The sequence below is a fragment of the Bubalus bubalis genome, chromosome 5 (assembly GCF_019923935.1).
Source record: "Bubalus bubalis isolate 160015118507 breed Murrah chromosome 5, NDDB_SH_1, whole genome shotgun sequence".
Lineage (NCBI taxonomy): Eukaryota > Metazoa > Chordata > Mammalia > Artiodactyla > Bovidae > Bubalus > Bubalus bubalis.
This window is the reverse complement of record NC_059161.1, coordinates 118,044,954-118,105,901: the sequence shown is the minus strand read 5'-3', so window position 1 is coordinate 118,105,901 and position 60,948 is coordinate 118,044,954. Positions and strand designations below refer to the sequence as shown.

The 60,948-nt window shown below is 49.5% G+C and overlaps 1 protein-coding gene across 2 annotated transcripts; it reads right to left on the bottom strand.

Annotated features, from left to right (window-relative positions):
* Positions 1 to 214: 214 nt before the first annotated feature.
* Positions 215 to 21,648, bottom strand: CD5 (CD5 molecule). 2 transcript variants are annotated; one of them, XM_006061715.4, is made up of 11 exons: positions 21,467 to 21,643; positions 10,179 to 10,217; positions 8,400 to 8,708; positions 7,892 to 7,954; positions 7,306 to 7,638; positions 4,765 to 5,064; positions 3,984 to 4,109; positions 3,229 to 3,282; positions 2,056 to 2,175; positions 1,432 to 1,523; positions 215 to 567 (listed from the first exon to the last, which is right to left on the bottom strand). In XM_006061715.4, exons 1-10 carry the CDS (start codon positions 21,516 to 21,518, stop codon positions 1,435 to 1,437), a joined length of 1,485 nt encoding a protein of 494 aa, XP_006061777.4. In that variant the 5' UTR covers positions 21,519 to 21,643; the 3' UTR covers positions 215 to 567; positions 1,432 to 1,434. The 2 variants fall into 2 exon arrangements, with proteins under 2 accessions (XP_006061777.4, XP_025142230.3); XM_025286445.3 differs by lacking the exon at positions 10,179 to 10,217 and having other exon boundaries at positions 21,467 to 21,648.
* Between the last annotated feature and the right edge of the window lie 39,300 nt (positions 21,649 to 60,948).

Sequence of the window (60,948 nt, the reverse complement as noted above, 5' to 3'; positions counted from 1 at the left end):
TCCAACCACGAAGCTGCAGGGCCCCCTGCCCCCAGTAGGTGCCCCTTCCCACTGGCACCCCCAGAGGGATCCACGGAGGTAGATTGAGCAGGCTGAGCAGGCTTTTCCAGGAAGCAGAAAAAAGCATTATTTACAAAAAAACATATTAAAAATACATGAGAGAAATCAGCCCTCCCTCCCACCGCCCCCCTGCAGGTGCAGGCTTCCCGTGGGTCCTCGTGGGGTCAGAGTCTGAAGAGAGAGCCGATGTCCACAGACGAGGGAGGGGGCTGCCCGGGTATGGACCCCGTGTGTCTCTTCTTGGGAGAGGCTGCTTGCTTCCGGGCTCTGCCCTTTCACAGCTTCCACCCATGGAGGGGCCAGCTGAGCCATGCTGGGGTCTTCATGCTGGTGAAGATGTGAAGAGATGTCAGAGTGGACCTGCCTCTGCAGGGCAGTGGGATGTGTTGGGAGGTCCCATCCGTGGTCCTGCCGGGCAGGAAGTGGGACGTGGCATCCAAGTGGTGACTGCAGAGGATTCTCGGGATAAAAAATCTGGCTCTTAATATTTGTTCCCAGGTCACAGATCTGTGGGGTGAGAAGAAAGTGCGTTGGTGGAGGACACTTCATGCTCTGGGAATGGTTCAAGGAGTTGGGGGACAGGCCCAGAACCCCCAACCCAATATCAGGGACAGTGGCTTTGCCCTCCTTCTGGGGTAAGTCAATCAGGACATTTTCAGAGGTGCTTTTTTAAAACCTCAGGTATATATTTATTTACAATATTATATTTGCTTCAGGTGTACAACATCGTGATTCAGCAAGTTTATAGATTTTAAGGAAATCAACCCTGAATAGTCATTGGAAGGACTGGATGCTGAAGCTGAAGCTCCAATACTTTGGCCACCTGATGCAAAAAGCCAACTCATTGGAAAAGATCCTCATGCTGGGAAAGATTGAAGGCAAGAGGAGAAGGGGGCGACAGAGGATGAGATGGTTGGATGGCATCACCAACTCGATGGACATGAGTTTGAGCAAGCTCCATGAGTTGGTGATGGACAGGGAAGCCTGGCATGCTATAGCCCATGGGGTCACAAAGAGTTGGACACAACTTAGCGACTAAAGAGCAACATGATCATTATAAAATATTGGCTCTCTTCCCTGTGCTATACAATACATCCTTGTAGCTTATTTCTTTTATGGATAGTAGTTTGTACTTCTTAACATTCCTCTACCCTCAGGGGTTCTTATACGTGGTCTTCCCAGATGGAGTTTAAGGTTCATGACCCCGCTGGCTCAGATGGTCAAATCAGCTCCCACCACCTAAATTGCTGATGCTTATTCATTTCCTTTACAATAGCCCTGGTGCTCAGTGCCCGTCCCCCGACCCCATTCCTGGATAGGCAGGGTGAGCAGACCCAGGGGACTTGCGCTTATCCCCAGGGCTCTGCTCACCTCTTACAGCCTCTGAGCCCCGTGTAGCTCGTAGTCACTGTCAGAGGAGTTATCAGGCTGGGTGGAGATACGGTGCAGGGCCCCTTCCAGAGCTGTGGAAAGAAAGGAGGCTGCGTGAGCAGGCTTATCCCTTCAGGACACACAAAGAGAGCCCCTCAGAGCCGAGTGCCTTTCAGCTCTTAGAAGATCACAGAGGCTTCCTGAGCTGGTGGCTCAACAGCTCTGCAAGCGTTGTGATCAAATCGGCCAGTGTCCACTAATGATGCTGAGCGCCAGGCTCCCTGCGGCTTAATTGTCAGTGCCAGTCGGGTAGCACTCGATACAGGGCTCTGCAGGCCGCTGGTGGATGGCTCTGTTCTGCCTCGAAGAATCCGAGGGGCCTCATTTATTGAGAAACATGTCCTTTGGGTCACAGCGGAGCTGGTGTTTAATGACATCCCGGCACGTTCTTCTCTCCAGCTGAGGGGCCAGTTAAGGCTGTATCCCTTCCGTTACCTGCCGTGACCAGCCGTCAAAGGGGCAGTTTGATCCTCCGCCCTGCTCAGCCTCCTTCTCCCTCTGGGCAACCACGTGGCCCTCTGCTCGGCCCTGGCGTCATTCCTAGGAGTGCCAGCCAGTGCTTACCTGGATAAGCTGAAATCTGGGAGTTCCTGGGAGGCTGACTGTATTCGTTCTCCACGTGGGAGGCCGTGGTGTTCTCAACCTGGGACCGGACAGTCACCGTGTGGTTGCGATGGAAAGACACTGAGTAGATGCAGGAGACGGTGTCGTTAGATGTACTGTTCTGTTCTCCTCCTCCCCAGCTGGGGCCCAGAACACCAGTTTCCTGTTCCCATTGTGTAATGTGGGGATGGGAAAGGGGACAAGGACCCCCAGAAATCCTTCAGCACATACTTTTTTTCCCTTTCTTCCTGGGGATGCTCATTCTAGCAGGGCTCAGACTTTCATTTTTATTATTTTTTTACAAAATTTTTGGCCACACCCCATGGCATCTGGGACCTTAGTTCCCCAACCAGGGATGGAACACACGTCAGAAAGCGGAGTCTTAACCACTGGACCAACAGGGGTGTCCCAGGGCTCAGACTTTCAGAGCAGCTTTGGGTTGGTTGGCAAGCTGATTGGTGGGCAGGCCTTCAGTCGGTCAGTCCTCAATCATTGATCAAGCAGGGAATTGGGACATGAGTGATAGGGCAAATATGGTCCCTGCCCTCCTGGAGTTGAGGGTCTTTATCTTGTAAGAAAGATTTGACAACACAGTTGAAGGATTTGGCCCTCGACGTGTGAAAGGGGAGGATGTGTGGTGGAAACAGGAGGAAGGCTGTGGTTCTACCCACAGAAGTGCTCTGACTGTGGCCAGAAAGAAAGACGATGGGGGCCGGGGTGGGGGTTGGGCTGGCTGCATCCTAACGTCTTAAAACTGGCCTTGTAAAGTCTGCCCGTGATAAAGACACTCCATGAAAAATCTAGCTTGGGCCACCCTTCTTTACATATGCCCTTTCTGGAAAGATGAACCACCCAAAAATGCCCGTGTAGGTTCTCTGACAGGTCCTGAAGTAAAGAACTGTGTCTAGCTTTGCTTAATTCACTGATTCCCAAGTCTCTTTGATCGTGGCTTCCTCTTTTCTGAGTGCCACCTGCTAGCGCCCGCGGCCACAGGCATGCCTTAGACGACAACAGTGGAGTCGGAGGCCACGGGCAGCCTCTGGCTCCATCCGCAGTCAGCAGTGACCCACGACCCTGCTCCACCAGCCTCCTTCCTGAGGCCCAGGGAGGAGCCTGCCTCCGGGGCATACTTACTGTTCTGGTTCATTCCCGTTGGGCCAATCCACTGGCGCTGCTTCTTCTGGCGGACTGGGTGACAGACAGATGGCAAAAGGCACATCAGGATGGGGGTGGGGGGAATTGAGGGGGAGTAGGGGAGGGGGAGAGGGAAGGAGGGAGGAGGCAGCAGGTGCGTGCTGAGGCTGATTTTCCAGGAGAAACAGCGCAAGGTGTGTAGAACTAGAATTCAGGCCTGGGAGGGCCGCCGGGACCCAGCCAACACTGCCCACCTCTGGGCTTTCTCCCACCCGCCTCTCTAATCTCACAGCCTCGTCTTTGAACGATTTTTTCCCGAGCTCTGCAAGGCCAAGATGACACCTACTGCATTTACCGGGTCTACCCTCGCCCATTCGTTGGATGGGGAAACATACAGAGCTCAGACAGGAAGTGGCTCCATCATCTGCAAAGTGGTGGAGCCAACCTGGGACACCTGTCTTCTGAGGTCAGACCCTCTGGACCCATCACAGTCTAAAGAATACCCACACCCTCCCTTGGGCCTGGAGTGGGGCCCCTCTTTGGGTCCCAGATGTGGGCGAATCAGTGATTTTCCTGCTTGTTGCTTGGAGTAGAGAAGGGCCAGTGGGCAGGAGAGGGAGGGGCAGGGCTGGGAGGTGAAGCAGAGGTGAACCCAGCCAGCTCTCCAGAGGCGGGGACCCTCCCCTCCAGGGCCAACGTGCAGCCCTCCCCGGCAGGGGCTTCAGAGGGAGGCGGCTCAGGGCACCGTCACCTACATTTCTTCACGACCTTCTTGTAGGCCAGGGGGCCACACACGACCAGCAGCACTGCCAGAAGCACGAGGGCTAGGATAATGCTCATCACGGCACCCGCGCCCAGGCCCGCTCGGCTGGAGTTCTGGCCTGCAGGAGGCAGAGGGAGGTCAGTCCTGGCCCGGAGCGGGGTAGGGGCATCAAAACGGTCCATTTGAGGGAAGCTCCTGGCTGGTTGGCTGGCGTCCCCTAGGAATTGGCCAGCGTGTGTGGGAAGCAGTTTTCTGTCTGTCTGTCCATCCATCTCTGAAATCCTCTGCTCCCTGTTCATTTAGCCACCATTTACTATCTCACAATCGATCATCTGGCTCTCATTCACCACTTCTGCTATCAACCTTCCACCATTTTCCAGTTACTTATGAGTGATTGCCTTGCCTTCATCTACCAATAGCTGTCCACCCATCCATTTCTCTCTTTAACGTATTAGTCCGTTACCATTAATATAGGAAAGATGTACCCCATCCCTTGCTTTCCTAACTTCCATCTGAAAGAGCAGAAGACAGAATAAGAATACTATTTTTCACTAGCCTCCTGACAATTATGGCCAGTCTCCTCCTGATGGTTCCTGCTCATTTCTCTCTGAGCACGCTGTCCCCTCTCCCCCTATTTGTCATCTCTCCATCCTGTCCTAGGGCTCTCTCTCTTTAGTCCCTGGACTGTTCTTCAGAAATAATGCTCATTGACTGAGTCTTAGAACAAAAATCCAGAACCACCCTCTACCCACCACGGACCATGGCCAACTCACATGTGACAAACACCCTCTTGCAGTGAGACTTTTTCTCCTCAAGCTTGTGGCACCGGGACAGTATCCCCGGGGGACAGTAGAAGCCCCCCAAGGTCTTCTCGCTGGGGTCCAGCCCCCGGTAGGAGCTGACGTTGCCGCACTGCTGCTCCCGGCACACCTCCTCCCACCGTGCCGTGCCCTTGGCCCAGGAATCGTCACATAGCGTGTCCCACTTCTGGCCCTTCCCACTGCGCACTTCCACGGAACCTTCGCACACGTCGCTGCCCCCAACCAGGCGGCTCTGCACCTTGGGCTGGAAATCTGGGGGGAAAGCAACGGGAGGTGAGTTGGTGGGCTCAGCCGGAGCTCCCTGGGCCCCGAGCCTACGTGCCGGGCCACTGGGACCCTGTGACACCGGCCAAGTGTGGGCCCTGGCAGGGCCTAGGTCTCTGGGGGGCTTGGGTACCACGTGGGAGTGCCTTCCTTCCTGCCTTTCCCTTCTTCTGGCATCCTCTCTGGCATTTTCTCCATCAAGTTCTGTCCCTGGCACCTCTGGGCAGCTGAAACAGCTTGGGCACTTTCAGTGAAAAGGCCGGCACAGGGGCAGTGCCCATCGGCAGCCGCCAACTGCTGTCGTCCCCCACCCAGGGGGCAGTAAGAGAAGTGAGAAGTGAGAAATACGCTCCACCCAAGTCTGCTTCCCTTTTTGAAACATCCTCTCATTCTCTGGCTGCTCCCTGGGAGGTTGAAGGGCTTTTCAGAGAGGGGAAACTGAGGCCTGGGGATGAGAAATACCATCTGCTTTGAGTCCTGGAGATTCACTGCTGGGAACCATACCCAGGAATCCTGCTGCCCAGGCCTTGAGCCTGGAGGGACTGACTCTCATAAAAGGGCCTGATGCAACAGAGAATCATCGATTTCTGCTTGTCCGCTTGGCCTAGGGGCCCATGTGTGTTCAGGTCAGAGCACTTTGTGATCTTACCAGCTGTGGCCAGTTGCTATAGCAACAGCCATCTTCAAAGCTCTAGCAAATCTTCTACTCAGAAAAAAAAAAAAATCAAAGGCAAGCCTTCTGGGTATGGCTTTGCAGGTTGTAGCCTGCAAGAGGGCTCAGAGTGGTGGGTGAGCCTGGGAGCCAGCCAGGTTTTTTTCCCTCCTCAGGCTGAGAAATCCTTGGGGACTACTTCTGCCTGGAGGGGGCAGCATTTTACTAATTCACACCATGAATCCAGTGTTTTGGGGTATTCCTGCTTGCAGGATGGGCCCAGTGTTCCAGAGCAATGCTTCCCAGGTTAATGCACATGAACCCCAGAGACTGCTGAAATGCAAATCTTGATTAGTAGATGGAAGGTGGGGCCTGAGAGTTTGCATTTCTAACCAGTCAGATGAAGCTGCTAGTCCAGGACCACATTTGGAGTATAAGCGTGCTTATGTGCACACATACATGCTCAGTCACTCAGTTGTATCCGACTCTTTGAGACTCTATAGACAGTATTCTGCCAGGCTCCTCTGTCCATGGGATTTCCTAGGCAAGAATACCGGAGTGGGTTGCCATTTCCTCCTTCAGGGGATCTTTCCAAACCAGGGATCGAACTCACATATCCTGCATTGGCAGGCAGATTCTTTCCCACTGAGCTACCTGGGAAGCCCTCCACACTTGGAGTAGCTGAGGCTTATACTACAGACTCTGGAGTGATGCTACGTGAGTGGAAACCCCAGCTAGTGTTCTGTGATACTGAGTAAGAAATTTAACCTCTCAGAGCCTCAACTTTCCCATCTGTAAAGTAGGGATAACAATAGCACCCACCTCCTAAGCCTGTTGTGAAAAGGATGGAATGCCCCGAATGGTCCCCAGTGTGATACAAGTGCTCAGTAAGTGTGACTTCTTAAAGTTTGGACTTTACTAGAACATTTGTGATAGGAGCTACTACCTGCTGAGGTCTGCTGTGCTTACCCTTAATTTGACCTTTGGTCTTTTATCCTGTTTCTCTACTGATCCTGGTTTTGGGATCCCCCAGCCCGGCCTCTGGGCTCCTCCCTTAGCCACACTGGCATCGTTTGTTTCTTCAGGGTGGCAGTGTATGACTCAGCAGCCTCTGCAGGAAGCCCCTGGGGGCTCCGCTCTGCCCTCTCCCTACCTCCTATGAGTTACCATTGCTCCAGCCTCATCTGTCTCTGAGGCGCGTAAACTTCCCTCCTGCAAGGCTGGTCTCCTCCAAGTGCTCTATCCTTCTTGGGCCCTTGACACAAGCCACGATCCATCAAAACCACCAGAAGACCCTGCCTCTTTCCAAAAGTCCTGCTCTTCCCCAAGTGGCAGCCGAGCCAGCAGCACATTTGGGCCTGTTCTGCGTTACTTTGTGGAGATTCCCAGGGCGTTGCGTGTGCCACCTCTCCACCCCATGACCGCCCTACCTCTCAGAGGCCAACGATCAGCTCTCCGTTTCCCTTGTGTTCTCCACAGCACTAGTGCCCTGCGCTGCATGCTGGGGTTTCAGGAACATGAGATAAGTGACATGACCATGTGGGGACACCTGTGGGTCTCAGTCTGCTCCCACTCACCAGAACAGATGAGGCCAAGAGCTTGGCCACCCCCCCGGGGGTGCACTTTTCGGAAGCATTGCTCCAGGGAGGTGCATTTTGGGTTCTGGATCTCCCAGCGGATTGGCAAGGGCCTTTGGCCTCCTGGCTTTGGTGTCTGGGCTTCCTCGGTCTCTGGCAGGGGCTTCAGGAAGGAGCCACACTGGAGGGCTGCACAGATGAGTTGCCCCAGGTCCTTGATCTCATTCTGGGGCTCGATGCCGATGGTGCCGCCCAGGCCACCGCTGTAGAACTCCACCACGCCAGCACACTGCAGGCCCCCGGGCTCTGCCACCAGCTGAAACCTGGGAGGTGCTAGGGGAGAGAAGGTAAGGGACAGGGACCTCACCACTGATGACCAGCACGCAGACCTTCCTTGTTCTTTGGTTCTGACACACAGAGGACCAAGTGACTGGGCAATGACCCTAGGAGGTGGTGAGGTCCCAAATATTGCATGGAACATACGCTACAATTTTTCTTGCTTACTTGAAACTCAAACGTAAACATCCTGTGTTTTTATTTGCTAAAATCCAACATCCAACCCCCAGAGCCCTCAGAATCCTTTTACCTGTGGGCTCCGGAGTGGTTGTGGGCGGGGAGGTCGTGGGAGGAGCTGTTGTCCTCGGTGGCTCTGCAAAAAGATGCTCTGATTAGGAAGAGGCCAGGGCCCCTGGAAGAGGAGGGGGTATGGGGAGAGCTGGGGGCAACCGGCAGTATTAAGAAAGAACTGGAAGTCATGATGTAAGTACCACAGGCCCCATCAAACCCACTTGACCCATACGTTGTATCTAAGCCTCCTGCGAGTGCCAGCCCATTTTACAGTTGGGAAAATAGAAGTTAAGAGTAGACAATGAAGTTAGCCATTGGCAGAGCCAGTTCCTCTACCTTTTCCATCCCCAGACAGGGGCCAGCACCCTCTCTGCTCTCCCCTTCCAGTTCCCCACCAGTGCATGTTTCTGAGAGGGTGGTTATAAGTTGGTGACCCCTTCCATCTGCTTGCTCAGGCTCCAGGTCACAGGCATGGGCAGGGAAGCTGCCCAGACCTAGGGAACCTACTGGGCTGGCTAGTCACCCACCTAAGCAGATCAGGGCCAGAGGGTCCACCTGGCGTCCCCTGTTGAGGCTGCAGTTGGAGAAGGATCCCAGCTGTCCACGGCAGATTATCAATTTCTGGAATTGCCCCTCTTTGAAGTGATGCGAGGAAGAGAGTAACAAAGGGTTCCGGCACTGCAGCTCCCGGCACAGCTTCGAGAACTGCCAGGGATCCTGGTAGAGTGAAAGCTGGCCCCAGCTCTGGCTGTGCACCGCGTACCACTCTGTCCCGTTGCTGACCTCCAGACGGCCCTGACACCGTGAGCCAGAGCCGCTCAGTCTCACGGCGAACCCTAGAAGTCAAAGAGATGGCAAGTGGGAGGTCAGGCTGGACAGGGTCCTCCACGGGAGCCCTCCTGTACCCTCCCCACCCGGGACCCCAAGTCAGCCAGGCTCCCTCTACCCATGGGGTCCTCCCACCAGCTTTGCTCCTCCTGTGAGTTTCATCCTCAGGGTCCCTTCGGGGACTTTCCAGAAACTCATGCTGGTTCTGCTCTGGTTCCAGGTGGTCCCTTAAAAATCAGGTCCAGGAGGATGGGGTTCGAGACCCCAGCGGAACTTGGAGCAGTGAGCAAGGAGTTCTCAGCACCCACTGCCCAGCAGACTCGCTTCCCACCCCCTGCCTTGAAATTCTTTCGATAGACCCCAGATAGGGCCCGGTGCCTGATTTTTTTCTCTCTATCCAACTTTTAAAATCAATTTTATTGAGGCATGATCTATCTACAGGGACATGCACGCATTTTAAGGGCACTTGTTCAATGAAATTTGACAAATGTATACACACTTGCAGCCCCCACTGTGCTCTAGTCAAAGAACTTTCCCATCACCCAGAAGTTCCCTTGTGCCCCTTCACAGCCGATTTCCCTGAATCCAGCCTCAGGCCTCCAGTGATCTGCTTTCTGTCACTAGAGATGAGTTCTGCCTGCTCTCAAATGTGATATAAGTAGAATCATGTGGCAGGTCCCATCTGGCTAGCATTTGGAGTTAGCATGTCATTGCAGGCTTCCAGGTCCCAGTCCAGGGCCTGCCAAGGACCCCGCAGCCCCTTCTGACTGCCTGTAGCTTCAAGAGACCCTCTTGCTACATTTATCTCCAAATACATTCAGCCTGATATTATCTCAGGACACGTGAAAAAGAGAGGTCTGTGGTGACGGGAACCTGGGGACTGCTAGATTTGAAAATGCTTAACAGAGTTCCTCATTGCAGGACTTCTCAGACCCTTTACCAGGCCATTGTCCCCTGTCAGGCTCTAAGGTGGGATGTAGTGTGACCTATGCTTTGTCCAACGAGTTCCATGGAACCCTGTTTGGGAAACACTCACCTCTAGGATTAAAGCCCAAGACATTTAACACACATCACAATCTGGGGCAGCCTCTCTGCAGCCTCTGCTGCAAATGTCTCTGGCCAGGGAGCATCTGGCAGGACTGGGTAGGAAATAGGACTTTGCAAGATGCATTTATGGGCCAGTATAGTTTCTGTACCCGATGAGTGGACTGTAACAATAGTTAGCATGAGAACTAGCATTTGCACGGTACTTTATGGCTGTCTAGGGCAGCTCTCTGCAAAAGGGCCTCTTTAGGTTGCGTGAGTGTGTGTGTGCGTGCCCACACGCGTCTGCATGTGTGTGTGTTGGGAGGGGGGGTATTCTCTCTCTCTCCCTGTAAGGTGAGATTCACTCTAATGAAAAGATGGTAGGTCCCCCTACAGCCTGGTGGAGTCGCAGCCCTGCTCCATGCCCCCCTCTCCGCGTGGCTCTTCCTTACCTCGCGCCTCCACCTTGAGCCCTCCGAGGCAGGAAGTGGCTGCGGAAAGGAGAGAGGAGGGTCAGGAAGTGAGGTCTCTCCCCTGCTCCCGTCTCCCCACCTCACCTCTGCCCGCAGCCTGATCAATGGCCTATTCTGCCCCATGCCGCCGTCATGGGGTTCAGGGACCGGGGTTTTCACACTGCAGGTTGTAACCCTTAGGTGGGTCATGAAATCAGTGTTGTGTGTTGCAAGCATCAGTTTTCTTTCTTACTTTAAAACTTGACTTTTTCAATGAACATGTGAAATTGATTTTCTTTTAGTGCAGTTCTAGGACTATAAACACACACATAGATCTGCATGATCACTGTCACCGTCACTGTGTACAGTTCTGCACACCCCTCAAGGATTTCCTCATGCTGTTCCTCTGTAGTAATATGCAGCATTGCAACCATCAACTTTTTAAAAATTGTGTAGCAATGCAACCATCAACTTAAAATATATTTTTCAAACTTTTGACAGCACCCCATCTTAGTTCCCTAACCAGGGATGGAACCCATGCCTCCTGCATTGGAAGGTGGAGTCTTAACCACTGGACCCACCAGAGAAGTCCCTACAACCCTCAGTTTTTTAAAAAATGAAATGGATGAGAATAGAGAATGTCAGAATGCATCATGTTTCGTGAAGATAAGGCTCAGTTTTTGTGCGCTGGGTGTCAATATAAAAATATCCTGAGTGTCACTTTCAATCAAAAAAAAAAAAAAAAATCAAACATCTTAGTTCTAGAGAGCTGAGAAACTAGCCAACATGGGAACCTAGAACATTTTGCTACTTTCTAGAATTCCCAAGGCAGGATAGAAATGAAACAATTTCTCTTCAACAGCTCCCAATTTAGGAGGAGGAAATCTGAGCTCAAAGAGGCAGTGGGACTTGCCCAAGATCAAGCAGTCAGTTGGTAAAGGAACCCAGCGGACACGTGTTTAGGGAGAACTGGTCTACCCCTTGGCAGGCTCCTGCCTGGGCCCCTTCAATAGGAATGTGGGCCCCTAGGAAGTCCCACTTCCTCCCAGCCTCGTCTGGAAGGAGCAAGTGGTCCTCCACTTGTGGAGCAAGTGGTCAAAGCAGGTAATCATCACCCTCTTGGCAGAGCAGCTCATGGCTGACTCAAGTGTAGCTGGGAGAGGTTTGATATGGGTGGGTATGAGTAGGGTGGCACGCTTGTACAGCCTCCAAGCCCACACTCCACATTTACTGCTGGGCTTCATCAGCCGTGGAACAATCGGTTTGGTTTCTGTCTGCCCCCAGGGCTCGCTTCTCAACTGGGAACTGGGGACACTATTGGGCCAGGGTGAGTACTTTATACAGTAAAGGGCTGTGTTTAAGTTTCTTTTGAGAGATTGTTGCTGGCTGTAAAAAAGCCTAGTTTTGCCTGAGTGTTCTGAAGCTGATGGTAGAATTTTAAAGGAAGTCACGCCCCACCAGCCTGCCCTCTCTCCCAACCAAGATTCCTTGTAATGACTTGGCAGCCTGTTGTAAGTTTCATCCATCCTGGCAAGAGCTCACCATAGTTGTCCTGAGAGTCCTGGGCCTCAGAAGGGGAAGGTATTTCTAATGCAGAAACTGTGTCAGGCCCAGAGCTCTGCTCTCGGCTGGGAGAGGCTTGACCAGCTCTCGATCATCCAATCTGCTGCAATGGGCAGGATGGCCTCAGGAGGACATGGTGAAGACGCTTGGCTCACTTGGTGACGAGGAGGCAGGAGGCCCTTTGTTCTGCCCTCACCTTTCACCCCTGACCTCTTACCTCTCTCGGTGCCAATTCCCAGTGGGAATGGGGCTGTCTACTTTTAGGGAGTCATTTCTTTGGCTAAACCCTGAGGGTTGAGGCAGCTTGAAGTGGCGCTAATGAGAAGAGGGGAACCTAAAGATCCACCCTTTGGTGCTCAGTGCTGCAGGAAAGTTTCTCAGGCATTGAGGCCCTTCGCTGGGTCTGAGTAAGAGCTCTGCCACATCCTTGGCCCCTCTGAGCCTCAGTTTCCTTGTCTGTGGCATGGGAACAAGAAAGGGACCAGTTTTATAGCAATGTTATGAGGATGAGCTGAAGCAATCTATGTAAAAGCCTTGGCCCAGGGCCTTCCTGGCCAGCATTCTCCATCCGGCATTCCGTGCTCAGAGCTGGTGTTGCCGGTTGTGGAGCTGGCTGGGCCTGTGGCACAGGTGGGTGGACTGCAGGCCTGCTTGGGAGTTTTCCCAGGGGGAGGGGTCTGGGTCTGGATGCTCAGAGAGCTGGATCACAGGGCTTGCTGCCCCCCTTTCCCACCTGAGAACTTCATATTCCCAAAGTCACCACAGCCAACCCTTGTTAACAGCAGCCACCAATTATCGAACACCTACTGTATACTCAGCCCTCGGGAACGTAGTTCCTTACAGATATGGTTGTTTATCTTCCAGATGGCCCCACAATGTGAGCTGAATATATGTTCGATACAGACGTCTGTTCAGGGTGACACCGCTAGGGCCTGGATTCGTACCACAAGTCTGCCTTCCAAACCCATCTCTCTGCTTTCTGCCACCTATCTGGGCCTCCAGAGGGCCAAGTCCTCAGAACGGACAAACAAGCAGAAATGAACATGAGTTAGACCCTGACCCTGGTGCTGGAGCCTCCAGACCCCAAAGCCCCTGAGGGCAGGGACTGGGCCTGACCACCCTTGCCAATCTCACATGGAACAGCCAGAGAACATTCTCAGGAAAGACTGCACAACCTGAGAACCAAGGAGAGTTCTAAAAAAGAAAACGCCTGGTGGAGACAAGGCATCTATGTGATCCAGGGCCTCACCTTCCTTCTGTGAGCCTGACTGGCCTGCGGTGAGCAGCATTTCTTGTCACCGTCACTGTGGCCATCATTGTCACCACCATCACCAATGCCATCACCACCTCCACCCTCACAACGCAGTCACCGTCGCCATCACCATAATCACCACCCCGTCGCCGTCACCACCACCTCCACCATCACCATAAACGCTTCTCTAGTTCGTCCTTTCTCCCAGACACTTTTATACGTGAACTCTCTCAAACCTCACCGCAGCTCTGCAAAGCTGACACTATTATTTTGACCTTCTCATTTTATAGATGAGATTAAATAACCTGTTAAGCAACTGATGAGCACTGGGGCCAGGCCTCCAAGCCAGGCCACCTGGCACAGTGTCTGTGCTTTTGACCGCTGGGCTGAGCTGCCTCCCTTCCCTTCAGTGGAAACCTGTGCTGGCCTGCTCTGTGTTTCACCGATTCCTGCATATTCCTGGCATGCAAACCTGATGAAAAGGAGTGAATTTGAAATCCCCTTCAGCCAGTGAAACATCCTATGGGAAGACTTTCCCTGAACTTGATGTGTGATCCTGGCAAATCACTCAACCTCTCTGGGCTTGGTCTCTTCGTTTGTAAAGTGAAGACCTTAGATTCCACCTCCCTCACCTTCCTCTCAGTTCAAACTTCCAGGATCTATAATTTCTGGTTCCTGATGTATCTCAGCCACAGGCAGGCAGGCGTGGGCAGGTGAGATGCACGACTGACTGGGAGGCTTCCTGGGCGCTGCTTCTTCCTGTCTGTCCAGGGATCTGCCAGCTTTTGATTTGTCCACAACTTATTTTTATTCTTTTAGCTGCTTCTCACAGGGGCTGGACCAGCATCCTCCTTCCCTGAACCCTGCAGACTGTGCTCAGGGTCCCTCAGACCCCCTTCCTGGCTACACCTTAGCCTGGAGGTCCAGGCTAAGCATGCAACCAGAGGTCCAAGGCTTTGCTGCTGCAGAACCTGCCAACAGAAGCCTGGGGACCCTACAGACCATGAAGGACTCTAGTCATGAAAGTATCGCGCCATTCCCCAATCCATTATCTACCACCACAATCTGAGCAGCCAGGACTAGGGTCCTTCCTTCCCATGCCAACCTCTCCTCAGAGCCCCCACTATTTCAGGCTTAGATTGGCCAAGCCAGGGAAAGCTCGGGGCTGAAAAAGCCAGAGAGGCAATAGGAAGTCTTCTTCATGCTCCCCGAGCTCCTCTCCTCATCTCTACCTTTGCAGAGATTGAGCTGTTCAGACCCTGCTGCCCTAAGGAGGTCTTGGGTGGGGAGTAAATGAACTTCTGAAAGAGAGTTGCAACTCTGAGACATTTACGCACTCATCCCCTCCCTTGCCTCTCCTCTTCCACACTTCCCCTCCCCCTACCCCATTCTGGATGGTTCTCTCTTCGGCTCCCTCTACTGCAACACTTTGAGCTGCATCAGGCCACAGATGAGTTTTATTTGCTCAGCAGAGTTTTAAAAAATTGGGGAGGGGAGCCCGTTATTTTTAAAAGTTTCTTTTTGTTTTCTTTTTCCTCTTCTTATTTATTTTTCGGCCTCATACATAGCATGCAGGATCTTAGTTCCCTGACCAGGAATCAAACTTGTGTCCCCTGCAGTGGAAGTACAGTCTTAACCCCTGGACCACCAGGGAAGTCCCTTGCTTTTCTTTTTTATAAAAAATCCCAAGATCGAGATATTTTTGAAAAATAAGTTTTCTGTGGCTCAGGCGATAAAGAATCTCCCTGTAATGCAGAAGACCCGGGTTCAATCCCTGTATCGGGAATATCCCCTGAAGAAGGGAACGGCTACTCCATTATTCTTGCCTGTATTCACTCCAGTATTCTTGCCTGGAGAATTCCATGGACAGAGGGGCTTGATAGGTTACATACAGTCCATGGGGTCGCAGAGTCAGACACAACTGATTGACTAACAGTGTTTCTGGTCATGCGGGGCTGCGCTGCCGTGAGCCCTAGGGCAGTCAGTTCAGTTCCAGGATTGCCAGCGTCCTTGGGGCACCCTACTGTCCCCCTGCATCTGGAGAGCCTCAGCAGCAAACATATGATGGTTTCTGCAGCAAAACATGAATTATCACACCAAGTGGGATGCGTGAAGATTATAAATAGTCTCCTATTCGTTCAGGTCAGGATTTGCAGTGTATGTGCTTGCTGGAAATTTACAAATACTTTTTGGAATCACAGATGCAAGCTGGTGGGCCTGTATTATTGCTCCCACTTTACAGCAGAGCCTGAACTTGGCTCAGGCGGCTGGCTTCAGAGACTGTACCCTTTATGCCGGCCTCAGACCCACTCGTGGGCCCTCCTGGACCCGCGAGCACCTCCCCTCACAGTCCCTACGTACTGAGAAATGGAGGCAAGAGCGAGGCCCGCCTTGGGGAGCCCTGCCTTGCGAGGGTCCAGTGGGCACGGGGATCCCAGGGAGGCGCTGGGACTTCACTGATGATAAAAACAGGGACAGCCACCTCTTACCCCGCGTAGACCCGCGGACAATGGTTTTAAATGGGAGACCTCGTTTCTTCCCTACATCCTCAATCATGGGGTCTGTCATCACTCTATTTTACAGTTAAGGAAACTGACAGACCAATTTAGTGTGGTTAGGAAGTCAGATGTTCCCTTTTTTCCATTAACAGTGATTCCCTTAATGGTCCCTAACATTCTCATCAATTTACAGCAAACACAGTATGTCCACTGCCTTTGGGGCCTTTCTGTATTTTGCTTCCCTTGGCCTCTGATGAGAGGTTAGGTCAGGAGGCCAGGAATCCTGATTTTCTGAGACGACACTTGTCAGTGGAGCCCTGTTAACCTGAATCTGTATCAGGGCTTCAGGGAAACAAAGATCACAAAGGGCCAAAATTCTGTTTCTCTGGCGCAGCACCAGATGAAGGGTTGGTTTTTGATTAGGAGCCTTTTTGTGTGCAAAATGCTCAGAGAATCACACGGGGTTCATGCCAGGAGAAGCTGGGGGGCTGGGGCCCACAGAAGGAACAGCAGATTCGGGTCTCTAATCTCAACCACCCAGAGCCTGCGCCAACAAGCAACAGAGAGCAGCTCCTGGGCAAAATGGCCTTCGTATCTGAACTGCGATTCCACGCTCTCCCTGATGGCCTTGTTTGTCTGATTGAATTTGCATGAGTTTCACACTTGCCGTATGTGGTTCCATTGTCACACGGACCGGCCCTCCTTTCTTTTCGGAGCCTCACTTACTCCAAAACCTGCACAAGGGCTCATCCTTTCCATCCACAGCCCTGTGAAGAAGGAACGGGTGCCATCTCTACTTTCAGATCAAGAAACTGATGTTCAGAAAGGCTGAGCAACTAGCCCAAGGTCACACAGCCCGCTGGTGGTAGGGTCAGGACAGAAATCCCATCACCATCACTTGATAGGGCCCTATGGGCTCTACCACTGGGAGACCCCAGAGCCTGCTGGCACCGTGGTACCGATGGGGAAACTGAGGCCAGAGAGGAGGGCTTCACCCCACAGGGGCATCTGTGGGATCCTTGTTGCCTCTGCCGACCGTCACCAATTTCCTTTTCTGTTCCGGCCACACATCTCCCGGTTGTGCCCCCAGGGAGAAGGGAGTACCAGGGATCCTGTGGGAACGTGAGGGTCAAGCTCCCCAGGGGTGCACAGCAATGACAGGGCAGGAGTGGTGACACGGTAGTTAGAGGAAGTAACACTGGGCCACGGCCCCCACCCTATCTGCAATTCAAAGCCAAAACGCAGTCCTTTCTGACACATTTGGTGGGAAGGTATTTATGTTTTTAGTGCACAAATGAGGTTGCACTGCAGAAATGGGAATGTGTTTGATTACAGCGTGTTGCCCAGATCTCCTTGGTGTGTTGTGAGCACACAGCACATACACAACAGTACCTTCCACCGCCTGGAAAATTCTGAGTTCCCAAACGCATCCAGCCAGAGGTTCAAGATAACGGCTTGTGGATCTGGAGAGGTCCCATTTCTCTCCAGGGTGCTCAGCACTCTTTTTCCTTGGCTTGGCCCCAGGTGCCTCGAGTTTGTTGGAGAAAATGCCCCGTCCTCACGGAGGCCTTCATGGCTGCCCTGCCTCGAGCCTACATGTGACTGCCACCTTCCTTCCTGGGCACACATGGCGCAGTGGAATCACTCACTTCCTATGTATATTTGCTCAAATGTGATCTTCTTATAAGACCTGGGTACAGCACAGCCCCCAGAGCCCCTAACCCCCAACCCCAAATCACTCCTGACCTCCTAACACCCATATAATCCTTGACTTGCTTGTCTCTTTTCTGTCTCCCCATCACACCTCTGTCTACTATGTCAGCTCCAGCTGGACAGGAATTTTGAGTGTTCACTGCTGTGTCCCTGGCACTTAGAATAACAGGTACTCGATAAATACTTGCTGTCTGACTGAATGAATGAACCAGATTTAAGGATAACAATTATCCTTTGAGATGAGCGCAGTGGCTATCCCCATTTTATAGATGAGAAGGCTGAGTCTCAGAGGCATGTTTCTGTCATTTGTGAGTGATCTCAAAGACATCAAACCCAGTTCTGCATTGCTTCAAAGCCCCACAGGCCTTTGCACGTGTGCACGCACAACACAGGCACACAGATGGCAGGCATGCACACACACACACACACATGCTCACAAGGTACCCACATGCATGCACATAGAATAGGCATTCAATCAGTTTTGTAGGAAGGCGAAGTCCCTCCATGGTCCCCTGATTGCTGCAGGGAAACCCCTCTGAGCTGTTGGCACAGGACAGGGTGACCGGAGGGGTCAGTGGGGGCCCTGAGCTCCCAGGTCTTCTGCTCCCCGCTGGCGGTGGGGAACTCGGGGTTTCTGGGGGCCTGATTCTTTGCACTCAGAGCCAGCAATGGCCTCAGCTCTGCACCCTGAGACTTCAGATTGGGCGGTAGGCTCACAGTGGGCATCCCCTCTCCCCACCTCCACTGTGGACATCCAGCCCCTCTAGGCCTGTCCTGCTCGTTGCCTTCACCCTCCACATGCCCTCTGCCTGGGTCACTCCTCCCACTTTTCCCTGCCTGACTGGATCCTTCCATCATTCGGGTCTCAGATGAGGTCATCTATTCAGAGAGCAGGCCCTCGGGCTGGGGGCCCCGTCAAACGTGAACTTGGTCCCAGAGGCTCAGTGGTTACAGTTTCCTTCATCACGCTAATGACAAAATTTAGAAATTTGTAAAATTTCGGGTGCTTCCTCCATGAGGGGGGTTCTTGTCTGGTTCACTGCTGTACCCCCAGAGCGTGACACAGAACTGGGCACATAGTAGACGCTCAATAAATATACGGAAGTGAAGAAATGAACGAATCATTAGCCAAAACAGGAGGATTGGAGGACAGAAAGCCTGATCGCTAGGCTCAAGTCTTCCCCACTGGGTCCTGCCTCACCTGGTTTCTTGTTGACTCTGATAATAAACAATAAGTAATCTTTATGATAAATTATATAATAAATTTACATATTTATTATGTGTAATAGGCTTCCCTGGTGGCTCAGACGGTAAAGAATCTGCCTGCAATGCAGGAGACCTGAGTTCAATCCCTGAGCTGGGAAGATTCCCCTGGAGAAGGAAATAGCAACCTGCTTCAGTATTCTTGCCTGGAGAATTTATTATGTATAAATAATAAATAAGTTATGTAATTATGTTACTATATAAATTTATTAATTATTATTAATGCTTACTCAGCACTTACTATACAAGCTAATGTTCCTACTGAAATCTACATTTATTGATTCATTTAATCCTTAGAAATTGCTATAAGACAGGTGCTATTATTATTCGAGTTTCGCATAGGAGGACACTGAAGCTTACAGAATGGGTCCATAGTCACCTAACTGGCAAGGGAGGAGACCAGAATTCAGACTGCTGAGTCCGTGACTTTACCACACCTTAGTGTCAGTTTCTGTAACCCTGGTGGCTAGACCTGAGTGGCTGGGCAGTGATCAGAGCTGCCTCCATGCCCCACCTTCAGCAGGTGAGCCCCCGGCGGGTTGGAGCTAAGAGCAGCTGTGGAGGAAAGCAGGCCATTGGTATTTCCATGTACCAAAGGTCCCTAAGCCATGGGCACAACTTTTGTGGCCAGAAAGGAGGCCGAAGTGTCCCCAGGGCTCTGGTGTTGGGTCGTCTCTGCTTAGAACAGCTTGAAGGGTGCCTGTGTTGCTTGCCCAACCCTGGGCCTAGGTGTCCCCAACCCTTGGTGGCCGTCTGTCTGCTGGTGGCGGTTGTGTCCCGCGGCCATTTTCCTAGTCATGGGAGTGGCTTTGGTGTGTCTTTGCTCTTGGCCAGGGCCACGGAGGGGCTCCATGGGAGCAGGAGTGCTGGGCTGAGGTGGGCTCTGCAGCTCATCAGCTGCTCCTCCTGGACCTCAGTTTTCCACACTGTAAAATGGGGGCAACGGGCCCTGCTTACTAGGCTGCTTACTAGGCTACCTGCTTACTAGGCCGTTGTGAAGCTTTCAGAAGAAAATGCCTTTCAAAGTATTTCTTAAGCTGTGATCCACTGAACAGTGGAAATGTTTATTATCCATCAGTTACACCCACACACATACACACTGGGAACTCTGCGCTCCTGGACTTCCGGATGGTTCCTGTACTCTGGTTAGGGCCCTGCCTCTGGACTCTGGGCTCTGCTGGGCCTGATCCTGCCAGGAGCCTTTCCCCTGATGGGATTCAGGGGGAGGGCTGCAGAGAAGGATCCCACCCCCACCTTCAGCTGGGAATTTGGCCAGACCCTTGACCCAGTGGGGTCAGAGGCCACAGGTAAGGAATGGGGTGGGGGGGAGGGTTGTGTACTTAGTCGCTCAGTTGTGTCTGACTCTTTGCCACCCCATGGACTGTAGCCTGCCAGGCTCCTCTGTCCATGGGCATTCTCCAGGCAAGAATATTGGAGTGGGTTGCCATGCCCTCCTCCAGGGGATCTCCCCAACTCAGAGATCGAACCCAGGTCTCCTGCATTGCAGGCGGATTCTTTACCACCTTTACCTCCCCCTCCCCTGAGCCACCAGGGAAGGGGAGGCTTAGGACCTTGGTTTTTGGAATCTCCAGGGCAAAGGAGGCCACAGCAGCTGCTTACGAAGGTACTGGAAAGTAACCAGGGCCCATCCCTCAGCCTCCACCCTGGGGACAGAAGGCACTTTGTGTCTCCTGCAGATCCATGGAAGAACAGTCATTAGAATATGTGTGCACACGAGCCATCACCACATGCCCGGGGGGAAGGCAAGCTACATGCAGAAGCCATGTTTCGCCTATGAAAACACATACGTGTACACACACACCTCTCACACACATATTCACACATACACACCCTTTTCTAGAAAGGACTGAGGTGCCCCGCTAAGCAGGCTATGTCCCCTGAGTCCTTCCTCCTAAACTGGGAAGCCTCAGGCTGCCATCTTCTCACCTGTTCCCGTCCTGAGTCAGTCACCTCTCTCAACTGCCACATCTTCCAAACCCTTGAGAAGTGGTCAGATCTCACCCAGTTCACCCCCCTGCATTTTATAAATAAGGAGGTAGAGGCCTGGAGAGGCTCGAGTCCTATTTGAGGTCATACAGGGCTAAACTTAGACCCCAGCGTTCAGACCACAAAGGACACTGCTCTCACCTGTCTCCCGTTGCTTAGGATCCTCCCCACTGGCCAGTGTTGCTGATGCCCCCGCAGCAGGGCTCCAGTCCCGAGCTAGTGTCCCAAGACCTCAGGGATGGAGGGCTGCCTCTTCCACCATCTCCCCTCCAGCAGACAAGAGACTCCAGGCTCACCCACCCCAAACCTTATCCCCAGCCAGCTTCTCCAGAGGCCCCAGGCCATTTCCACAGTCCCCCTTGGGTAAGGGTTAGGAAGTCCCTATCCAGGTCTGGAGTGACAGCAGACCCAGTGTGAGCTCACATCTGCCTGGGAGGTCTGGCTAAGGCCCCTGGGTAGAAAATAGAGTGACTAGGAACTAAGACTTGTGTTTTTGGCATCTGCTCAACTGCGATCCGGTCCCCACCCTACCTTGGCCCACTCTGTCCAGAGCATCACCAGAATTGCCCAGGAGATGGTGCGTTTCCTGTCCCTGGAGGCACCCAAGTAAAGGCTGGACACTCATAAGGCAGGGGTGAGGGTGGGTAGCTGCAGAGGGAAGCCGGCTCCGAATTAGAGCTGGACAACTTAAGTTCTAGGCTCAGAGCCTGATCTGAGGGTGGATTCCACCTGGAAGGGGACAGTAAGGTCCCCAACCCTCCAACAGTGCAAGAGAGAAGGAGAGGTGGGGCCCTTGTGGTGGGAGAAGCAGAGCCCAGTGCCAAGCCGGGGCTGGGAGACAAGACAGTGATCCTGGTGGCCCCAACCCTCTGCGATACTCCAGAGAGGTGACATGCAGGCCTGAGTCAGACCGAGGGATCTGATGCTGGCATCTTCTCTCTTGTACCCCGAGCCCAGGTACCCCCGGCAGACGCCCCAGAAGGGGTACTCACCCAGCAGCTCCAGAAGGTACAGGGTGGCCAGTGGCAGATGCTGAGACCCCATGGGCGCGGCCTCCTCCCGCCTCAGCCTCCGCAAGCTCGGCGCCCAAGTTGAGGGTGTCTGGCCTTGTGTCTCCCTCTCTGGGAGGAGGGGGTGGGGCAGACAGGGCTCAGGCAGGGGTGGGACAGGGGAGCAGGCAGTGCGGGGCCTGCGTCACCCGTGTTTGAAGTTGAAACTGTCAACTTCCTCCTCGGTAAAACACCATCTGTCCCAGTTCGACTGGCGGTCCTGGTCTCTGCCAGCTTCCTGCCCAGTGTGCCTAGGCCTGGGACAGTGCCTATGGCCTGGGGGCGGGGTGGGGGGCGGGGGCGGTCCCAAACCAGGATAAAGGGAGGAGGCCTGGGGGGGATTGAGGGGGAAAGGGGACACATCTCACCAAGTGAGCCCTTAGCTGTCACGAGTGGAAGGTGGTGGGCACCGCCCTAGTCCTTGCAGCAGACTCAGTGATGAAGAACCCCACCCAACCCTCCATCTCTGTTGTGGGGATGAGATGGGAATTGGAGGTGAATCCCCACAGGTAGCATTTTATGAGAAAGCACAGGAGAGGGGTCCTCCATGGATGCCAGACTTGCATCAGGCTGTGTGTGGATGGTGCAATCTTTGTGTCAAAGTGTTGCTGAAATAACCCTCTGGCTGTTGAGGAAAAGGCAGGCTGGCTGGCATTCTGCAAAGCAGATGTGGAGAAGGGCTCAGCCTCTCCGGGGCCTGGGCTCAGGTCCCTCAGTCCAGGATGGGTAGATGGAGCCCAGACCCCGGCTCCTTGGGGCTTTTCATAATCTGGGCCATGCCAGGCAGGGGCAAAGCGGTTCAGGGACGTGACAGTAGCCGAGTGTGAAGAGTTGGAAGGTAAGAGTTGGAGTCAGGCCTCGCAGCACCCGCCCCCTCCGGCCCCCACCCAGCACCCTGTGTGGGGCTGCCGGGGAGGCCCTCTCCCTCCCTGGGTTCTGAGGTTTTCTCAGCTCCCAGCATCCAACACTGCCCCGTCTCTGCTAACATGGGACCGGGAGGCTGCTGGGAAGCTTGAATCCATTCCCCACAGGGAAGGATCGAGGTCTGGGATCGAGACCTGTTATAAGTGCGATTGGGGGGCACACTCACCACCTCACGTAGGATTTGGAGGTGCCTCCACACTTCCCCAGAGGTGACATGGAGGCATCAGCCAGCCCTTTTGCAGCGCTGCAACCCTTTTCTCCCTATCGCACCCCCTCCTCCTCAGCCTCACTATCCATCCTTCCTGTCCTGTAACTGGAAATCCCAGACTTTTCCTCCTTCCTTCAGTTGGGTTTGTTTATCCAACAAATCATTTCCCTAGGCTAAGCACTGGAAGGGCTTCCTCGGTGGCTCAGACGGTAAAGAATCTACCTGCAATGCAGAAGACCTGGGTTTGATCCCTGGGTTGGGAAGACCCCCTGGAGAAGGGAATGGCTATCCACTCTAGTATCCTTTCCTGGAGAAGCACCAGAGACCCAGACCCCACTCTGCTTATATTCCAAGGACCCAGCCTCTGGATAATCTTTCTCTTAAAACGATGTTGCGAATTTCCTGGCAGTCCATTGGTTAGTACTCCATGCTGTCCCTTACAAAGACTCCAGTTGATTCCTGGTGGGGGAAGTAAGATTCCCAAAGCCACTGTGGCCTAAAATAAATAAATAAATAACACTCCATGTTTAGGAAGCTTTTGTTGGTCACACTAGTGGTGTGTATTAAGTGGCCCTTCATGGCCCCTATTACCACACTCAGTTGACACAACTTCAGCCCAAAAGGGATAAAGAGTTTTTTTGAGCACCTCCCCATGTCGGGGGCGTGACCTCTTTCAATCTTCCCAACCACTGTAGGGAGTGGGTGGAGCTTTCCATTTCACAAAGGAGGTAACTGAGGCTCAGAAGGTAAGCTACTTGGCCTCAGGAGGTTAAAACTAAGATTTGAACCCTCGTATATCTTCACTCCACAACCTTTGCCACCACCCTCCACCCGCATATACCCAAAGAAAACAAACAAAAAATTTGGCTTTTTACTTGATCTCAGAGTCTTCATTACAGACAAGGGTGTGGTTTTTACTCTTTTCTGTTAGTCTTTGGAAAATTGAAAGCAACGCAGCACCTCGGGTAGCTGCCTGACCTCGTCCCGGTGGAAGGGATCCTCACACCCCTAAAGCATCCATCCCCTCCCCAGCCACCGCCGTCTATAGACGCCCCCGTCCGTCTCCTCCAGCCCCTCCCTCCGGCCGCCCACCCCCTCGCTCAGTCCCCCTTCCACCCCTCCCAGGCCTCCAGACCCGCTGTCCCTGCTCAGACCCCAGGTCCCTGGCGGGAGTTTCCTGTCCCCAGCGCCCGTACTTTCCATGACACAAGAGGAAGTCGGCTGAGCAGGGGCTGGGTTTTCCAGGCCGCCCGGCCCTGGGTGGAGGCCGAAGGTGGGGGTGAGGAGGGGGTTATCACCCCCCCCCCAACCCCCACCCCAGGGCCGTGTCAGTACCTCGTCGGCCTCCGCAGGAGAAGCGCCTGCCTGCGCTGCCCGGGCCCACACCAGGTAACCACGGGGGCTGCGGATGTCTGTCCCTCAGTCACCCAGCGCTGCCTCAAGCCCCTCCGAGTTCCCGAGCTCCCCAGCGCCCCCCAGGATTTGCCCCTCTTCGCCAGGGCAAAGGGGACGAGGGGACTTGGAGGAGAAGGGGGAGGAGCGGAGGGCTGGGAGGGGGGAGGGGCAGCGGGAGGAGACGAAGGATGAAGTGAAATGTGACTGGTGCATAGTAGGACTTCAGCGCTTGTTGAATGAATGGATGAATCTATGGGGTGGTACCCGAGGACCCGGGGATGGCCCGGTGGCCAGAGGAGGCGCCTCTGCTCTGCGCGGTGGGCGGGAAGAACCCCCGCACGTATTTGTTTGTTGAATGACTCAGTGACCTAAATCCTTGAAAACCTGTTCTTGGCAGCCTGGAGGGGAGTTGGGGCCCGGGAGTGGAGGCGGGAGGGTGGGAGTGGAGACAGTCTTAACAGCAGCTCTCCTTCCCCACCACCTCAGGAAGTGCACTGCCCTCCCCCCGCCCCCCTCCCCTCTCGCCCCCCTCCCCTCTCGCCCCCCTCCCCTCTCGCCCCCCTCCCCTTTCGCCCCCCCCCCACCGCTTTGTTCCAGTTCAATAAGATCTTTATTGGGGGACGAGGAGTGGGGAGAAGGAGGGGCAAAAGGTCTGATTCTGAATCTGGGTGGGTAACTGAGGTGGTGGAGGGGTCCCACCTCTGCTTCACAGGATCACTCAGTGCCTCTGTTGGTTTATCTGCAAACCAGGGATTTGAATGATGCCAAGGCCCCAGTCTCCCGTTCTAGGACCCCTGCCCCCAGGCTGCACTGATGTGGGAGCTGGAGATGGGAGATTTGTCTGATCTGGAACCTGGACTGTTTGACTCTTTCTCTCTAGTGGGAAGGTGTCCTCGGGTGCCAGGGCTTTGTGGGAGGAGCAGAGTGCAGAGAACCCAAGTTTGCCATGGATAGGAGTGTGCTGGCTCTGTAAAGTGGCTCAGTGTGTGTACTTTCCTGGAGTCCTGGGTGGCCATGCAACCTGCAGGGACAGGTCGGGGCACCCTCCCTCCCACCTTTCCCAGCCACATCTGGGACCTGGGTTTTGCCATCTGATGACACTGGTCTCATATCCCTGTGGTGAAACCTTGAGTCAAGGACTCAAGTCAGTTACCTAAACTCTTCATCTGTAAAATGGGACGGTTTGAAGATAAAGCGTGTAATGTATATAAAGAGCATAGCACAGTCCTGGCTCCTGGTAAGGGCTCCAGAAACCAGAGTTGTTATGATGGGCATTTCTGGGTGGAGAGTCTAGGGTTTAGGGGGCTCTGATGCCAGCTTTCCATTTTGACTTGATGTGTGACCTTGGGCAAGTCATTTCCCCTTTCTGAGACTGGGAGTAGGGATAAGCCCTGCATTACAGGGCTTCTGGAAGTTTCCATCATTTAATGACATGTGCATGCATACATGCTAAGTCACTTCATTCGTGTCTGACTCTTTGTGACCCCATGGACCGTAGCTCACAGGGTTCTTCTGTCCACGGGATTCTCCAGGCAAAAATAGTTGAAGAGCTTATAAATCCTAGTGCACTTGCTCCTCTGGGTGAGTGTGAGGCTGGTCAACTTAGGCCCCATCCACCCCAGCCTCTCAGGACTTATTCATGTTTCCTTATGAGGGCTATGTGCCTGGAGGCTCACCTGATGCCCTTGAATGAACTGACCTGCCTTTTTCACTGCCATCCCACCAGACCTGCTGCAGGCCTCCCCATGCTGGGTGTGCAAGAAATGTCCCACAGCCCATGGCTCGTGCGCAAATCACACATCTTGAGGACTCAGCATTCACAGTTTCTCTTTTGTTGCTCCTGTAAGATTAGACTTGATCGACTAGAAGGCCTAGGTTTGGATTGAGAAAATGAGGCCACCTTGTAGACAAAGTATGACAAGTGTTAACTGAGCCCGTTTTTCAGCTGAAGTAACTGAGGATCAGAGTGGTTAGGTGAATTTCCCAACAGTGAGAGCTGGACTGAGCCCCCAGGTCTCCTCGTCAGCACAGCGCTCTCTCTTTTCTCAGACGGCTGCTTCCTCTGCCCTTTGAGGACTTTTGCTGTGTTATAATAGATGGGGAGCCTAGGAGGTAGAGAGACCCTGCTCTGTGTCCTTGGCCACAGCCTCCTCTCTTGCAGCCTTATATCCCATCTGGAAAATGGGCAGAGCAGAACCTCTCTGGATGGATGTTGTGAGGTTGGCTGAGTGCCCTGTGGGAAAGGTGCGAAGTGGGTCGTCAGCACAGTCGGCTTCACGGCACCAGGGTCTCCAGCTTGATAGGGAAACATTCAGCATTTCTAAAGTCCTGGTGCTTGTTGGAAATGTTTCTGTTTCTTTCTTTTGTTCTCCAACCCATCCTTTCTCTCCCAGCACTGGCACACAGCTCTTTATTGAATGAATGAATGAATGACAGGGAGCCTTTGAGCATGGGCACAGGAAAGAGACTGACCAGCACACCATTTCCTACCTCCAAGCACTGAGTTTCCAGTCTAGTTGGGGAGACCATCCAATAGGCAGCCAGGACTATGCATGAGCCTAATCTCTGGGAAAGTCAAGGAAGGCTTCCTGGAGGGAGTGACATCCAAGCTGACACCTGAAGACTGAGCAGGAATTTGCTGCTTTGGTGGTAAGATTGGTTTTCCAAGCTGAGGGGAAAGACTTCCGGGTCCTTTTAGCACAATAACCATGTTACTACAGGTGAGAAGGGTCTAGAAGTTGAGGGAGTTGGGTGTCAGTCCTGACTCAGCCTTTTATAGGCTCTGTGTCTAGGGATGTCTCCCCCTACCCCAAGATGGTCCCTTAGATTCCTCAATCTGGATTGGGATCTTATTTAAAGAATACCATCGAAAACAACCTGAAAAATCAATATAGCCTTTTTTTGAAGGATAAAATGGCAAAAGTCACATTTTTTTAAAAAATGCTCTTACACAGTGTTATTTTTAGAGAGCTCTCATGTGTTCCTCAGTGTGCAAATCAATATATGCAAGGGTATTAGGCCACCGAGGGATAATGAAAAATAGGATAAAAGGCAAATAGGTTTCACTCCAACTCTATTCTGGAATATGATACAGTGAAGAGAGAGGACACAGATCACAACATACCAACTTGGAGAGACAGCCATTCTGCTTAGTGACATTTCAGAACAATTTGTGTATTGCCATCTTATTTTCATAACATAAAAATATGAGTGAATTGAATAGCCAGATATGTTTCTACATTCACAGAAAAAGGTTTTGCTGAATATCCATCAAAATAATAATAACAGAGGTGAATTATGGGGGACAAGACTTGGTAGAAATGGAAAAGTGAGGTTGAGTTGAGTTTTTGTTTTTATTATGCACCTCTGTATTGCTTAGTTTTATTTTTCAAAAAATGTGTATTGTGATTTTATGATAAATTTAATAACATAAAAGGGATCTGCAGAAAACCTTTTTTAAAAGTTCCATGTATTTGTTTGTATAATTATATATGACATATAACTTTTTTATTATATGATTTTCCTTAATAATAAAAATAATGCATGTTTATTGAGAACAACCAAGTATAGTAGAGTATAAAAATAATAAAGCCACCCACAATCTTATCATATAGTATGACCACTGTTAACATATTAAGGAATATATTTTTATTTATAATTATAAATGAAATTATAAATAAAATATTTATAATTATAATTTATAAATATTATAAATCAGTATCATGTATGATATATGTATTATATAAATAAAAGATGTGTATGTATTTATATGACACATAGAAAGATATATACATCTATAGATAGATACATACATCAATGTATGTATATATGGACGTATTTGTAAGCTGCTTTTTTCTCTTAACGTATATCTTGAGTGTCTACCTATGTCATAGACTTATATAACATGGTTTTTGAATGGCTGTTAAATAGTTAATATATAAAAGTCCTGATGTTTGTTTAATTCCTATTACTGGACATTTGTATTGTTTACTTTCTCATTTTTTTGTTATTAAAAATAAATGTGTGATAAGTATTTTTACACAAATACTTTTTTCATACTTTTATTTCCTTTAAGTAAAATTATTTGAATCAACAGTTATGGCCATTCTAAATACCAAAAACATTTTTAGAAAATGGAATAACCCCTACCCCAGTCTAGTTCCAATAAATCTGATTGTTGATTAGCTGAATTTACTTAAAGAGAAGGGCAACCTGAATGGCTTATTACCACTCTCGGGTTCAGAGTTGTTTTGTTGTTGACCGCACCATTCGGCCTGCAGGATCTTAGTTCCCTGACCTGGGAAGAAAACCCGTACCACTGCGTGGGAGTGCCGAGCCTTAACGCCCCGGCCACCAGCAAAGTCCCAGGATCAGGGATTTTTTTTTATTCTGGAATGGACACTCCAAGTCATTGAGGCAGCGGGACCTGGCAATCTCAGAGGACAACTTTAAGATAATACAGCGACACACTTTTCTTTATTTACTGAGCATCCAGAGCTCTCCTAGGATGACTTTGTCTAGTGATCTGGACCCATTGGTGGGAGGTTCCGAAGAGCCATGGCCACTGGCCCTGTTTTAATGATGAGGAGCCTGAAGTTGTGTGAAATGTGGGGATGGGCCCAGGGGTGCTTGGCCTTTGCCTGGCGAAAGAGGCGGGTTAGCAGAGGCATCTGGAGAGGAGTCAGCCCTGGCCTGGGGTGGAGGGTGGGTGTAGCCCGGAGCCCCCACCCAGTCCAGACCCGTGTGCAGCCCTCACCTAGGTGTGCATTCCAGCAGATCCCCAAGTTTCAGAATGGGTTCCACATCCTTAATTCTTTAAGCTCTGCTGAGGGCAGGGCACGTTGGTTTGACCCTCTGAGGTGAACTGGAAGTAAGTATTTATTGGACCTGTATGTGGTGATGATGGTGATGGTGATGGTGTTCGTGGTTTCTACTTACCGAGGGTCTGCACAGCACCAGGTGTTCTAAGTACTCATTATCATTTTTTTTTTAATTTGAGTATGCCATTATCACTGATATGGAAGATGATTTGAGGTGGCTTACAGATGAACATCTTTATCTCAATAACTATGTGTTTGTTTTAATTTATATTAATTTAATACTCTAGAAAACAGATAATTGGCATACCAAACCCATAATTTGTGAGAATGACATAAAATATTATTTTAAATTATTTAAACTGTTGAGCTGATTTAAAGGAAAAATATTAATACTTGTACAAAGTAAATATCAGGAAGATGGAATTTAATGTGCTTATCATTATTATTATTATTATTATTACTGGCTGCATTGCACAGCATGTGGGATCTTAGTTCCCTGACCAGGAATCAGATCATGTCCCCTGAAGTGGAAGTGTAGCGTCTTAATCACTGGACGGCTAGGGAAGCCCCAGGAAGGTGGAATTTAAACAGTTGACATTTGGGACCATTAGAGACAGGTACCATTAATATTCCTATCTTTCAGTGGAGAGAGGAGAAAGTGGAAGCCAAGAGTTTCATTAATGGCAGAGCTCAGACTTGAACTCAGACGCTTAATTTACAGATTGTTCTATGGAGAAGGCAATGTAGGACATACCCAGACAAGTGCAGATACACATGCACAGCTTCAGCGACTTCACAAACTGAACACGCCCATGTCACCAGCACCCAGATCAAGAAACACAACCTGACCAGTACCCAGAAGCCCCCCTCCTGTGCTTCCTTGTCATCCACCCCTCCCCACCCAGGTATCCACCATCCTGACTTCTATCATCATAGTTCGGTTTTGTCTGTTCTTGAACTTTATCTAAATGGTGTCACACAGTCTGGACTTTTTTGTGTATGGCTTTTTTCACTTGACATTATGCTCGGGAAATCCATCGGTGTTACTATGTTATGGCGGAAGTTTGTTCTTTGTTGCTGTATGAGGAGGGTTCCATTGTGTGATGGGAACACAGTCTATTCATCCATTCTACGGTGATGGGCTTTGGGTCATCGTACAAAGTCCACTTTATTTTTACTCTTGAAGCTCTGCTGCCACCCGCAGATGCCTGCACATAAAAGAGTAGACAAGACTTTCTCTAAAGTGCTGGAGACAAGGCAAAGTGTGAAACACACAAACCCACAATTACAGAGGCAGGTGCTTTTCTCATTGCAGAGCAGCCTTGAGGTGGCCTGGGTGGTCAGTGGTTTGGACAACTATAGTGCTTCTCTTGTGGCGTGACACTTTGTAAAGCACTTTTTCCAGCAGCATCTCACAGCCCCTTCAGATGTGGGGGTTGGGGGTAGGAGGGGCTGCCCCCATGCTATAGACCAGGAAACCGAAGCTAAGGGAAGTGACTTCGACACCCCAGGGGGAAAAAGCAACAACCAGGATCTGAACTCATATCTCCTGATACTAAATCCTTGGCTATTTGTACCTCCTTCTGACTGCCTGGTGAACCCAAGGGCCCTAGCCAAGCCATGGAGACCCTCAAAAGCCTGGAGATTCCAGCTGCCTTCTGAGAAAGAGTTCAAGCCAAAACCAGTTCCCGACATTTTGGAGTGAAAACTGCTGTCCTTTGAGCCTCAACTTTTTTCATTTGCAAAACAGGGGGAGGGTTCCTGCTCCCCCCCACCTTTGCCCCCCCCCCATCCAGGGGAGGGTTGTGGTGGCTATGCATGATCAGTAACAACTCTGACTGTCAATCCTCCCAGAGCTGAACTTTCACATTCATTGTTGTAGCTGATCTCTAACCACCATGGGGAGGAAGGCAGCACAGATAACATTGGCCCCATTTTTAGTGACACACCCCTAGTCGCTTGGCAGGTTAAAGAACCAACAAGGATCCAGGGTTCCTGACTGTCAGCCCAGCAGGATACCCCTACCCTTGCCACACTGGGCCTGTCTACTAGAGGAAGCCTGCTTTTGGGTGAACCGACACACTCCCCCGTCCCCAATATTCCAGAAGGGAAGGTGTTTGTGAAACTCTGGATCCACTTATCAGAACCAGCACGCAAACTGTGATGTTCCCTTGATTCTGTGCCAGGACTGCTCTGCTAGGTTGTCACAAGCTGGAAAATAAAACGTGTCCCCATGGCCTGTAAGCCATAACCAGCTGGCACTCGCCTGGGCTGTTTGTGCAGGCCAGGACCTGCGTGGGAGGGGGGCAAGCTCAGGGCCTGCCCTTGGTGTCCCTCTGAGGTTGGTCTGCTCAGCGTGTAGGGCTGGCCCTGGTCCTTGATAAGACAGTCGGGCGGAGGAAGGTGCTGACATGACACTGGGCCAGTGCACCCAGGGTGAGGGCTGGGCGGGGCGTGGGAAGGAGTGGGAGGGGGGCGGAAGGAAGTTGGAGCTGCTCCTGCCCCTGCTCTCACCCTCAGCCAGGCCCTGGACCAAGGCTTCCTCCCCCAGGAAGCCCTCCTTGGTTTCCACTCTGCAGTGAGGTATGGGCTGCCCCATATCCCTCCATGTTCTTTTCTCTTCTGAGCTCCCTTCCGACTTCCCTTCTCTGACGAGCTGGGGCAGAAAAGCTGAAAGTCTAAAATTCAGTAATCCTGAGAGCTCATTCCTCCACAGACTCTGCTAAAGGTAGAGTCACCGTGGCCACGGGTTGAACTGTGAGGTTCCAGGTCAAGTCTTGGTAGTAGATTGGTGGAGGGAAGAGGAGACTGAAAACATGCTTGAGGATTCTCAAGAGGGCTCCCCTGGTCAACTGGGTGTCATTCCAGTGCCTGGGTCCCTCAAGAGTGCGGCTGCATGCTGGGGCTGGAGACTGATGCTGGGGCCAGGGTGTCAGGGAGCTGAGGGATACGGGGCTGTCATCTCTGAAAGTGGGATCTTTCAGCCCAAGGACCCTCCCCAGCACTCAAAGAGCTGCTTTTGGGGAATCCTGTTATCCACTGACCCCAGATCATGAGTAAATCTAAAAGGTGCACTTTTAGGGCCTGAGGACCTCTCTTTGTTCTGCCCATGGTTAAGGGGACCCTGGAAGAGGAGATGAGCCACCTCAGAGGCAGCCAGAACGACACCAGTCAAGGAACGGGTGGTCAAGCTGCAGAACTGAGGATGGAGGCCCTGCCTAGTAACTCACCAAGGCTGCTTCCCCTCCAGCCTGTTTTCTGTTTCCTCTACGCATGGTGGGGGCTACTGTCTAGGTTCACCCTGAGCCCCAGGTGGGGCCCAGCCTGCCCCAGGGGTCCAGTTTGTGCTTCGGGGTTCCATGAGCTACCTGATGCAATGTGTGTTGTGCATTTGTTTGGGGAGAAGGCACATACCTTCAGTCTGAGTCTCCATGCCTCAATGCTGCCTCAGAAAGCCCTAGAGCCTCAGAGGCTGGACGAGGCCGTGCAGCGTGGAAGCGTGGTCTCTTGTTTGGTTGGTTTGCTGGGCTTTGCTGCAGAAAATGCACCTTCTCCCCCTCGGAGGAAACCGCTGCCTGGGGGCCCGGGCTTTGTGCTATTTGTTTGGGCTCTGCAAGTGATCAACTGTTCTGCCAGAGGTTACAGCTCGCCTGCACTTCCCTTGGCTCCCAAGTCCTGCCATGAGGAGCCTCTGGCCTGATGCTGGCTGCTGGGGCTGGAGGTGATGTGAACCCCTTTGTACAGAGAAGGGGACTGAGGCCCCCAGGTCAGGTGACCACAAGGCCAGTGTAGAAAGACATCTGGGACTTCAACTCTGGGTCCCAGGCCTTTTCATCCCCTTGTTATCCAAGCTCTCTGGCCTTCTCTGTTGCCGTGGCAACAGCAGAACAAAGGCTGGCGGGAGTTCCTATTTACTAGCACTTTCCGTGCATCATCGGCTATTTCATTGACTGCTCTGCAACCCTGCAAACCCAGTATCTTTTTTTTTAATTGAAGTACAGTTAATTTACAATGTTGTGTTAGTGTCTGCTGTACTGCGAAGTGATTCAGTTATACACACACACATATATATTATTTTTCATATTCTTTTCCATTATAGTTTATTAAAAGATATTTAATAGAGTTCTCTGCTATACGGTAGGTCCCTGTTGTTTCTTTTAAATACAGTACTATGTATCTGTTAATCCCAAACTCCTTAAATTGATCCTCACTTTCCTCTTTGCCAACCGTAACTTTGTTTTCTTTGTCTGAGTCTGTTTCTGTTTTATAGATAAGTTCACTTGCATCATATTTTAGATTCCACATATAAGTGCTATCCTGTAATACTTGTCTGTATCTGTCTGACCTTACTTAACTTGGTGTGATCATGTTGAGGTCCTGCCATGTTGCTACAAACAGCAAGCCGAGGATCTTGTCCCCCTTCTAGGGCCGCTGCCTGTGGACAGATAAGCTGGCTCAGGTCCTGTGGTCGGACCCCTGAGTCCCCGCATTTTCTCCGCCTCTCTCTGCATCACCAGTGGCTTCTCACACACCAGTCGACAGCCCACTCATTTCAAGCAACAGTCTAAATTCAGCGCCTCAGAAGTGTGCTGGGCCGAGCAGATCTGACTGAGCAGATCTGACTCTGAGCCCCAGCAGTCCCTTCCTTTTGGTTGACAAAGAGACCTCTCAGGCTTTGTCTGAGGCCCTGGGGAGTTTGAGGAGCTTGGAAATCAAGAGAGGGAATCACACAGAGCAGAGGAGCGGCCCACCCCACACTGGGAGAAGGTGTTTGTTCCCTGTTACATCCTCAACTTTTTTGAAGTTAAATGTTTCTCTTTTGTTCCCAGGGGTATGGCCTGGGGCCTGGGGCTTTAGGAGGGCTTGCAATGATAAGGCGCCGCTTTGGGGGTGGGGATGGCCATTCCCGGGTTCTCAGAGGAAAAAATCTCTTTGTGACAGAATGAGATGGATTTGTTGTCAGCAATGTGAACGGTGAAGCTCAAGTTCCCCTCTTATTTCCTCTGATAGTGAAAAACTTCACTGACGTTTTATGGGAAGCTTAGAAAACAAAAAAGGACCGCTTTCCAGTCCAGGTGACCTGCCACCGTTACCCCGGTGCGTTCGCAGCTGTCCTGGGGGGCTGCTTCCTCCAGAGCCCCCACTTGCAGGCCCAGCAAAGTGAGCCCCTCTCAGGGTGTCCCTGGTTGCGGTGCTGCCTTCCTCCTAACCCTCAACCCCAGCCCCTTAGTATTTGTCTCTGTCTGACCCACTTTCCCTCCCCAACCCAGGATCAGAGAGCTTAGTTTTCTTTTCTGAACTACCCTTCTTCGGATTAGAAAAGAATAATTAATACTCGCTAATAACCCCCTGTGTGAAAATCAGAAGATACCTAAAATACATTAAAAAATGTAAATCACCCCCAGAATCTCATCACCCAGAGATCCTCATGGTCCCCTCGGGCTCTGGCCATCCTGCAAATGCTTCACTTACGTGTCCCTGGCCACCTGGCTTAAACCTGATCTCTATAGCACAGCCAGTTACACTTATTTCAGCTTTGCTTTTTGTTTTTAAAGCATATTTATTATTCTAAAGATTGCATGCTCACCTGAAAAACTTTGGAAAGCACAGAAGGGTATGTTCATGCTGCTTTCAACAGAGGAAAGAAACACATAACCGCATCTCCCCAAAGTGACCATTGTTAGTTTGGAATAGCTTCTTTTTGTTTTTTTGGAGTTTTGAAAAAAGCATATGTTTAAAGTCTATCTTTCCACGGTTGAGAGTATATTCGATAGAGGATTCTAGGTCTTGGTCTGACCTGCAATAGTGTGAATAAACATTGCCCGTATTGATAAAAGCAGTAGCTCTTGTGTATGGTCTGCGTGTGCTCAGACTTTGCCTAGCTCTTTGCAAGGCAACATCTCGCTTAATTTTCTCACCACCTTACAAGGCAGGGCTGGTGTTAGTTTCACAGGTGAGGACACTGAGGTGACCTTGTCTGAAGTCGAAGAGCTAGCCCTGCTTTGACTTTGAGGTCCATGCTCTTAATCACTGGGTTAGGTCTCTTCCTCTGAATTTTTCAATAACTTTTCTAGTTCTGTGTGAAAGCCACAAACGACCATTGTTAGCAATTCAGAAGTTGCCGAACAGCATAAAGAATATTAAGAATCCCATCACCCCATGATATTTATTTCCAATATATGATGCATTTTATGCATATATAGGTCCTGTTTTTTTAAATTAACTTATTTATTTTTGACTGCACTGGGCCTTCATTGCTGCACTAGGGTTTTCTCTAGTTGTGGCAAGCAGGGGCTACTCTGCATGTGGTGCATGGGCTTTGGTAGTTGCAGCCTGCAGGCTCAGCAGTTGTGGCACTCAGGTTTAGTTGCTCCTTGGCATCTTCCCGGACCAAGGATAGAACCCATGTTCCCTGCTTTGGCAGGCGGATTCTTATTCACTGTGCCACCTGGGAAGTCCTAGGCCCTCTATTTTTATAGTTGATGTCATCCTCACAGGTTAGTTTTGAAAGATTTTTTTAATCTTATCTCATAGGTAGTTCCCAAGTAGACCTTTTTGTAAAAAAAAAAAAAATGTATTAATGATTTATGAGTTAGAGTGAATATAATCTCTTCCCGGAGACTGGGTTCTCTTTCTGAATGTAAAATCACTCAGGGATTTGTAAGCTTCTGCATAAAACTGTTTCTGTATTTCAGTTTTTTCTCTTTTATTTAAAAATTCTTTTGGCTGCACCTTGATACATGTGGTATCTTAGTTCCCCGACCCGTGCCCCCTGCAGTGGAAGCACAGAGTCCTAACCACTGGACTGCCAGGGAAATCCTTGCTCCTGTATTTATGATGATTTCTTGAGAATATATTCCCAGAACCTGAGTTACTGAGCCAAGAGTTTTTACAGCTCTTTATTCCTGTTGCCAAATTATTTTACAGATGGTCAGTCGCTCTGCACTTTTCAATTAGCATCTGATTTACTTCTAATTAGATGAGCATAAAATGCTACCTTGGTTTAATTTGCATTCTTTTTCAAAGAATGAAGAATGAAGTTTTTAAAATGTATTTGTTAGTCATTTGCATGTCTTCTTTTTGTGGAAAGTATCAGCACTTTCCAATCAGAATTTTTGTGATGATCAAAATGCTCGGTATCTACACTATTTAATGGGTTTCCAACAAGCCAAATGTGGCTCTTGAGCCTTTGAAATGTGACTAGTTTGAATGAGAAACAGAATTTTTAGCTTGGCTTAAATTTAGATTGAATTAATTTACTAAACTCTTTAATTTACTGTTATTGTTGTTGTTCAGTCATTAAGTTAAGTCCAACTCTTTGCAACCCCATGGGCTGCAGCATGCCAGGCTTTTCTGTCCTTCACTATCTCCCAGAGTTCACTCAAATTCACGTCCATTGAGTCGGTGATGCCATCCAGCCATCTCATCCTCTGTGGCCCCCTTCTCCTCCCACCCTCAGTCTTTCCCAGCATTGGGGTCTTTAATTTACATTAAATTCTTTCAATTCTAAATTTCAATAGCCACATGTAGTTGATTACTACCATACTGGATAACCCAGGTCTAAGTCTTTCCCTGATTATGTATTGGGTGTGTTATATTGATTTGTATGAGCTCTTTATATATTATGGCTATTGATCTTTTGTCATATTTGTTGCAGATATTTTCCCCAGGTTGCAATTTGACCTTTACTTTTTTGTTCTCACTGTTTATAGGGTATCAAGACATTCAGTTGCCCGATCTCGTGATCTTTTCTTTTGTGGTTTCTCCCATAGCTTTAGGCTTAGAAAGTCCTCCCCCTCACCAAGGTTTGATAAATATGCTCATCAACTTTATTCAAGTCTTTCTGTGATTTTTTTTTCTTTAGCTCTTTAATCCACCCAGAATTAATTTTGCTGTGTGGTATGAGGTACGGCATGTCTTAGTCATCTCTGTGCCCGGCGTAGAATATGTAATCAATACATTTTATCTCAGATGAGACACTTTGGTGCCTGCAGGTTAGGTGGGTGGGTGGGGAGGAGTGGGTAAGCAGGATGAAATGAAATAGAGGATAAAATACCACTATTTAAAACAATGATATGTTTTTAAATTGTGATATTTATTAAAATTTTAATAATGGAAGAAGATGACTCTGATACAAAGTTATTTTCAAGGAAAGATACAAAATCATATGGACAATATAATACCAACCATGTTTTTAAAATGCAGTGAAAATATTGGAAAAAGCATGTCAAAATATTAGTAATAATTTTCTCTGGGTGGTTGGTATTTTTTATCCTGCTTCTTAACCTATCTATACTTCCCCCGTTGCCTACAATACTTTGATGATCAGAAACGTTAAATACAGCACTTGAAGAAATAATGCCTGATCTCTTGATACTTCTAGCTTCCCAAGCCATCATCAACCAAGCCAGCAGTTCACATGGCCAAGCTCTAGGTTGAGGGCTGGTGGGCCATGGTAGGGAAGGGTCCTACCTGGCTTTCAGTTCAGGCAAGCGAGACTAGACTTCCGTCTCAGCTCACAGCGTTTGAGTGTCTCAAGTGATATAAACTGGGGCGGTTTCCTCATCTCTAAAATAAAAAATAATAATGTCTTTGTGTGGGGGGCCTGTGCAGTTATATTGTTTTGCTGTTAATTACACAGACAAACACAGTATACATATGTAATATTATGTATATCATAAAAACGTATTCAAAGATGCTAACATAAACATCTTAAAAAGGAACCTTTCTTCATCTCCATCATTCTCCACTAAGCCTACCCTACAGATACTACCATGGCTTAAAGTTTGGTTTGAATTTTCTTTTTTTTTTTAAAGAGAAGGTTACATTTATAGAGTGCTTGCAATGTGCCCGGTACAATTTTAAACCTTTATAGTCATTAACTCAGTTACTAATGCTTGTATCAGTCATATGAAGTATAGGTCCTATGAGTGCCCGCATTTTGCAGATCAGGAAATGCAAAACACAGAGAGGTTAGTGACTTGACTACGGTCTCCTGGCTGTTGGGTTGCAGAGCTAGGATGTGTACCTGGGTCTCAAGACCAGTACCTCCTGTGATCTGGGCTATTCTGCAACTGCTCCAGCAGAAGACATCCCAGAACTTACGATGGGTCACCCACTGGATGTCCCTCTCCAGAACTGGTCTGAATCTGTATTTACTTATTTACAAAATGGGATATTATACTTATATACATATATACTGTATAATTTCTTCCCCTTTTCACCTCCCAATAAATTGTGAGTGATTTTCTACGATGGTATGCGTGGATTATGTCATTCTCTTTAATATCTGCCCAATCATCTGAAATATGTGTGCCAGGATTTATTTTATCATTTTCTTCATCAGCATTTAATCTGTTCCCCCTGTTATAAGGAGAAGTCAGCAAACATAGGCATGTGTGTTTAGTGTCTTTTAGGATGCCTTTCCCAGGTGGTGTTGCTTTGTGTGTATGAGCATTTAAAAATTTGAAAGATAATGCTGATACTGAGGTAATTTTTTTAAGAAAGTTGAACCAGTGGACGTGATCAGCATCGTGGTAGGAATGAATGTCCCCCACGTCCACAAAGCTGGATGTTACCAACAGTCTTAACTTTTACCAATATAATAGGTGTAAAATATCTCATGCTTTAAATTTTTGTTTCTTTAATGTCAGGGAAGCTGACATTTTTTTTTTTTTTCATATGTTTGGTGCATATTTGTCTTTCTTTACTGGTTAATTACCTCTTCATATTTTTTTGTCTGTTTTTCTTTTGGGTTGTCTATCTTTCCTAGTTGACTTATAGAAACTCTTTATATATCATGGATATTAATTCTTTGTTACATGTGTTGCAAATGTTTTTGCCTCCACTTGCCATTTTATTTTTATTATTCACTATTCATAAGTTTAAATTTTTCATGTGGTCAGCATTCTTTTTCTTTCTCCTTATGAATGCTAGCTTTTTTTTTTTTTAGATCTTTCTGATGTGGACCATGTTTAAAGTCTTCATTAAATTTGTTGCAATACTGCTTCTGTTTTATATTTTGATTTTTTGGCCACTAGGCATGTGAGATCTTAGCTCCCCAACCAGGGATCAAACCCAAGCCCTCCGCATTGAAAAGCGAAGTCTTAACCACTGGACCACCAGGGAAGTCCCTATGGATGCTGGTTTTATGTCATACTTAGAAATTTTCCACATTGAAGTTACAGAAATCTTGCCCTATATTTTCTTCTAGAATTTTTGTTGTTTTATTTTATAACATACATCTTTAATTCAAATCTGGTGTGAGATGTGACTTGTTTCAGTTATTTTAAATCGTCTTTAAAGTTTTTGACTTTTTTCTCAAAAAGGAGAGAACTTGTTTCAAAACCAGTATCTGAGATCTCCTCATTCCCCTGACTGATTAGAAACACGGCATTATTGAATTTGTTAAAAATCTGGGTCTTCTTCTGGATTTTCTCTTCTTTTCCCTTAGCTAATCTAGTCCCAAAATGGTGTAACCAGTTTTAATTTCTGTAAATCTGTAGGCTTAACTATGTTCTCGATATGTGGAAGGACATTATTCTTCTTTCTCAAACATTTCTTAGTTATTCCCCCTCATTTTCAAGTAATCTTGTCAAATCTTCCACCCCTGAAAAATCCCATTCGATTAAAATTTCAGTGACTTGTATGGATTGATTTGAAGTAAAATGAACAAGATTATAAATTTGTGCTGGACTAAATAAAATTTATGCTTTGCCCCTCAGTTTCCCAGTTGTAAAGAGAGGAGGTTGGATTTGATATGAAGTTCCCATCAGGCTCTCTGATTAAAAATTACAGGGACTTCCCTGGTGGTCCAGTGGCTAAGACTCCACACTCCAAATACAGAGGGCCCAGGTTTGATCCCTGGTCAGGGAGCTAGATCCCACATGCCACAACTAATATAGAAGAAAAAAGTCCCCATCAGCCAGGAGCTTCTCATCTAAGAGGAGTTTCAGCATGCTCAAGACATTGTGGCCAAAATGCCCAATTAATGTTCCAGACTCATTGGCAAATGTAGATAAAAGTAAAAAATAAAAGGAGTTCCCTGGTGGCCTAGTGGTTAGGATTCCAGGTTTTCACTGCCCTGGCCGGGGTTTAATCTCTGTCGGGTAATGGAGATTCTACAAAGATAAATAAATAAAAATTTTTTAATAAAATAATTAATTAAAAATTAATTAATTTGTGACCCCGTGGACTGTAGCCTGCCAGGCTCCTCTGTCCATGGGAATTCTTCAAGCAAGAATACTGGAGTGGGTTGCCATGCCCTCCTCCAGGGATCTTCTCAACCCAGGGATTGAATCCAGGTCTCCCGCATGGCAGGTGGATACTTTACCATCTAAGTCACCAGGGAAGCCCAAATAAAATTTTTTAAATAAAAAATAATAATAAACAAATGGAGGGAGCTGCAACTGTCAACCAGCCAACAACATCTTTGGGCATGCTTTGCAGGTGGCACAACTGTTCACTTTCTTTAATTAAATTTCAGGTGAAAAAAAAAATGACCATTGTACTTGGATTTAAATTCTAGACAACAGTCCACCTTTTGGGGAGTACTTTCTGTTTTTAGTAACCAGCTATGTTTTGATGTGCTGAATCCCTCGGACACCGTAAGAATGAGTCCAGGCTTGGACATTCACAGCCTCTTAGGGTTGGATGGAACCTCAGAGATCAAACTCTTTCTCATATAGACCGGGAAAATGAGTCCCAGAGAGGCAAAGAGACTCACCTAAAGTCACACAGCAAATTGGAGCCAGGAGAACTCCAGATGGCTCTACGGGTGCCTTTCGGTTTATCCTATTTCCTTCAGGTTTCTGGAGAGAAAACTCTTCAGCGGGGGGCAGTTGTGACCCTGCTCACCCCAACTTCAGGCTGGGTAGTCAGAGGGTCTATAGAGCAATGGGGAGTGGGGGTTGCCCCCTATGGGGCAAGCCGATACCACATCCTGCTGATTCAGGCCTCTTCGGAAGCCCTGATTTTATCTAGAAAACTCCCCATGGTGCAGTACACAGGAGGTCTGAGGCCCTGGCTTCTGATCCCGAATCGGATCCTGACTTGAGCTGGGCCTCTGTCCTCTTGGCCTGCAGAAACAGTAAGCCAAGCAGATGGTTTCTAAGTCCCCCACTGGGACTGGAGCCGCCAGGGCTGGCTTCTCTGTGTTCTTAGCACCTCAGCATAGTTTGGATCCACGGCTCTGTGTGTTCATCCCGCCAACCCGAGTGTGACCACAGTCGGGGTGTGTGTAGGGGGTGACAGTGGGCCGTGGCCACATCAGGCCCCAATTTAGTGGCCAAAGATTAGGATGGGGAAGCTGGAAACAGACTCACGCTCACTGGAAAGCCACTTAGATTCATTGAGTGACCCGTCTCCCAGCCAGCACCACGCCCTGAAATCTGCCTCTTTGATTTCCCAGTGCTGGGTGAAATCAGCTATGGTCAATCCGTGCCTGTTCCAGCCCAGGCAAAGGCTCCAGCTTGAAATGCCCCCACCCCCCCAACCCCTGGCAGGTCACTCGGCCTAGGCAGAGGAGAATGAGACTTGGGCCTCATTATCCCGAACCCATGTGGCCTGGCCCTCAGCCTCTAAAGGCAGGAAACTGAGGCCAGGCCCCGTCACTGTCACCTTCCTCCTCTGGGACTGCCCCAGGTGAGGCCCCACGTCTTCCCAGAAGCCGACCCACCACCCCCTCCCCGGGCACAGCAGGTGAGTGGGGTTCTCTCACGCATTCTTGTAACCCGCCGGCCCCTGCTCTCCAGGTCAGGCTGGTTCCTTCTCTCTCTTTAAAAGCAACTTGCATACCCACTCCAGGATTCTTGAGCTTCCCAGGATTCTTGGCTCAGCTGGTAAAGAATCCGCCTGCAATGCAGGAAACCTGGGTTCGATCCCTGGGTTGAGAAGATCCCCTGGAGAAGGGAAAGGCTACCCACTCCAGTATTCTGGCCTAGAGAATTCCATGGACTATGCAGTCCATGGGGTCGCAAAGAGTCGGACACGACTGAGTGACTTTCACTTCCGTGTGGATGGACCCAGAGGCTGTCATAGAGAGTGAAGTAAGTCAGAAAGAGAAAAACAAATATCGTATACTAATGCATACATGTGGAATCTGAAAAAAATGGTGGAACGATCTTATTTACAAAGCAGAAACAGAGACATAGACGTAGACAACAAATGTAAGGATACCAAGGGGGCAAAATGCATGGGATGAATTGGGTTGACATATAAGCAGGCTCCGGAGAAGGCAATGGCACCCCACTCCAGTATTCTTGCCTGGAAAATCCCATGGACGGAGGAACCTGGTGGGCTGCAGTACATGGGGTCGCTAAGAGTTGGACATGACTGAGTGACTTCACTTTCACTTTTCACTTTCATGCACTGGAGAAGGAAATGGCAACCCACTCCAGTGTTCTTGCCTGGAGAATCCCAGGGATGGGGGAGCCTGGTGGGCTGCCGTCTATGGGGTCACACAGAGTCGGACACGACTGAAGTGACTTGGCAGTAGCAGCATAAGCAGGCTCATATGTCAGTTTTTTACCGGTGGCTCAGCGGTAAAGAATCTGCCTGCAATCAAGAGACGAGTTTGATCCCTAGGTCGGGAAGATCTCCTGGAAAAGGAAATGACTACCTACTCTGGTATTCTTACCTAGAGAATTCCATGGACAGAGGAGCCTGGTGTGCCCCAGACCATGGGCCGCAGAGAGTCTGACACAACTTAGCAACTAAACAACCACAACACTATTAATGCTATGTATAAAATATTAATAGATAACTAATGAGAACCTACTGCATAGTACAGAAAACTCTACTCAGTGCTCTGTGGTGACCTAAACGGGAAGGAAATCCAAAATGAGGGGATATATTAGTCACTCAGTTGTGTCTGACTCTTTGTGACCACATGGACTATAGCCCACCAGGCTCCTCGGTCCATGGGATTTTCCAGGCAAGAATACTGGAGTGGGTTTCCATTTCCTTCTCCAAAATGGGAAAGAAATCCAAAATGAGGGGATATATGTATAAGTATACCTGATTCATCTCGCTGTATAGTAGAAACTAATACAACATTGTAAAGCAAATATATGCCAATAAAAATTTTACAAAGAATAAAAAATAAAAATAGCTTCTGTCTTCAAGTCATAGATGACCTTCCAACTCCTTAGATGTTCCTAACTGAGATATTTATTTTCAAAGCAGTGATGTGGGTCATCTTTGTGGATGGCCTGTTCATTCATTCATTCATTCATACTTTCCTGGATCAAGAATGCAGTAAGCACCTGGCCTATGCTGGGCACCCTGCATACAAAGATGGATAAAAGGCAGTCAGTTTGGAGATTCCTATCCTACCTGGATGAATGGGGGCAGTGAGGGGTTTGTTAAGTTCCGCCCAGGTTTTTGGGGAGGAGCCTACATGTTCCTTAGGGAGAAATGGGGCTCCATTGGACACTCTGAAACAGGGTGGTTCTGGAGACCAACGTGGGGTTCCATTGCCTATGGCCTTGTGCTCAATCTTGCTGCAGACTATATTCCCATATTCAGACCAAGCAGAGGGTGGTTCAGAGTCCCTACAGGACCCAGAGTGGCAATGGCCATGTCTCTCCTACAGCCCGGTCGGCCTGTGGTCAACCAAGGCCATACTGAGGGCCTCGCTGGTCCGTGAATCTGGGCAGGCCCCAGAGCTGCATTCAATGTTCTCACGTTGGGTGGGCACCTCTCCTCCCACCGAGTTGCCACCACCACCACCAACTCTTCAGGAAGTGGTTCTTTTTTCTGTGTTTCCCCCTCTTCAGTCACACATAGACACTTGGTGCCAAGAGAAGGAGAGGCCAGGCTGGAGGGCCAGGGCCTCAACATAAATGGCTCCTAACGGGTGGTGCCAAGGTCTGGATATAGAGACTGCCCTGCAGGCTGGGCCCGCCCTCAGGGAAGCCTTGGGAGTTTTTAGTATACTTTTCTAAAATGAATGAACCCTTCTCTTTGATTAAGAATACTGATATATGCTAATTGTCAAATTACTTGCAGAAGACAGAAAAGAATAAAAAAGAGACTTTACCTCTAGGTTCACTAACCAGTGACAACCACTGTTGATGTTTCTGATATGCATTGTTCCAGACACTTTCCTATGCAATCATACACACCTTTAAAAAAAAAAAAAAAGCAAGAATGGGCTGATGTGACACATGCTTTTGTGCTTCATATTATAGTTGTCTCTTCAAAGTAGGAGTTGCAGATCCCATTCTCCCTCTCTCTTTTTTTTATCTGCTTTCTTGTTTGCTTTTTTTTTATTTTGTGGTTGCTCCAAAACATGTAGGATCTTATTTCCCCAACTAGGGATCAAACCCACACCCCCTACTAGCAGCGAGTCTCAGCCGCTGGACTGACAGGGAAGTCCCAGGTCCCATTCATTCTTCCCGAGGAAGTCACAATTATTCATCCCATTCCCTTTACAGTGGCCATTCAGATGGTTTCCATTTTTTCCTCTTGCCAGCACTCCTTGGGTGGACATCCCTGTACTCAAATGATGGTGGCTAGGACCAGGTGGCTGCCGGGGAGGTGGGGGACGTGGTCAGAGTCTGGCTACATGTTGAAGGTGGAACCAGCAGGGTTTCCCTCTGGTGGATTGCAAGAAAGAGGAGTCACGGGGTTTTGAGTACCTGGCAGAATGGGGGGCCCTGTCCTGAGATGGAGCCAATTAGCTGTTTGCTTTTGGCCTATATTCCACTTGAAAGGCCATCGCACATTCCAGTAGGGATGCCGAGAGCCCCATGGGGAATGGGAGATGTGAGTCTGGGCCCAGGAGAGAGGTCCAGGCTGTGCACATACTGGCGTCACCACTGTGGACGTGGGCGGGATGGTGGGCGGTGGTGGCAGAGACCCATGAAGTCACTGCCCCGCCTTTCTCTGCCCCGCGGTTGTGCCCCAGAGAAGAGCCAGACAGTTCCATCCGGAGCCCACCCCCCTTCACCTGGCAGCCATTGCCCTCCCCCTCCCACCTTCCTTTTCCAGCCATCTGTTGTCTCTGTGTGGGTGGAGGGAGGGGGTTGCTATTTTGGGCTCCCTCCATCCCACAATGAACAGAGGAAAGAGCTTCGGAGGCATTGGCGCCAGCCCCACCTCGCTTGAAACTAGGTCAGTCTGGAGCCCAGGGCCTCCACACCCGGCTCTGGTCTGTCATCAATCTGAGACCCGCATGTCCCTGCTCCTGGCGGGCATCATCTGGGCCGCCACAAGGCTCTGATCGCCCCCCTGGTCCTCTGTTCAGGCTCAGAATGTGAGCCGACCAACTCTTGTTCAGGCTCCAAGCATGGGCAGTGGGAAGGGGCATTTCTGCCGACACTGTCCTGCAGGCTGACTGGAAGGGCTGCTCATCATGATTCCCAGGAAATACAAATGTGTTTACAGAAGCCCCCGTCTGATACTTCACAGGAAGGATTCAGGCTCAGGCAGAATTGTCTTTGAGCCTTTTTCTTGGTTGGCTGTAAAACAGATGTGTAAATAGACACTGTCGATGACTTAACACACAAATTTTACTGAGTTACAACACACACACACACATACACAAAACCACTGCCCACTTTGAGATATAGAACATTTTTGCCCCCCAGAAGGCTCCCTAGTGTCTCTACCCATCCGTAGCTCCCTCCTCCCATCGTGAGCTAAGCCCTGTTCTGACTCCATCATGGTCGATTGTTTCACCTCTTCTTGGGCTTTATATAAATGGAATCACAGAGAATTTGGTCTTTGGTTTCTGGTTTCTACCACTGAATTTCACAGGCCTGTGAGATTCAGCCCTGTTTTTGTCTGTGCTTTTTAATTGCTCTGTTGGATCCCATTGCATGCATACCACATCTGTTCAGTGTTCATGACGTTTCTCTAAGTAACATAAAGAAGTGTGTCTTTTCCAGCATTGTATTCCCAGAGCTTGGCGTGAGCTTGCTGTACAGTTTGGCTGATAAATGAATGAATCATTGTTTGAATTCCCCTGGGCTAGATTCAAGCCACTGTGTGCCCACCCAATTTGTGGACTGCCTCTCAGACATGTTGGGATTGTCTATCAAGGACCAAGTAGTTGCTCATGAAAACCTCTGGCAAGGACCTGGAGTCCACAGTCCTTCTCCCTGTTCCCTGCTCTCTGGAGGGTGCATCTCTTCCTCCATCAGTCCCATAGCAGACCACTCACTACCTTATTACAGTCCAGTTCTGGGGTTGCTTGAGCCCCTGGTCTGACCCCTCATCCCCACCTTGGGGAAATGAGCAGCGACATCTGTACACCAAGTGGCCTGAAGCAGTGTAGGCTGCAAAGGTGAAGTGCTCAAGCCAGAATGAGTACACTGGATGCCAGAGCCTTGCTGTGTGACTACGGCCATACCACTACCCTCTCTGGGCCCTGCTTCCCTCATCTGTGCAGAGGTTCAGCTTTGTCTCATTTGTAGGTTTCTCTTGGGGCTTGTCTGCTGGCTGTGGGGCCCACAGGATGGGGTGCGCCTCCTCTGTTGGCTGCTGGAATGGGCTGGTGGGGTTCAAAGCTGCCATCCCGGAATTATACTTCTCCAGGTGGGAAGCTGTTGCTCAGCCAGGTACATTGCTGAATGATCACGCCCCCAGCCCTGCCCTGGTCCTTGTCTTTGATGGTGAAATGTGAAATCAGGAAGCGGCTAGCTCTTGAGTGAAGTCGTATCGAAATGAATCCATCAAGGCAAACGGGATTTTGATTTTGTGTGTGTGTGTGTGTGTGTGTTCCGTGGTTGCTGTTTCCTGAGTGGAAACGTAAAAGATGACAGGGTGCTTTCAATAGAAAACAAAGCAAGAGGAGTGATGGAGTGTACATTAGGTGGGGATGTTAAAACCAGACTCTGTGGGAACAAAAGCTCCTCCAACACACTCTGAGTCTTCTGCCTCCACACAGAGTCTGCATCTATACAGTCTAAACATCTGATTGAATCCAAATGAAAAGAGGCTAGATATTTTGTCTACACTGGTAGCAAACGTACGACACATATAACCATTCCATTCCTGTGCCCTTTTAACAAACATCACTAATCAATTACAGTATTCCTTTCTGCCTAGTTCAAATGCAGCTTAGATTCATTCATTCTTAATATAAATAGCATTTCACACCGTTAGATCTGGTGTGTGAATTGAAATCTATCTGTTAACTCTGATCTATACATAAGTCATTGGAAAGACTGAGGCTAAAGCTGAAGCTCCAATACTTTGACCACCTGACACAAAGAGCTGACTCACTGGAAAAAAAAAAAAAAAAAAAAAAAAAAACCCTGATGCTGGGGATATTGAAGGCAAAAGGAAAAGATGGCAGCAGAGGATGAGATGGTTAGATAGCATCACAGACTCAATGGACACGAACTTGAGAAATATCCAGGAGATAGTGGAGAATAGGAAAGCCTGGCATGCTGCAGTCCATAGGGTCTCAAAGAGTCGGACAGGACTTAGTGACTGAACAACAGCAATACATAACCAAGTAGTATGAAAACTTGAAAACTTTTGCATGTTGGCTGAGTTTTTTTTTTTTTAATCCAGGTTTTGGATTAATCTAGATGCTCACTGGATAAAATCTGAGAACTCTAGAAAGAGCCACCTGAAAACCATTGTTACAGCATCCTTCCTTGAGGTACCCTTTAAAAAGTAGGAAGTGGGAGGATCTTTCTGAACCTTTAGCATAGGTTTTCTAGTCTGAGAAAGGGTGTTGGGACAGCATCAGACCTGGGGAACTTTGAGGGAAGGGAGAAAAAGGGAAATGGCAGGCTTGACCCTCTCATCTGACTTCTCCTTTAGGGCTTGAGTCAGTCTTGGATTGAAAATGAGGTGACTAACAACAGTGACAATAACATAACAGCAACGTGTCTCTCAGGTCTGTAGGTCACGTTGCAGTTTTTTTTTAATATTTATTTCATGTATTTAATTGGCTGTGCCAGATCTTAGTTGAGGCACTTGGGATCTTCAGGCTTCCTTGAGGCGTGTGCGATCTAGTTCCTCGACCAGGGATTTAACCCAGGGTCCCGTGCACTGGGGGAGCGGTATCTTAGCCACCAAATCAGCAGGGAAGTCCCCACGTTGCAGTTTACAACGTGCTCTCCCAGACCCTGAGAAGTGTCATTGTCCTCATTTTAAAGCTTTTATCTCTGGATTTATTTCTCTGGTTAGGGTTAGGAGTTATTCCTCATTTCTGGGGAAACAGACATAGAGAAGTTCGGTGATACATACAGTGACACACAGCAAAGAGTGGCCCGAATCGTCCTGTGTGACCTCAGCTCCCGCATGATCTTCCCACTGCCAACTGAGGTGTCCCTCACGGATCTACTTCTTAGCTGACCGCTCTGTCAGTGTCTTTGCCTGCTGCCCTGGCTGCTGACTGTCCCCAAGCTGAATGAGTTCACGGCACATGTAAAGTGGAGACATTTTTCTCCACTTTCTCCCCTGGAGTTCCATGGGCTTAGCCCCATCTCCTTTCCTGGGGGGGATGACATGGGTTCTTGCCTCCAGTCACCTCCCAACCTTGCTCATGGTGCTTCTGTGTGCCGCTTCAGGTTGGGAACATAGCAAGGAGGGGAGGTCTGGAGACTTGAGAGTGAAGTTAGGTTTGGAGGGTGATATGGACCTGGTCTCTGCAGCTGGCTGGCTTCAGCCCCGATGTGGAATCAACTTACTAAAAGCTGCAGTCCCCCAAATGCCCAAGGACCTCTTCTGGTTTCTCCACTTGACTCCAAGTTACTTTGGAGTTTCTCTATGGCCCTCGCCCCCACCCCCCTCCGAAAACCTGCTGCTTCTTAAGTGACACATTCGGATCCCCCAGGGAGAAAATAGAGAAGAGAATCCTTGCAAAACCAGCCCACAATTTGGATCCGGCCTGGACAGTACTGTATTTCCTAGTCAGCTTCCCACCTCCAAGCTGGTACTCCTTCTTCCAGACAGCTACCAGAGTGATCTCTGTAAAACAGAAATCTGAAACTTTTCCTCCAAGCTTTTCAGCCCCTCCCACATCACACACAGCAGACAGATACTATCAGACCAGACTAGGGGTACCCTGGAGTGGGATTGTTGCCATAGAAGAATACTGCTCTGAGGTCCCAGATCCCAATTTTCCAATACAACCTGGGCAATCTGGATTTTTACAGGAAATCTCCCAATTTTCAAGTGTTGGTTTATATTTTTAAAAAATCACCATGTGGGTGAAATGCACAAACGAAGCATTTCCCACAACAAAACATACCGAAGTATTGTGACCTGTACTCAGGAGATGCTGGCAGTTCTCTGTAAATGCCACGCTCTTGCATCTATGGCTTCCCACGTCTTGATCTATATGCTGTCTTCACAGATCAGCTTGTCCATCAGCTAGCTGTGTGGCTTTGGGCCAAATGAGGGAACATCTTGGTGACCCCTTCATAGGGTGAAAAAAAATTTGTCATCTACCTTGTAGAGTGATGGGGAAGGTAATATAAGTGAGTGGATGTGTAAGGCATGAGAAAGTTCTTAGCATATCATCGATGCTCAGCCGGTGTTAGCTAACATTGTCATCATTATCATTATCATCCTTCTACTCTTGGTTGACACCTTCTCTGAGAAGCCTTACTAGAATCCTTGAGGACAGCCCATCGGCCCCTACCCCTTGATCCTGTAGCACAGGTGCTCTCCCATCCTAGCACCCAGCTCTCTGTATTTGTGTTAGTATCTCAGTCTCCCCATGACAGTGAGCACAGGGAGAGGAGGAACTGTGTCTTTCTTTCCAGGCACAGCTCCTAGCAACATCTGTCCCATGTTGGGGACCTCCGTAGAGGCTGGATGAATAGATGCCCCTCGAATGAATGGAGGGCTTCCCAGGTGGCGCTAGTGGTAAAGAGTCCACCTGCAATGCAGGAAACACAAGAGACGAGGGTTCGATCCCTGGGTCGAGAAGATCACCTGGAATAGGAAATGGCAACCCATTCTGGTATTCTTGCCTGGAAGAGGAGTCTGGCGGACTACAGTCCATGGGGCCACAAAGAGTCGGACAGGACTGAGCACACAATGCTAATCAATGAATGAGTGAATGGGAGGCTGGAAGCCTGGTCAGCTGGATATTTCAAGCCTTCTGTAGGGCAGTGCTCCTTCTAGAGGCACATCAGGTGGGCCTGTCTGGTCCCCACTGTGGTGTAACATCCATTGTTTCCAGCAGCTCGGCTGGCTGAGAGAAGCAAAGAAACAGGAAGCGAAATTGACAGACACTGACCAACTCCTTTTCACTTCCGGTGTGGATGAAAGAAACTGAGCCCCTTGAGAGCCGGGTCGGGGGGTGTGGGGTGCGTGAGTCATGGTGTGTCATAGAGATTTTTTGGATGCATCTTTCGGTTTCAAAAGCACGAAACACTCTTACTACGGGTTGAGAAACCGGAACGCCAAATGACTGTGTCCCAAACAGGACGCTGCTTTCTGTGTCTGGTAAAGTACCTGGGAGTTTTTTTTTTGTTTTGCTCCATCTCAGTTGGTGGCTGAGCTCTGGGGCCTTACAGTGATGTTATGGTCCCATACAGTAGCGTTCCTGAACCTCTGAGCCCTGACTAATTCTTCTGTCCATGAGCTGGTGTTAAAAAAAAAAGAACACAAAAACCTTCTGTGGTCACAACCGAGATGTGACTGATGATAGACTCTGAGTCCCGAGAGTCTCACCAGCCTACTCTGGCACGTTTTGGGGATGCTGTGAAACTCGACAGAGCTACCTGTCATCATAAAAGAACCAAATGAGTGGGGGTAAGAACTTCAGATCAGCGCACGAATTCTGTTTCTTGCTGGTGGTACAAACAGGCACTTGCCGGAAGCTGCCTCAGTGGAAGCAAGGTGGAGCTTTGCAAGGGTACTGTCGAGTCTTTGCTGGGAATGATGGAGGTTTTTTCCACTTTCTCATTTTCCATGACTCAAATACTGTTACGACCCGGGACTTTTCGTGTGTGGGATCCTGGCTGAATGTTTGTGATTTTCAGGAGTTCTGGTGGGAGTCAGGTATGACATGGCTGGGGTGAATCTGAAACTCACCTCAAATTTACATTCCATTCATCATGATCAGTGACCCACATGTTTAATAAGGCTTTGGTGAGATAGAATCAGTGGGACCGGGCAGGCGGAATGTGATTGCTTTCATTGGTCCCTCCTGCACTCATCCTCATGCTCGAGGTAAATTGACCTTGAAGCTGGACAAAGTCAGCCTCTCAAGGATGCTTACTTTCATGGCCCTAATTTTGTGTACAGTTGGATTTTTTTTTAAGAGGGCCCCTAAACTGTACAAGCTTCAGGTCCCCAAACCCAGATCCATCCCCAAACATGTATCATGAATAATTAACTGACTATTGACTAAGAACTGGAATCTTGGCTTCATCTAGGATCCAGCAATTGACAGATTTGTTTATCTTGTTTGTAGCTGTTATGGGAAGTATTTACTTCATACCCCAGATACAAGTCATACCCTTGTGACCAGTCAACCTAAGTAAATAATAACTATGGGTAGCCCTTGCTAGAAAATAAAAGGCCCAACATAATATGCATTTGAATTAGCTTGGATGGCAGAGAGGGTTGAAAGTGTGAAGAAGTTTCTCAGTTGACATTGACAGCTGACACATACATGGTCCTCTATAAGATCTCACAGGTAGGGTTTTGAGGGGCTGACAACTACCTGTGAGGTGGACAGGACAGGGGTCATTATCATCCCTTTCAGCAGGTGCATAGACAGATCTAGAGGTCAAGGAACTCATTCAGGGTCGCAGTGCCACTAAGAGGCACAGCCAGGACTCAAATCCAAGTTGCTGAAACTCCAAATTCAGTTAAAACTGCCACCATGTTGCTTTTCTAAGAAGCTGCATGCGAGAAAGACCAAAATAGGTTTGCTGATAAGTATTTACTCCCTGGGCTTCCCTGGTAACTCAGCTGGTAAAGAATTTGGCAGCAATGGAGAAGAGACCCCAGTTCAATTCCTGGGTCTGGAAGATCCCCTGGAGAAGGGATAAGCTATCCACTCCAGGATTCATGGGCTTCCCTGGTGACTCAGATGGTAAAGAATCCTCCTGCAATATGGGAGACCTGGGTTCGATCCTTGGGTTGGGAAGATCCCCTGGAGGAGGGCATAGCAACCGACTCCAGTATTCTTGCCTGGAGAATACCATGGATAGAGGAGCCTGGCGGGCTTACAGTCCATGGGGTCACGAGGAGTCAGACATGACTGAAGCCACTTAGCCCCTTTGCTCCTTATGAAGAGCGACCGCACTTGAACTCTACCTGGATGGGTCAGCAAGAGTGAAAGTGACTGAGAGGGGTCTGTGTGCTGGGCTCTGTGTCCAGCAGGGTCACCAAGGCCTCTCAGTCCCACCAGGCACATGTTATTCTCTGGGGTTTGCAGAAGAAGAAACTGGGGCTCACACAGAAGGTGGATTCTCTCCCTCTCCCCTACCTCCTTTCCTTGATTGTCAGGTTCAAGGTTAACCCAAAGATGTTGGCAGTGGTTCACCAGGTGAAAAACCAAAATTTCCACTTGAGATGTGATGACCCTTTGATTTTGTTACTCTGTTTTTCCCAGTTGACTATTGACTTGAATGTTTGGTACAGTGTGAGGGGAGATGGTCTGGTGTTTTGATTGATGCTACATGTTACCTAATGGATTAATACTGGACACCTAACCTACCTGTTTAGCTGCAGTGGGGGTATACAGCATTGTCAGGCTACGAGGACCCTAGTGTATAAGGTTTCAGCATTTATTAAGTGTGTGATCACACAAACTATTTCAGTGAGTCCTCATAATATCCTCATTTTAAATAGGAGGAGATCAATGGCACCCCACTCCAGTACTCTTGCCTGGAGAATCCCAGGGACGGGGGAGTCTGGTGGGCTGCTGTCTATGGGGTCGTACAGATTCGGACACGACTGAAGTGACTTAGCAGCAGCAGCAGCAAGGTTTCAAAAGCTTAGCCAGCTACAATTTTGTATTGTGTTAGTTGCTTCAGTCATGTCCTACTCTTTGTGACCCCATAGACTGTAGCCCAGGAGAAGGCGATGGCACCCCACTCCAGCACTCTTGCCTGGAGAGTCCCATGGGCGGAGGAGCCTGGTGGGCTGTAGTCCATGGGGTCGCTAAGAGTCGGACATGACTGAGCGACTTCCCTTTCACTTTTCACTTTCATGCATTGGAGAAGGAAATGGCAACCCACTCCGGTGTTCTTGCCTGGAGAATCCCAGGGACTGGGGAGCCTGGTGGGCTTCCGTCTATGGGGTTGCACAGAGTTAGACACGACTGAAGCGACGCAGCAGCAGCAGCAGACTGTAGCCCACCAGGCTTCGCTGTCCATGGAATTCTCCAGAAAAGAATACTGGAGTGGGTTGCCATTCCCTTCTCCAGGGGATCTTCCCGACCCAGGGATCGAACCTGGATCTCCTACATTGCAGGCAGATTCTTTACTTTCTGAGCCATCAGGGAAGCCCTTTGTGTTGTATTGACTTGGTGTTGGGTGACTGCAAGTCCAGCTCATCCAGAACGGCCCCGTCTTACACGGACTGTCCCACTGTTGGTATTAATAGCCCCCTTTGCTCCCCAAAGTGTCCCAGCTCAAGGAATAAGTCACCGGCCACCCTAGCTGGAAGGTCCCTGGGGCATCTGGACTTAACCCTTTGCCCTGACCTTCTCAGGCATCACGTTCACACATGGCCAGGCAGCTCTGGTTCTTCATCTAGTCTCTTTCTTCTGCCGTGTCCTTGTGAGAACGACAGCAATGAGGATGCTTAAGTGACCCCTGGGTGGGGCAGTGTGTCTGTTAGGGAGCACGCAGGCTCTGGTTTCTGTCTGACCCCAGTTCCAATGCAGACCCTGCCACTTACCCACATAAGCTACTTCACCTCCCTGAGCCTCAGTTTCCTCATCTGTGAAATGGGGGTAGTAATAACAGCAACTTCACAGCCTGGGTTTGAGGATTAATGGAGAGGATTCAGGGCAAACCACTTAGCACACAGCTGGCTTTGACACTGGCAGTTACCATGGTGCATGTGAGGAGTGTTTGGAATTAATTAACCTGCGGGGAAACTGTCATGGTCTAAGACATTTGAGGCAATTTGAAGCCAAAATCATTGGTCGGTGGTGACGTCATGGCCCGACGAGTTTGAAGGCATGAAACCTGGGACTGGCCTCGTGCTCAGCAGTGCGGGTGCTGTACCCAGGCTGCGTGGGAGCTCGGGTGAGATGGGATGGGGGTGGGGAGACCCGCTGTAATTTTTGTGACTCTGCACTTGTCTCGCTGAGGAGGTGGGTTTGGAGTTGAGTTGCTAGAGTGGGAGGTGGCGGGTTGTTTGGGGTGCACATTGGGATTTGACTAAGGCGTTTTACCAGAACTGCATGCTGTCGGGGTAGAGACAAGGCCCAAGGGCAAGGAGGGGAAAGCAGGAGGCAGGTGAGCTTTCCAGGACACTTGGGACATGTGGGTTTGTGGGCGCTGTTCAGGCCACCCAGGGAAAGCGCTCAGAATGCAGTGATTTAGAGGCACCAGGACCTGAAATCTAGCTGGATCTCTTTAGGACCCAGCGGCTCTCCACCTTGGCTGTACTTCAGAAGTCCCCAAGGAGCTTAAAAGAGGCCCTCAGTCCAGACTGCACCCCTGCGCCAATTAAGTCAGGATTCCTAGAGTGGCTGCAGCCATCAGAACTCAATAATCTCTGAGCTCAGCCTTCATTCTGAAAATTAGGATCAGACCCATTTGTGACTGTGAGTACTCATTCTTCCTAGGAGCAAATGCAGATAATGCTAGAAAAGCACTTTGGAAGTCATCAGGGACCATGTAGTTATAAGGTCATAACCATCAATCCATCCATCCCACGGAACTGCATCCCACTGACAAATGGGTCTCCTTGGACAACCTCCCAGCCCTCCCCGCCAACATCTACTCTTTGGATAGTTAGAACCCCATGTCAGGTCATGCATGGATGTAACGGAGCACAGGCCGGATGAGAAACAGCGCCCTGGGGTCTTCAGGATGCGGGCCTAGAGTCTGCACTGAATGAAGCTTGCGGGCAACAGTGTGGTGATAGCCTTCCTGGGGTCCACAGCTCTGGGTTGGTGGGCCAGCTCTGTCACCACCGGCCACACAACTTCCCCAGTCCGGGCCTCTGTTTCCTCCTTCGTCCTCGGGGCTCTGTGTGCCTGCGGGCACAGATTACCGTGAGAAGTCAGTGCAAGGCTTCTGCTTGACCACACACTTTTCAGCCACGCTCCTTGGAAGCCCATGAGTTGGGCTGGGGGCTCCTCTTCTTTTTTACTTTTGACACAGCAAACACGATCTACTCTGATCTCTGGATCTTTCTCTATTTGCATGTCTATTTCCCTGTATTACTGGGGGTTGATGGTTCTCAAACTTCTTAAGAATTACTGGCCAAGCTTTTTTAAATGTACTTTCCCAATTTCAGTAGGTAGGAGGTGGCAGGCCTAGGAATGTGCATTTTCTCAAGTGTCCTTGAGGGAAGTGTGATCTGGGTGATTTGCCCAACCCAGAGCTTGGTTCCCATCCTACCTCATTCCACTCTCTCTCATTCATCCTGACACCCTCACTTAGCACATCACCTCTGGGCCCCTGGTCTTGGGCTTTGGAGTAAATGACCAGGTTGGACGTTGGTTCTGCCACTTACCTTTTTATACAGTTCATGAGATTCTCACGGCAAGTATACTGGGGTGGTTTGCCATTCCCTCCTCCAGTGGATCACGTTTTGTCAGAACTCTCCTCTAGGACCTGTCTGCCTTGGGTGGCCCAGCACAGTATGGTTCATAGCTTCACTGAGTTACACAAACCCTTTTGCCACGACAAGGCAGTGATCCATGAAGGGAGATCCAATGCTCTGGCCACCAATGTGAATGGCAGACTCATTGGGAAAGACCCTTATGCTGGGAAAGGTTAAACGCAGAAGGAGAAGAGGGTGACAGAGGATGAGATGGTTGGATGGCATCACCCACTCAGTGGACATGAACTTGGGCAAACTCTGGGAGATAGATAGTGAAGGACAGGGAGGCCTGGCGTGCTGCAGTCCATGGGGTGGCAAAGAGTCAGACACAACTTGGTGACTGAACAACAACTTGCCGCTTATGGCTGTGGGACACAGGACAAGGTGTTCTGCCCCCTTGAGCCTCAGTGTCCTTGAGTATGAAGTGGGGAGACAGTGCAGGGCTCAGTATGTGTCGGCCAGGGTTACATGTCCCTGTGCCTGCCTGGGTTCTGTGACTGCACAGCCTGTGAGTTCCTCTGACCCCAGCGCTGGCTGGCCCCCAGCCCCTGCCCCTCGCCCTGTCTCAGACACTGCCCCCATCCATGTGTGGGTTTTTAAGCTGACCCTTCATCATGGCTGATACTCGGGGAACAGGGAGAAGCCTTGTGTTGGGTAGAGCAAGCTCAGGCTGGTGTGGAAGGTGAGAGGATGTTCAGGATGAATGACCATGTCTAAACCTAAACCCAAGGGATTCTGACTAATGGCCATGAGCCGCAGAAGGGACACTGTGATGAACAGGACGTGTCTCCAGCCCTGTTGGTCTTGGGGCCCTGCTCTGAGCTGTTAGGATAGTATTAGACAGGATAAGGGTGATACTGTAAGATGCGGTTGCCGAGCATATGGCCGTTTGCAAGGCTAATGCTAAGCGACTTGTGTCTTTAACTTGTTTAATCTTCACATCAGCCCCATGAAGCTGTTACTATCTCCATTCTAGAGATGAAGGAGCTGAGGCCCAGGTAGATAGGACTAGACTTGATTCCAGGTCTGTTGCCGTGGTTACACCCACTCTCCTCTATTGCCTTATTCATCATTAGGACTGGGAGGGCTGGCAGCTCATAGCACGTTACAATTTTCAAAATACTTTGTATACAAAGTACCTGAATTGGTTCTTAGAACTAACACTCTTCACTGGGTACTTCTTATGAATAACTTTATTGTAGTACTATTTACATAGCACAAAACTCACTTGTTTTCACTGTACAATTGAATGCTATGCTAAGTCACTTCAGTCGTGTACGACTCTGTGCGACCCCATAGACGGCAGCCCACCAGGCTCCCCCGTCCTTGGGATTCTCCAGGAAAGAACACTGGAGTGGGTTGCCATTTCCTTCTCCAGTACAATTGAATACTCTTTAGTAAATTTACAAAGCTGTGCAATGCAAGACCTGTGTCACCAGAGTCCAATTTTATGACACTCCCATCACCAGGAAAATCACCTGTGTCCACTTGCTGTTGCTAACCATTGTTATCCCAGCTCCAGACAACCACCATCTACTTTCTGTCTCTAGGGATTTGCCTTTTGTGGGTGTTTAATATAAATGGAATCATATGACACGTGGTCTTCTGTGCCTGGCTTCTTACACTTGGCAGAATGTTGTTGAGGTTCATCCATGTTGTTACAGGTGTCAGTACTTCATTCTTTTTTTTTTTCTCCCACCGTGGGGTTGTACTCCATTGTATGCATTTACCACTTTGGGTTTATCCATTTGCCAGTTGACAGGTCTGGCTTCTTTTCAGTCTTGCCACCAGGCTCTTGTGACATCTTATAACTGAGTGCTAAGAGTTATCACTGTCCTCACGTTACAGCTGAAATGTCTTGCAGTTAACCTGCTAGGAAGTGTCAAAGGCAGACTTGAACCCCATCAGCCCAATTCCAAATGCACTTTATGGTTCCTGAAAACAACCCCCAGCTTCAGCTACAAGCCCGGGCAGCCACTTTCCCATTTATCTGTGAAGATCCCTTCTCTGTGTGCTCCTCAGGGATTCCCAGGGAAGGGAAGCCACCTCCCGCCAGCCCGCTGCTGCCAGCCCAGCAACAAGAACATCCTGAGGCTCCAGAGGCCTGGAAATCAATTTCAATTGAGTAGTGGCCCAGTCTGTCCTAAGAGACAGGGGCTAATTTCCTGCAGTAAGGAGGAGGACGGTGATGTGTGGTTTAGGCTTGACCCAGCTCCCCAGGGTAGGAGAGCTGGGAGCACACTGAAACACTGCCCGTGACTCTTTGATGTTAATTTAAAAAGCTCTGAAGTGCTGAGAAGCTAGACCCAGAAACAAGCAGCTTCAGGATACATAGAGAGTGTTTTCTGGTCTGTTTCTCCTTCCACAGAGTTAAGGGAGACAGTGCTGGCTGTTTTGGGGACTGATTGCTCATAGCATCACCTGGGACATCCACTGACTCAGGTTTCTGACCCCCCATCCCCCACCGCCCAGGGCAGGACTCCTCCAAGGTCCAGGGATCAGGCCATGGCTGGGGAGAAGCGGGCAAGGCTGGGGTCCCCATCTGTGTGCCCCCTGCCCAGTTCAGCTCTGTGTGGTCATGGGCAGGGGGCAATATCTGGGCTCACTTTGTCCCCCCAGGTTTAGAAGGCCTGCCACAGAGAGGCAGGGTTGAGCGGGAATAAGGGCCGGCCTGGAGCCATCCCAGGGTGATGTGTGGTCCAGTGTGGGGTTCACGTTGGCCTATGTGAAAGTGGTCTTCAACGTCATGGGAGGACCCTGGTTAGAAATGGAAGTGTGGGTGTGATGGGGGTTCCCATACCCCTCACCTTCATGCCTCAGCTGTGCTGAAATCCTGTCTCAAAGCAGCTGCCTTGGGAGGACACCTATCTCTTCAGGGGGACAGCATGGGTGGGGGGTGGGCATGGACAGGGACCAGACCTGCCAGACCTGGTGGGACCCTGGCTCTGTTACAACCATGTGACCCTGGTCTAGGAGCGTCATGTTTCTGAGTCTCAGCGTTCACACCTGTAAAATGGGGTCTGGATGCCTGCCCTGCCTCCCACTGGGTGTGTTTCCAGCATCCTTAGGGGAAGAGAAAGCACCTTGTGCCTCGTGCCTAAGAGGTGCACTGTGGTCAGCTCAGGTTGCTCATTTTCTGGACTTCTTTCCAGGCCCCAGGAAATGGCAATTGTGGGCACCTGCAGGGCCCAGAAGAGGAGAGAAACAGTTCTGTTTAAGCCCTTGGAGTCTTGAAATGCTCACTATTTTGTTTCCTCCAGAGATGATATATTCATTTTATCTGGTGATTATAAATCAAAGGCCCAAATATGCAGAAAACCATTTTCATAGAGATTTTAATGAAGTCAAAGGGAGCCAGGGTGAAAAATGGACTTTCTAGGGGCTGGAATGAGGAATCACAAGGATTCTCTTCTCCTGGCTGTGCCTTTATGACACTGAGAGGAGCTGTTAAAGACACCATGAAGTGAGTCTTATGCAGCCTTTAAAACTCATATAAGAGGCCTTCCCTGGTGGCCCAGTGGTTGAGAGTCCACCTTCCAATGCAGGAGACACAGGTTCCATCCCTGGCTGGGGAACTAAGATGCCACATGCCTTGGGGCAACTAAGCCCATCCACAGCAACTAGAGAAAGCCTGGATACCTCAACGAAGACCCAGCACCACCAAAATAGGGAAAATAGGGCAAAAAACTCATTGAACAGTTTGTAATGATGGCAAATACTATCAATATGATGTGAAGTGACACTTGAGCTAGACGTGTGGCTTTACAGTGTAATCATAGCCCCTTCATATGTTTTGAGTGATAATATATAACTTTGCATCTTTAACTTATAAACATACAAATATGTAATGTATAAGGATAATTTCAACTTAAAAATATTGGTTGCTGCTGTTACTGCTGCTGCTAAGTCACTTCAGTTGTGTCCGACTCTGTGTGACCCCATAGACAGCAGCCCACCAGGCTCCCCCGTCCCTGGGATTCTCCAGGCAAGAACACTGGAGTGGGTTGCCATTTCCTTCTCCAATGCAGGAAAGTGAAAGTGAAGTCGCTCAGTTGTGTCCGACACTTAGCGACCCCATGGACTGCGGCCTACCAGGCTCCTCCATCCATGGGATTTTCCAGGCAAGAGTACTGGAGTGGGGTGCCATTGCCTTCTCCAAAAAATATTGGTTACTAACATCTATTTACTAAAATAAGTGTTTATCCTTAATTAGTCCCCACTTTCTTGGGCACTCACTGTGCTCCAGGTTCTGTGAACAGCCAACCCTTGCTGTGTCTCATCTTAGGGAACCCTCCCAACAACCTTTTAAGGCAGATTGTCTTCTTCTCCCCATTTCACATATAAGGAAATGAGCCTGAGGAAGTTTAGATGACAGGCCTAAGGTTGCATGGAGAGGAGGTGAAGTGGCCAGAACAGTACCAGCATCTCTGCATCTTTGGCCATCCCATGGGGTTATAGAATCTTAGTTTCCTCAACCAGGGATCAAACCTGGGCTCACATCACTGAAAGCACTGAGTTTTAACCACTGGACTGCCAGGGGATTCCCTGGTCTTTACACTGTTTTATTGACCCACAGTTCTCTGTGCTATGGGCTTCTTTGGTGGCTCAGACAGTAAGGAATCTGCCTGCAATGCAGGAGACCCAGCTTCCATCCCTGGGTCGGGAAGATTCCCCTGAAGAAGGCAATTTGCTAACCGCTCCAGTAGTCTGGCCTGGAGAATGCTATGGACAGAGGAGCCTGGCGGGCTACAGTCCATAACGTCACCAAGAGTCAGACAAGACTGAGTGAATAACACTTTCAGTTTTCTTGCCTGTACTATAGATAATGCACCTCGCATGTGTCGATACAGAAGGGGGATGGAGAGACTTGAAAGTCCTAGGATGTGATACGAGGTGACATGAGACAGAACCCGGCAAGGCCACACGGGGACACAGAATCACATGGAGCAGGACCACAGGGGGCCAAGCTCAGGGCCAGGCTCAGCGGTCTGTGGGTGACACAGAGGGGCCACAGCTGTCTTTGCTCTTCCTGGGACCTCTGTAGTGAATGTTTCCTTTGTGCCATTTTAAAACTTGGAGGAACCCAGGGGAAGAAAAAAAATCAGCCAATTCATTTTTAAAAGGGCAGCACAGAAAATCAGACTAAACGAATGATTTTTCCATCACAAAGCATTGTGTCATTACAAAATAAAAAAAGACTAGAAAAGGCCTTCTTCCCACAGTGATGAAACTGCGGTGGTTGGTTTTACAAAGAAAACAGAATTCAGCTGAACGTGCTGTGAGAGTGTGTGAAAAATAGATGTCAAGGCTTTTGAAAAGCTTGAAGCAGTAATAACCACAGAGCATCGGCAGCTAGGATT

Bases quoted from the DNA above. Each gene is read 5' to 3' on its own strand.
- CD5 (XM_006061715.4), bottom strand. From the start codon at position 21,518: ATGGGGTCTCAGCATCTGCCACTGGCCACCCTGTACCTTCTGGAGCTG. The intron at 7,639-7,891 runs GTAAAAGGATTC...TCTCTCCCCTAG, and splicing joins AACCACTCCGGAGCCCACAG to CACCTCCCAGGTTTCAGCTG. The intron at 2,176-3,228 runs GTAAGTATGCCC...GCATCTACTCAG, and splicing joins AACGGGAATGAACCAGAACA to TGTCTTTCCATCGCAACCAC.